Source organism: Aegilops tauschii, chromosome 2 (assembly GCF_002575655.3).
Source record: "Aegilops tauschii subsp. strangulata cultivar AL8/78 chromosome 2, Aet v6.0, whole genome shotgun sequence".
In the NCBI taxonomy this organism is placed as follows: domain Eukaryota; kingdom Viridiplantae; phylum Streptophyta; class Magnoliopsida; order Poales; family Poaceae; genus Aegilops; species Aegilops tauschii.
In genome coordinates this window covers 397260653-397332741 of record NC_053036.3, presented here as the reverse complement: position 1 = coordinate 397332741, position 72089 = coordinate 397260653, and the positions used below count along the sequence as shown (strand labels likewise).

The 72089-nt window shown below is 44.7% G+C and overlaps 1 protein-coding gene across 6 annotated transcripts; it reads left to right on the top strand.

The window, feature by feature from the left end:
* The first annotated feature begins 20589 nt into the window (after positions 1 to 20589).
* LOC109772718 (regulator of nonsense transcripts UPF3) lies at positions 20590 to 29468 on the top strand. Of its 6 annotated transcripts, none has more exons than XM_020331412.4 (13): positions 20590 to 21187; positions 22406 to 22512; positions 23174 to 23269; positions 23363 to 23461; positions 23577 to 23656; positions 23746 to 23850; positions 25840 to 25942; positions 27138 to 27235; positions 27313 to 27793; positions 27875 to 27937; positions 28048 to 28166; positions 28273 to 28326; positions 28833 to 29468. In XM_020331412.4, exons 1-12 carry the CDS (start codon positions 21048 to 21050, stop codon positions 28309 to 28311), a joined length of 1530 nt encoding a protein of 509 aa, XP_020187001.1. In that variant the 5' UTR covers positions 20590 to 21047; the 3' UTR covers positions 28312 to 28326; positions 28833 to 29468. The 6 variants fall into 6 exon arrangements, with proteins under 6 accessions (XP_020187001.1, XP_020187002.1, XP_020187007.1 ...); XM_020331413.4 differs by having other exon boundaries at positions 20649 to 21187; positions 25843 to 25942; XM_020331418.4 differs by having other exon boundaries at positions 20661 to 21187; positions 25843 to 25942; positions 27340 to 27793.
* Positions 29469 to 72089: the final 42621 nt, after the last annotated feature.

Here is a 72089-nt window from a genome sequence, read left to right as displayed (position 1 = left end):
CCAGCAATCGTTTGCTCACAACACACACGGCTTGTTAGAAGTAATCATATGTGTTCTTATCGGTCTTCGCACACGTTTCTTATTATAGTCCTGTTTGCCTCATATCACACACATCTTGTTCATTTGAACCGTTTCTGTTCTCATATCTCAACGCAAACAGTTCATCTGAGTGAACCGCATGCCGTATATCGCACACGCCTTTGATCTTGCCGACCATTTCTTTTGTGTTGTCTAATCACAAACAATTCATCCGAGCGAACCGTATGATGTACATCGCACACAACTTCATCTGGCTGCCCGTTTCTTTTGTTTGTCCTCATCGCAAACAGTTAATTGAGATGAACTGTATGCCCTGCATCGCACACGCAACTGAAATCTGAACCGTGTTTGATGCATCCTCCATCGCAAATGTTTTGCACCTTTTTTGACGGTTTTTTTACACCACCGTTTGCGATTATGGCATCGCACACAGTTTCGTCGAAGGGTCTCTGATCGTAGTGCCGCGTTAGCAGCATCCTGCAGTAGTGCTAGTAGCCAATTGAAAATTTAGATATGCACACATGACACATTGATCATAGGGCTAATATACTCCCAATATGACATTCAAAACCCCAACCTGAGTAGCATTCAAAAACAAATCTAATATAACTACATATGACATTCAAAACCTTAATATGACATTCAAATAACACATTGATCATTGGTCATGCACACACATTGAACAACAGAGCTAATATAACTACATATTGTGGACAAATTTATATACTAATGAATCAAATAACTTCTTAATCAATGGATTCCATTTGGGCATATGACATTTAAAACCCCAATCTGAGTAGCATTCAAAAACAAATCTAATAGGGACCCAATCTAATAAGCATACATGTCTGTAGAATTAAAAACCCCGATCTGTGAGCATTAAAAACAAATCTAATAAGCATACATCTGTGAAGCATTGAAGCACATCTAATAAACAGATCTATCTAGAATTTTTGCAACGAATTTATCCAACAAACCCTAGTACAAAAACCCCCATCCCGCCAATACAGAAAACCCCGGCCCATCCGTCAAACCAACTACTCTAACCATCTGAACTACGGTATGAATCCACAATCTAACCAATCCAACTAACTCTACAAGCTAATATCCTAAAGCAAAGCAAGTGCAAATACCTCCTGCTCCTCGCTAGGCTGCGCATCGGGGGTATCGGGATTGACTGCGCCGCTCGACGCCGTCACCTTCTGCAGCGCTGAGGCGGAGCCCGCCACCTCCTTCTCCACATCCGCTGCGATTGCGAGTTTCCCCGCACCGCCGTGGACGCCGCAGACATCCGCGGTCACCGCGCCCTGCAGCTCGACCACATCTCCGGCCGCTGCGCCGGTGTCGCCACGGGCTTCGGCCATCTCCGGGCAGATGGAGGCGATGAAGGTGAGGAAGAAGATGCGGTGGGGGAGAGCAAGACGGTGCGGTCGAGGCAGTGGAGGAGAGCGAGACGACGCCGGTGGGGGAGAGGAAGACGATGCGGCAGGGAGGGGATTTGGGGGGAAATGGTAGGGGGCAATGGTGGTGGTTGCCCCTCTTTATACGATGGGACGTTTCAGGCATGTCCCATGGACACGTGCTACCCCACGACTGCGGTCCGTTGCATGCGCCCACGTATATGAATACATGTACGGTCAGCATACGAAACAACTATATGGGTAACGGTCAAAGGTGTACTCGGCCCTACGCGGTCCCACTCGTCAGAGTTAACGGTCAAAGGCATTGACCCGATGACAACATCCGCTATAACCTGTTCTGAGGGTTTCGGGCAAGGGAGTGGGGAAAAGTGAGCAAAAGTTAACAGAGTGGGGATGAATGACTAGACCTAAGGAACCAGGGGCACAGAAATAAAAAACCCATAATTTTTTATTGTTCCATGCTATTATATTATCTGTTTTGGTTGTTTTATATGCATTAATATGCTATTTTATATGATTTTGGGACTAACCTATTAACCTAGAGCCCAATGCCAGTTCCTGCTTTTTTCCTTGTTTTAGAGTTTCGCAGAAAAGGAATACCAAATGGAGTCCAAACGGAATGAAACTTTCGCGATGATTTTTCTTGGACCAGAAGACACCCAGGAGACTTGGAGTGCAAGTCAGAAGAGCCATGAGGCGGCGACAAGGGTGGAGGGCGCGCCCAGGGGGTAGGGCGCGCCCCCCAACCTTGTGGGCCCCTCGATGACCCCCTGACCTAGATCTTCCTCCTATATATTCTCAAATATCCCAAAAACTTCTAGGGGAGCCACGAAACCACTTTTCCACCACCGCAACCTTCTGTACCCGTGAGATTCCATCTAGGGGCCTTTTTTGACGCCCTGTCGGAGGGGGATTCGATCACGGAGGGCTTCTACATCAACATCATTGCCTCTCCGATGAAGCGTGAGTAGTTTACCACAGACCTATGGGTCCATAGCTAGTAGCTAGATGGCTTCTTCTCTCTCTCTTTGATTCTCAATACAAAGTTCTCCTTGATGTTCTTGGAGATCTATTCGATGTAATACTCTTTTGCGGTGTGTTTGCCGAGATCCGATGAATTGTGGATTTATGATCAGCTTACCTATGAATATTATTTGAATCTTCTCTGAATTCTTATATGCATGATTTGATATCTTTGCAAGTCTCTTCGAACTATCGATTTGGTTTGGCCAACTAGCTAGATTGTTTTTTCTTGCAATGGGAGAAGTTCTTAGCTTTGGGTTCAATCTTGTGGTGTCCTTTCCCAATGACAGTAGGGGCAGCAAGGCACGTATTGTATTGTTGCCATCGAGGATAACAAGATGGGGTTTTCATCATATTGCTTGAGTTTATCCCGCTACATCATGTCATCTTACTTAATGTGTTACTCTGTTCTTATGAACTTAATACTCTAGATGCAGGCAAGAGTCGGTCGATGTGTGGAGTAATAGCAGTAGATGCAGGCAGGAGTCGGTCTACTTGATACGAACGTGATGCCTATATTCATGATCATTGCCTTAGATATCGTCATAACTTTGCACTTTTCTATCAATTGCTCGGCAGTAATTTGTTCACCCACCATAATAATTTCTATCTTGAGAGAAGCCTCTAGTGAAACCTATGGCCCCGGGTCTATTTTCTATCATATAAGTTTCCGATCTACAATTTCAGTTTCCTATTTACTTTCTTTGCAATCTTTTACTTTCCGTCCCATAAACCAAAAATACCAAAAATATTACTTTACCGTTTATCCATCTCTATCAGATCTCATGTTGCAAATAACCGTGAAGGGATTGACAACCCCTTTGTCGCGTTGGGTGCAAGTTGGTGTTTGTTTGAGTAGGTATTCGATGGCTTGCGTTTTATCTCCTACTGGATTGATACCTTGGTTCTCAAAAGCTGAGGGAAATACTTACTCTACTTTGCTGCATCACCCTTTCCTCTTCAAGGGAAAAACCAACGCAAGCTCAAGAGGTAATAATTCTCCATTCATCTAGCGGGCTAATATCAAATAACCTCTTTTCTCCGGCGAGTTTGAAATCATAGTTGAGTTCTTTAATTTTCCAATATGCTTTATGTTCTAACTCAAGAGGCAAATGACAAGCTTTTCCATAAACCATTTTACAAGGAGACATACCCATAGGATTTTTATAAGTAGTTCTCTAGGCCCAAAGTGCATCATCCAACTTCTTAGATCAATTCTTTCGGGACCTATTGACAGTCTTTTGTAATATTAATTTTATTTCTCTATTGCTAAGTTCAACTTGACCACTAGATTAAGGATGATAGGGTGATGCAATTCTATGGTTGGCATCATATTTAGCAAGCATTTTATGGAAAGCACCATGAATAAAGTGTGAACCACCATCAGTCATTAAATATCTAGGGACTCCAAACCTTGGGAAAATAACTTCTTTAAGCATTTTAATGGAAGTGTTATGATTAGCACTACTAGTTGGAGTAGCTTCTACCTACTTAGTAACATAATCAACAGCAACCAAAATTTGAGTATACCCATCAGAGGAAGGAAAAGGTCCCATATAATCAAAACCCCAAACATCAAATGGCTCAACAGCAAGTGAATAATTCATAGGCATTTCCTGACGCTTACCGATATTGCCAATCCTTTGACATTCATCACAAGATAAAACAAACTTACGGGCATCCTTGAAGAGAGTAGGCCAATAAAAATCAGATTGCAATACCTTGTGAGCAGTTCTATCTCCCGCACGTTGTCCTCCATAAGCTTCGGAATGACATTTTCGTAGGATTTGTCCCTGTTCATGCTCAGGTATACAACGTCTAACAATACCATCTACTCCTTCTTTATAAAGATGTGGGTCATCCCAAAAGTGATGTCTTAAATCATAGAAGATTTTTTTTCTTCTTTTGTTGGTATGTGAAACTAGGTGGTATGTATTTAGCAACAATATAATTAGCATAGGCAGCATACCAAGGAGCGTTATGAGAAACATTTATTGTAGCTAATTGTTCATCAGGAAAACTGTCGTCAATAGGTAGTGGGTCATCAAGAATATTTTCTAACCTAGACAAGTTATTAGCTATGGGGTTCTCATCTCCTTTCCTATCAGTAATATGTAAATCAAACTCTTGTAACAAGAGAACTCACCTAATGAGTCTAGGTTTAGCATCTTTCTTTTCCATAAGATATTTTATAGCAGCATGATCAGTGTGAACAATTACTTTGGAATCAACAATATAAGATCTGTATTTATCACAAGCAAACACAACTGCTAAAAATTCTTTTTCAGTAGTAGCATAATTTCTTATCAACTCTTTGTCCTAGAACAACACCAACAACATAATCACTAGCATCACACATAATTTTAAAAGACAAGTTCCAATCAGGTGGTTGAACAATAGGTGCAGAAGTTAAGGCTTTCTTAAGTGTTTCAAAGGCTTCAACACAATCATCATAAAAGAACGGAACATCCTTTTGTAAAATATTTGTAAGAGGCCTAGTGATTTTAGAGAAGTCTTTAATAAACCTCATATAGAAACCAGCATGACCTAGGAGCTACGAATACGTTTGATATCCTTAGGACATGGCATTTTCTCAATTGCATCAACTTTAGCTTTATCAACCTCAATACCTCGTTCAGAAATTTTATGTCCCAAGACAATATCTTCATTAACCATAAAGTGGCACTTCTCCCAATTTAAGACAAGATTAGTTTGCTCACATCTCTGCAAAACTCGATCAAGGTTGCTTAAGCAATCATCAAAAGAAGTTCCTTAAACGAAAAAATCATCCATGAAAACCTCAACAATCTTTTCACAAAAATCAGAGAATATAGCAGTCATGCATCTTTGAAAGGTAGCAGGTGCGTTGCATAAACCAAAAGGCATACGTCCATAAGCATAAGTTCCAAAAGGACAAGTAAAGGTGGTTTTCTCTTGGTCGGGTTGTGAAACAGGTATTTGATAAAAACCAGAATATCCATTAAGAAAACAAAAGTGTGTGTGCTTAGATAGTCTTTCTAACATTTGATCAATAAAAGGCAAAGGGTAATGATCTTTTCTAGTTGCTTTATTTAATTTTCTGAAATCAATTACCATTCTATAGCCAGTGACAATTCTTTGTGGAATAAGTTCATTTTTATCATTAGGAACAACAATAATACCTCCCTTCTTAGGGACACAATGAGCAGGACTTACCCATCTACTATCAGCTATGGGATAGATTATACCTACTTCAAAAAGTTTTAGTATTTCAGTTCTTACCACTTCTTTCATCTTAGGATTCAAACGTCGTTGATGGTCAACAACGGGTTTAGCATCAGGTTCCACATTAATTAATCTTGTGCTGACAGAGAGTGGGACTAATGCCCTTAAGATCATCAAGAGTATCCAATAGCAGCTCGGTGCTTCTTCAAAAATTTCAATAATATTTCTTCTTCATGTTCTGAAAGGTTAGCACTAATAATAACATGATATATCTTTTTCTCATCCAGATAAGCATATTTCAAAGTGTCAGGCAATTGTTTTAATTCAAACACATGATCACCTTTAGGTGGAGGAGGACCTCCTAGAGTTTCAATAGGCAAATTGTGTTTAAGCAGAGGTCGTTGTTCAAAGAAGATTTTATCTATTTCATTTCTTTCATGCATATGCATATCGTTATCATGGTCTAGCAAATATTGTTCTAGTGGATCAGTAGGAGGCACGACAATAGAAGCAAGATTAATTATTTCATCCTTACTAGGTAATTCTTTCTTATGAGGTTGTCTATTAAACATGGAGAAATTAAATTCATGAAGCTCATCACCAAAGCTAACACCGACAGTTTGTTTATGACAATCTATAGTAGCATTGACAGTGTTCAAGAAAGGTCTACCAAAGATAATGGGACAAAAGTCATCTTGTGGGGAACCAAGAACTAGAAAACAGTAGGATATTTTATTTTTTCACACAAGACTTCAACATCTCTAACAATCCCCAGTGGTGTGATGGTGTCTCTATTAGCAAGTTCAATAGTAACACCTATATCTTCTATTTCAGCGGGTGCTATGTCATTCATAATTTCTTGGTATAAGGTAAAAGGAATAGCACTCACACTAGCACCTAAATCACATAAACCATGATAACAATGATCCCCTATTTTGACTGAGACAACATGCCTGCCAACAACAGGTCTATGTTTATCTTTCTCATCGGGGTTCGCAATTCTAGATGCTTCATCATAGAAATAAATAACACGCCCATTAATATTTTCCACCAACAGATCTTTAACCATAGCAACACTAGGTTCTACTTTGATTTGTTCAACAGGTTTAGGTTCTCTAATATTACTTTTGAGAACCACAGTTGAAACTTTAGCATGTTCCTTTATCCTAACAGGGAAGAGTGGTTTTTCAATATAAGCAGTAGGCACAACTGGATCAACAATGTAAATAATAGTTTCATCTTTAACTACGACCGGTTCTTTAATTTCTTCTTTAATAGGGGGATGATATTTAAACCACTTATCCTTAGGGAGATCAACATGAGTAGCAAATGATTCACAAAAGGAGGCTACTATCTCAAAGTCAAGTCCATATTTAGTGCTAAACTTTTGAAATGCATCGGTATTCATAAAAGATTTAACACAATCAAACTCAAGCTTAATACCTTACTCTTTACCTTCGTCGAGTTCCCAATCTTCAGAGTTGCGTTTAATTATTTCTAAAAGATCCCACCTGAATTCAATAGTCTTCTTCATAAAAGAACTAGTACAAGAAGTATCGAGCATGGATTGATCATCACGAGAAAGCCGAGCATAAAAGTTCTGAATGATAATTTCTCTCGAGAGCTCATGATTGGAGCATGAATATAACATTGACTTAAGCCTACCCCAAGCTAGAGTGATACTTTATCCTTCACGAGGCCAAAAATAATATATGTAATTCCGATCATGATGAACTAGATGCATAGGATAATTTTTTTGATGAAATTCCAATTCCAAAATCCAATATCATCGCATAGCCTATACCATGTCAATGTTGTTCCCTTCAAAGATAAATGGAAAACCTTCTTCTTAGTTTCGTCTACGGATAAACCTGCAAGCTTAAATAATCCACAAATTTCATCCACATATATCAAGTGCATATCAGGATGTTCAGTTCCATCTCCTGCATAAGGATTAGCTAGAAGTTGTTCCATCATACCCGAAGGAATTTCATAATAAATATTTTAAGTAGGTGCAGTAGGTTTAGGGGCAAGTAATTGTGGTTCCGTTCCAGGTGAAGATACCCTGAACAAACCCCTCAAAGGATGGTTCTCCAAAGTAACAAGTGACAATAAATTTCACTACGCAGTAATAATTTTTCATTACCAATTTTCACTTACCAAGAGCGCTTCACTCCCCGGCAACAGTGCCAGAAAAGAGCCTTGATGACCCACAAGTACAAGGGATCAATCATAGTCCTTTCGATAAGAGTGTCGAACCCAACAAGGAGCAGAAGGAAATGACAAGTGGTTTTCAGCAAGGTAATTTCTGCTAGCACTGAAATTGTCGGTAACGAGTAGTTTGATAGCAAGGTAATTTGTAATGAGCAAGTAAGGGTAATGGTAAATAAAGTGCATCAAGGTAGTCCAATCCATTTGTGGCAAAGGACAGGCCAAAACGGTCTTTTATAATAAACAAAGTGTTCTCGAGGGTACACGGGAATTTCATCTAGTCACTTTCATCATGTTGGTTTGATTAGTGTTCACTACTTTGATAATTTGATATGTGGGTGGACTAGTTCTTAGGTGTTGTTCTTACTTTAACAAACCTCCTACTTATGATTAACCCCCTCGCAAGCATCCGCAACTACGAGAAAAGTATTAAGATAAAATCTAACCATAGCATTATACTTTTGGATCCAAATCAGTCCCTTACGAAGTAGCGCATAAAGTAGGGTTTAAGCTTCTGTCATTCTAGCAACCCATCATCTAATAACTACGCCACAATGCATTCCCTTAGGCCCAAATATGGTGAAGTACCATGTAGTCGATCTTCACATGACACCACTAAGGGAATCACAACATACATATCATTAAAATATCAAACACATATCAAGTTCACATGATTACTTGCAAAAAGATTTCTCCCGTGACCTCAAGAAGAAAAGTAACTACTCACAAATGATAATCATCTCAAGATCAGAGGGGTATTAAATAGCATAATGGATCTGAACATATAATATTCCACCAAATAACCATATAGTAATCAATTACAAGATGTAATCAACACTACTAGTCACACACAGGTACCAATCTGATGTTCTGGTACAAAGATTGAACACAAGAGATGAACTAGGGTTTGAGAGGAGGTGGTGTTGTTGAAGATGTTGATGAAGATTGGCCTCCCAAAGATGAGAGGGTTGTTGGTGATGATGATGACGATGATTTCCCCCTCCGGGAGGGAAGTTCCCCCGACGGAATCGCTCCACCGAAGGGCAAAAGTGCTCCTGCCTAAGTTCCACCTCGAGACGGCGGCCCTCCGTCCCGAAAGTCCACCCCTTATTTTTTTTCTACATCAAAATGACCTATATACTAGAAGATGGGCACCGGAGGTGGGCCGGGCTGAGCACAACCCACTAGGGAGCGCCTGGGGTGCCTGGCGCACCCAGGTGGGTTGTGCCCACCTGATGGGCCCCCTCAAGTAGTTATTTGCTCCATTATTTTTCATATATTCCAAAACAATTCTCCGTAAATTTTTAGCTCATTTGGAGATGTGCAGAATAGGTGACTTTGACATAGCTTTTTCAGGTCCAGAATTCCAGCTGCCGGCATTCTCCCTCTTTGTGTAAACCTTGCATATTATGATAGAAAAGGCAATAGAATTAATCCATAAAGCATTATTATGCATAATTTTTTTTATAAATAATAGTAGGAAAACATGATGCAAAATGGACGTATCATGCCCCATCTTTGATGGCACTGATTACCCCGACTGGAAGAATAAGATGCGAATGCATCTTGAAGCCATTGACAACGACCTCTGGTATGTCATCAAGACCGGCGCTCCCAAAGTCGGTGAAGGTGTCACCGCTGTTGATGTCAAGAGGTTCGCGTAACTGGATTCAACTGCCAAGAACATCATCTGTGTTCATCTAACCAAAGGGTAGTATGGCCGTGTGGGTGCACAGAAATCTGTGAAGCTTGTTTGGGACTGGTTGTCCAAGGACAACGAAGGCGTCTCAACTCAGAGAGAATCAAGAATCGATGTGCTTCGCAATCTCTTCAACCGCTTCAAGACGCTTGACAATGAGAATGTCCAGCTCACTTTCGACCGTCGTACTGATATCACAAATGAGCTTCCTGCACTTGGCGCCACTGAGATCACTAAGCATGAAGTCGTGAAGAAGCTATTGAGGTCACTTGACGTATCTCATTTGACACCCTATCGCTGATGATCCAAGAACGTCCTGACTTTAAGGATCTTGATCCGGCTGACATACTTGAGAGGCTCGATACACATGAGTTCTAGCTATCTGAGAAGAGAGATATCTATGGTCCCAACTATGGTTGATCCTATGGTTTGAAGCCAAAGGTTGTTTCCTCATCTGAAGACTCTGACTACAGTTCTGATGATTTAATTCATGTGACGTCATGGAGGGTTGCAAGGATTCATTCGAAGTTAAGCGTTGGAAGGAATCAAAGAAGACTCGCCAACCAGAGAAGTGAAGATTGATATGAACAAGTTCAAATCAATCTGGGGCCTAATGTTGGGGATATATGTAACGCCCCGGATCCGATGCGCCAGGTGTCTGCCAGTTATTCATCGTTGTTGCCATGTCATTTGTTTGCGTGTTGCATTTTGCCATGTCATCATCTGCATGTTTTTTCAAAACTTGCATCCGTCCGGGTCCTCCCAGTTCTCTCCGTTGTCCGTTCTGAGCACAGACACACTCGCACGCGCCCGTCGCACCTCTCAGACCTTGTTTCGTGAGCGGGAGAAAAACGTTCTCGGAATGGGCCGAGATTTGCCGAGTGGCCTTGGTATAGCACCGACAGACCGCCCGTCAAATTTCGTTCCATTTGGAGGTCGTTTGATGCCCCAACGGTTAACCGGGTAACCGTAAAACCCCTCCCTCTTTACAGCCCCGCTCCCCTCCACCACAGCCCCCCTGCAGCCCACCTAGACCTACCTAACCCCCCTCACGATCGGATTCGTTGGATCACGATCGGAGGCTCCGAATCGGCCTCAAACCCCCCTAACCCTAGGCCTCCCTGCCTATTTAAACACCCCTAGTCCATTTTTGGACAAACCCTAGTCTAAACCTACCCCTAAACCTACCCCTAAACCTTCCCCTACCTCTGTCCCGCCACCACCCTCCTCGGTTCCTGCACCGAACCCCTTCCCTGCCGCCACTTATCGCCGCCAACACCAGTTGCAGGTACAGGTTTTGCGATGATCATGACGCGAGAGCGATGTTATTTGTTTTGGAGTTCATCTTCTGCTTCTTCTTCGATCAGGGGATAGGTTCCAGGTCGGCAGCCTGGGCTAGCAGGGTGGATGTCGTTTGAGTTTCTGTTTGTGATTCATCCGTAGTCGGATGTTGATCTTATGTATGATGTATTGATGTATTCTTGCGGCATTTGTATGCCTTGTATGTATCCCCATCTATTATGTAATGTTGATGTAATGATATCCACCTTGCAAAAGCGTTTCAATATGCGGGTCTATCCTTGGTGGAACCTTCGAGTTCCTCTTGGATAGGGTCGCATATTGGGCGTGACAAGTTGGTATCAGAGCCTCGACCGACCCTAGGAGCCCCTTGATTGATCATATAGTTTGGCCGTTGTCGAGTCTGGAAGAAAACTTTTTTGGAGTCTAGTTATATCGGAGAGTAGGAATTCTTTTTACTCCTCAGCCCCTTCGTCGCTCTGGTGAGAAATCTTAACGTAGATGTTTTGAATTACTCCTCTTCCCCTTCAAATTTTCCTTAGGATCACGCGGTTAGTTTTTGTTCGTTGTCCATCCTCTTTTCAATCCGGCACATTTCTCTTCGAGTGGTTTCGATCCTCGTCATCTTTTGCAAGACCAGTCCTCAGTGCTTTCTCAACCGACGTTGTTTCCCATCCGAAGTTGTCCTTGTTTTTCCCACCCGCCCACCCTTCTTCTTCTTGGAACCGGAGTCCTTAATCGAGTATCCATCCTACTCGTGCGAAGCTTTTGCATTCTTTCCTCAAATATTTCAACCGGTGTTTTCTCTTCACGCTATTCGTCGGTTCTCCCTTCCAAGTTTCCTTTGTTTTCCCGCCCTCCCACCCTCTTCTTCCCGGAGCCTGAGTCTCTTTCGAGCATCAATTTCATTCGTGCGGAGCCTCTCCAGTCTTCCCTCAGTTATTTCAACCGGTGAATTCTCGTCTCGTTTGACACTCTTCATCTCTTTTCTTCTCCGGTGGATTCAAATTCCAATTTTCAGTAGTGATTATATTCTTTCCTCGGCTCAAATGCTTCCTGTTGCTCGTTCCCCTCTCGTCAGTTAATCATTCCGGAGTGATGAAGACATCACAGGAGATTCGTCTGTGTTTGAATTAATTCGAGGTTATCACCTCATTCAAATATTTCAATCGTTCCGGTGCATAGTCTCTCCTTCAATCCTTTTTCAACGGTGTTTTCTTTTTAGTGGGCCCTAACCCACAGGTCTTTTCCCAGGATCTTGCCTGACTCTTCTAATTTTTCCCGGAGTTATTCTCAAATTCTTTTCGAAGTTGACGTAAGAATGAATTTCATCAGTCAGATGCCTTTCAAGATCGATTCCAAATTATTTTCATTGTTGGCTCAACCTCTTCGCTTTCATTCTCCCGGAGTATCTCAACAATTTTGGTGTTATTTCTCGTCGTCATTCTCAACATTTGAAGACCGAAGAAGAGTTTCTCTTAAATCTTGTCTGTTCTCCCGAAGATTCATGTCACTAGCTTGATGTTATCCGCTCATATTGTTTCTAGTCGTGCAAATCTTTTCACCCATCCGGAGTATTTCAGGAGTTGTTTTCCGTCTCAATTATCCGGAGGCCTCCATTTCAGAATATTTCTTTGTTCTAAGTTTTCAAATCCGTTCTCCGATTAATCTATATTCATGCCTTTTCGTTCGTCTCCATATTCTTCCGGTGCTTTGCTCTTTAATCAGTTTGCGATCTCTTCGTTCTCTTGTCTCTAGATTCCCTCAAGTATCTTCGTGCTTTTCTAATTCTTTCCGGTGATTCATTCTCTTTTCGTCATTCGTTTCAATTCCTACGGTGGCTCGTTCAAGATTCTTTCTGTTGTTATCATATCAATTCATTCGTTCTTTCCAGCCCTACCGGTGGTTCACGAAGACATTTCTCAAGTTTTGCGCTATACCCCCCCCCCTTAATCTTTCCAACGAGAATAAGTAGTATGCAAATCCATTGTTTCTCATCAATTTAATTGATGGAGGATACACATAACATAATTCTTATTCTTATTTCTTCAAGTGGATTAATCTCTTCTTTTCGGAGTTTGTTCATCTTATCACATTCTCGGTTCAAAGTATTTTCATCTTTTCTTTTCCGGAGTTCTAAGCTTCTCGCCGATTTCGTCGCGAACCTCCATCCAAATCATTGCAAAGATTTAATCTTATCCCTTTCATCCTTCAATTTTATCTCGTCATTCTTTTTTTACCGGAGTTCATCACGGTGGCTCGTCGTGATTTAATTCATTCTCAAGTGTTCATCAAGATTCTTGTAGGCGTAGCTCAAGCATCTTCTTCTTGCTTCTCAAAGTGCAATTAATTCTCCATATTCTTCTGAAGTGGAGTTTTGCATTTCCTCGTTCTTCTCAGCTTTTCAATCTTTTCCGCTTGTGGTAGGTTACCACCTCATAATTTTGAGATGTTATCCATAAGTCCACAACAAGCTTATTCTTTTGTTGTTGAATTTCCAACAACTCCTTTCAATGTTTCCTTCTAAGGATGCTCTCTATTTCATTCATGGTAGAAGTTGTCATCTTCTTCCCCGTTATTCTCATTCCACTCTTTCAAGTCTTCCGGAGGTTTCGTGTTGTTCCTCAAGTCAAGTATCGTTCCATTTCTCAAGTTCATGTTCTATTCTTTCCTTGTTCAGCCCGAGTGCTGCATAAATCCCTTCGTTATTATTCCTTTTCTATCTTGTCCTAACCGGAGTGGTTTCAAATTCAGCCTTATTCCTTGAGCTTTTGCTTCTTGTCACATTCAACATTCCTCTTTCCTACTCGAATGTTCTTGACTTTGTTCATCCTCACTGTTTTGTTCTTATTTCAACTCATCCCTTTTTCCTTCCGTCTCGGTCCTAAGATCTCGGGACGAGATCTCTTGTTAGTGGAGGAGTGTTGTAACGCCCCGGATCCGATGCGCCAGGTGTCTGCCAGTTATTCGTTGTTGTTGCCATGTCATTTGTTTGCGTGTTGCATTTTGCCATGTCATCATCTGCATTTCATCTGCATGTTTTTTCAAAACTTGCATCCGTCCGGGTCCTCCCAGTTCTCTCCGTTGTCCGTTCTAAGCACAGACACACTCGCACGCGCCCGTCGCACCTCTCAGACCTTGTTTCATGAGCGGGAGAAAAACGTTCTCGGAATGGGCCGAGATTTGTCGAGTGGCCTTGGTATAGCACCGACAGACCGCCCGTCAAATTTCGTTCCATTTGGAGGTCGTTTGATGCCCCAACGGTTAACCGGGTAACCGTAAAACCCCTCTCTCTTTGCAGCCCCGCTCCCCTCCACCACAGCCCCCCTGCAGCCCACCTAGACCTGCCTAACCCCCCCTCGCAATCGGATCCTTCGGATCATGATCGGAGGCTCCGAATCGGCCTCAAACCCCCTAACCCTAGGCCTCCCTGCCTATTTAAACACCCTAGTCCATTTTTGGACAAACCCTAGTCTAAACCTACCCCTACCTCTGTCCCGCCGCCACCCTCCTCGGTTCCCACACCGAACCCCTTCCCCGCCGCCACTTGTCGCCGCCAACACCGGTTGCAGGTACAGGTTTTGCGATGATCATGACGCGAGAGCGATGTTATTTGTTTTGGAGTTCGTCTTCTGCTTCTTCTTCGACCAGGGGATAGGTTCCAGGTCGGCAGCCTGGGCTAGCAGGGTGGATGTCGTTTGAGTTTCTGTTTGTGATTCATCCGTAGTCGGATGTTGATCTTATGTATGATGTATTGATGTATTCTTGCGGCATTTGTATGCCTTGTATGTATCCCCATCTATTATGTAATGTTGATGTAATGATATCCACCTTGCAAAAGCGTTTCAATATGCAGGTCTATCCTTGGTGGAACCTTCGAGTTCCTCTTGGATAGGGTCGCATATTGGGCGTGACAATATAACCCCGTGGTGTGACCCGCCCAGGAGGGGTCGCATTAACTGTTGGTGACTCAATAGAAAGGGCTTAAGTGGGCCTAAGAAGATGAGATATGAAGACGGGCGGCGGCTTACAAGGCGGGCTTGTTAAAGGCCCAAGACCCAGAGTGGGAGTTGTAACCCGGAGGTGTGAGCCGCCCATTAGCGACTTGTCTAGCAAGGCAAGGTGATTTAGAACCCAAGTCGGTCACGTTGTGTGATCCGACCTAGACACTTGTAAGCCCGGGGCCTCGACCTGTGTATATAAAGGCGAGACCCTGCACCGGGTTAACTCGGGAAACAATCAATCGATAGCTAGGTCAAGTGATTCCGCTCCCTTGTAATCGATAGACAATCAATATAGCATAAGCAGGACATAGGCTTTTACCTCGTTGTGAGGGGCCGAACCTAGGTAAACCTTGTGTCTTTCGTCCCGATCAACCCCTTCAATCTAACCTACGTCGCGTTGGCTCCACACATAAGTCCTTTCACTAAGGCATCTGCCGTGACAAAACCACGACACCAGTGGTAAAGCAGTGGATCAAAAGTTATATCGCTCCATGATTGGATCCTTACTTTACCTTTGTGCATCTAGACCGGATATTATGTTGAGTGTGGGAATGTGTGCAAGGTTCCAAGCCGCACCTAAGGGAAGTCACTATGTGGCGGTCAAGCGAATCTTTCGATATTTGGCTCATACCCCAAACTTTGGCCTATGGTACCCCAAAGGAGCAAGCTTTGATCTCATGGGTTATTCGGACTCGGATTGGGCGGGAGATGTTATGGATAGGAAGTCAAATTCCTTTTCCGGAGGGTGCCAATTCCTTGGTCACTCTTTGGTGAGTTGGTATTCGAAAAAGCAAAATTGTGTGTCTCTCTCATCCATCGAGGTCGAGTATGTAGCCGCCACAAGTTGTTATGCACAATTGCTATGGATGAGGCAAACTTTAAAGGATTACGGTGTCACTTGTGACAAAGTGTCTCTTCTATGTGACAATGAAAGTGCAATCAAGATCTCCCGCAACCCGGTGCTACATAGAAAGATGAAGCACATTGATATTCATCATCATTTCATCCGGGATCATATCAAGCATGGGGAGATCAAGATCATCTACGTCAACACTCAAGAGCAACTAACGGATATTTTCACAAAGCCCTTGGATGAAGCAAGATTTTGCGAGTGGCTTTGGTTCTCGCTCTACTCCTTGTCCGAAGTCCAAGAAGCATGCTCGTAGGGGCAAGTGCCCGGATGACTCTATGGAAGAAGAAGAAGTTGTTGTTCCCACCAAGCCAACTCGCCGTGAGAAGTCTGTTGCTGCCAAGCAACGTGTGACCTTGCCCATGTACAAATGGAAGCAACCCAATTGGGAAAAGTTCTGTATTCGGAATCCCTATGAGGTCCCCGTTGCTCCTAGGTGGACCACTGTTCAGATGCAAATGAGGATCGTGCATGAACTTTTTGAGCATCACAAAAACTGCTATGCTAAGCAATGGACCATTGACCTTCATCATTAGAGGAACAACCTGGATTATTTTGGTCCCATGGAGAGCCTTCTGCAATGCTCTCTGATATGATGATACCGGTCTCATTGGCAATGGTGGCATCCGTCCTCACGACCATATCCCACCTCCATGGCTAAGGAGAAGCTTGCCCCCTTATACATTCGGGGGCGTGGTGTGCTTGTTCGCAGGCCCGAAGGGACTCTCTCTTCTCCGGTTAACCCCACTGTGCACAAGGTCAAGCAACTCAAGAAGAAGAAACATGCCGAGCCTCGCTTTCCTACTGATGAGCTCGAGGATGTTTATGCCACCTCTGACGATGATGGCTTTGAGCTTGAGCCCGGGGCCAAGCCCTCTTGGGTGACTAAGCTCACCGCTAAGGTGAAGAAGACGTTTTGCCTGCAGAGACACATTCAGAAGAAGCTTTATGAGGCACATGTGAATGAGAAGCATGCTCGGCGCATGCAGATTACAGTGATGAAGCACTTCAACATCCCAGTGAATAGTGGATCCAAGAGTAGCATCACCCCAAAGGACAAGTGGATCCATCAGCATAGTACGTGGACCGATGATGAGGCCTCTGGGCAGCTTGCTGCCTCCACCTCCGCTGCCGCCGTTGATGCTGCTAATGATGATTATATGGAGGATGCCTAGGAGTCTGATGGTGTTGATCCCGTGAGACCGAGGAGTCAGACGAGGACTACTGAGCTCTGGGGCGTTAACATCGCTCTTTTCCTTTTTGGTGTCTTGATGCCAAAGGGGGAGAGAGTTCTATTAGGTCTTGGGATTTGCATGGGTGTGTTTCATTTGCTTCGAGTTGAACTTCTATTTGCTTTGCTTTGGCTTGTGAACTTATTGTGTGTGGAGGCTTAGTGCATGGTGTGAGACATGTGATCCCTCTATCTTTTCTTATTCGTCAATCTTGTCTCATTTACTTACAGGTTATTTCGTACATATGTATGATTATCATCTATCTTCTCATTTGTACGTATCGGTTGGTCTATAAAATCTAGGGGGAGCATTGATCCTTATGTGTGCACTTTGCATTCCAAAAGCAACACATATAGGGGGAGCCTCGTCTATATTTTATAGACACCAAATGCAAATCGTGTGTTTGTCATCATCCACCAAAAAGGGGGAGATTGTTAGGACATTTTCCATCCTTGGTGTTTTGGTGATGATGATAACTCACTTTATATTCTAATCGTGTGCCAAGTTATTCAGGTACTCTCTCGTTTGGTTCAAGACGATTAGGCATTCCCTCTGGACGGAAAAGATCGAAGACGGTGGTTCCGACATGTTTATTTCTTTGGTCGTAGGAATCCCGTACTATTAAGAGGGAATCCGCATCAGAAGGTCTTGGGTGAATCAATGCACGTACACATTCATGTCCACCCAATGTTAACTCCCGTTTGAGGAGAAAGAGGCCCTCACTTCCTCCTACACAGTGGTTTTAACCCCCCATCGGTTGTACCGCTAGGCAAGGCGGTTGTCCCGCCTATTTGGTTCTACCAGCACAACCACCGCCCTAGGGGGTGATACCCTGGGGTTGCAGCTCCCAGGTACAGGCCCAACGGTAGTACCGTTGCCCCTGGGCGATGGTACCACCACGTCTCTGGGAAAACCCGGGACTGCTTTTACATGGCGGTTGCACCGGCCTGGTACCGCCCAACCACCAGTCCAGCTTCTATGGTAGAGCGGTTATTGGGCGGTGGTGGCCCGGTTGTCCCGGTTATTCTCTATTAACCGGTACTACCGGTGCCCGGAGCGGTTCTACCGCTCGGGACTTAGCTACCACCAGGACTCGGGCCAGGCTGTTGTTCCGGTGCAACTACCGCTCGACTATCGCTATAGGGGGTGACTCTCTTTTTGTTTTGAGGCAGTAGTGGAGCGATTGTTCCGATTGCTTATGGCAACCGGTACTACCGCCCACGCCACCGATTGTACCGCCTATTAGGGTTTCTGCAGTATACCCGTGAATCCCGGTTGTACCGGGTGCATGAGCGGTTGTACCGCTGCAGTGTAAAAATTGTTGTAACAGTTGGAATTGGGGGGTCACTATATAAGGGGTGGTTCTTCTAGCTACCTTCTTACCTCTTACCTCTCTCTCTCCTCCATTGATTCCCGTCAAGCTTTCTTGCCTGATCTCTCTCTCTCTAGCCACTCAAACTTGTTGATTTGCTAGGGATTGAAGGAGGAGACCTAGATCTACACTTCCACCAAAGGAAATTTGATTCCCCCATACTTTCTTGTGTGGATTTTGTTACTCTTGGGTGTTTGGGCACCCTAGACGGAAGAGGCCACCTCGGAGCCACATTCCATTATGGTGAAGCTCCGTGGTGGTGTTGGGAGCCTCCAATTCAGTTGTGGAGAGAGCTCCAACCTTGTTTGTAAAGGTCCGATTGCCACCTTCAAGAGCACCACTAGTGGAATCACGACGTCTCGGATTGTGTGAGGGCGTGAGGAGAATACGGTGGCCCTAGTGGCTTCTTGGGGAGCATTGTGCCTCCACACCGCTCCAACGGAGATGCACTTCCTCTCAAAGGGAAGGAACTTTGGTAACACATCCTTGTCTCCCCCGAATACACTTGTGGTTATCTCTTACCTTTACTTTGAGCAAGCTATTATCGTGTTGTTTATCTTGCTTGCTTGTGTTGTTGTCATTGCTAACATCATATAAATTGTTCACCTAGTTGCATATATAGACAACCTATTTGTTGCTAACCCTAATTTGTTAAAAAAACTAAAATTTCATAGTTGCCTATTCACCCCCTCTAGTCAACCATATCGATCCTTTCAGAGGTTGACGCGAACGACACTACTTTAGCGTCCTTGCTAAACCCCAAGCAGAGGCTTGCATACAACGAGATACTCACAACAGTTGATGCCAGTGATGGGGGTGTATTCTTTGTCGATGGCCCGGGAGGCACCAGGAAGACCTTCCTATACAAGGCACTACTCACAAGGGTTCGAGGCGAAGGCAAGATTGCGGTGGCTACGGCGACGTCGGGCATCGCGGCTTCCATCATGCTGGAGGCAGGACATCCCACTCGAGGTTCAAGATCCCACTCAACATGGGGCGTCGTGCAGCTTCACCTAATAAAACATGCTGAGGATCACATCTTGTCTTGGGGTAGGCGCTAGGTCTTCGAAAGATTCCATCTTGAGTACGTCGAGGGGCCTGGCAAGCGTGGCCCAATGGTTGTAAGCTTGGGGGGTCCTCGGCCCAACCCATGCTCGGGGGCCGACGTGGTTAGCACCCCCTATGTAGGACACCACCACACGCGCGGTGATCGGTCGAAATTTGGGTTAGGTCGAGCGACGCCTAGGGCTGGCCTTCTATTAACCCGTCATCTAAAATATCAAGCTTAATGGTATATAGGGGCGACCTTCCAAAAGCTACAAAACTACAGTGGGCTATAAGATTTAGCAATTTTAAGAAGAAAAAAACATGGCATATATGACCAAGAAATAAGGAATTTCAATAGAATTAGATGAAACATAAATTCATGAACTCACAATTGTCTGTCGAAGGGCTGAGTCCTGATGTGGGCCACCAGTTACAGCCTAAGCAGCCACACGCCCACATCACCTCACATGCCGTAACTTTTAAGGAAAGTATTGAGGTGAATGGTCAGGGTCAAGATTTCTAAGGGCATGGCTAACACGTGACCCCAAATGTGCTACCCCATGAGCCAACTAGGCTCGGATGCCACCATGGCCATAAAGGTATAGCTCGCAGAGCCAAGGTGGTTCCTAAACAGAAGATGGGTTCTTCGAGCAGAAAAGTGAAAATGTGAGGAAAAGGAAAGAGGAGAGGAAAAGGAAAGAGAGAGGGAGCTGGAGGATTGGAAGAAAGTCAGGCAAGGGGAGAGTATGGTCCCTGGTAAGATGGTAGCCTCAGATTTTGGCGTTGGATGAAACAAGTTCAAATTGTGGCCTCATTTTCTTAAGTCTAGCTGGTTGGCATGAGGCAGCACCGGTGATGCCACCATAGTTCATGTCCTAATCGTCAACACTGATTTATAGATTGAGTTTGTTATGTGATGAAAAGTAGTGCAAGCTTACTTTCTAACTCGTTAACCTTCTTCGACTGCTATGCTATTTAGCTAAACTGCCAACAAAAAATGCATCACATATTCACATCGCTATATAGCTGGGGGTGTGTGTGTGTGTGTGGGGGTGCGGGGGGGGGGGGGGGTGGGGGGGCTTGTTGCAAAATGCTATAGCAGTCTTTTCTCTTTTGACGCATCAACCTATTCTACATTATCTGGAGTGAGGATTGATATTTTTCTCGTATCTTTTCTTGCGCCTTTCCTCTTTTTTTCTTCTTCTCCCGTGTCGCCTTTTCTTTTCGTTTCGTTCTCGTCGTCGTCCTCCTCTTCCACCTCCCCTAATCTCCGACAGTTTCCAATTTCTCATCTCCCAACCCCAAACCCCAACCCCAACCAGAGACCGAAAAGAGTCGCACGCGACTTCGCGAGAGGGGGGAGAAGCAGCAGACGAAAGCGAGAGACCTCCTCCTTCCCCAACCCCAGCCCCGCTCCAAACCCTAACCCTTCCTCAGATCTCGCGCCCGTCTGCCCTCCCGCCCCGCCCCGCCCCGCCTCGATGTGACCCGGCCCCTAGGGTTTGTGCCGGTGCGGTGTGGTGGTGGGTCCCGGTTCGTCGGCGGATTTCGGACCCGAGGAGTTGGAGCTGGCGGCGCGCGCGCACATGAAGGACCCGGCGCACCGCACGAAGGTGGTGCTCAGGCGGCTGCCGCCGGCGATTGCGCAGCAGGCCGTCGTGGACCAGGTTGACGCGCGCTTCGCTGGGCGGTATGACTGGGCCTGCTTCCGCCCCGGTAATGCCAGGTCAGCATTTTCTCTCCCTCGCTCCCCGAGTCCCCTGGGCGTGCGTTGGCCTTCATGCGAGGTTCGGTGCTCTTTAGGTCTGGATTGAGGTCGTGGCTGTTTAACCTAAGAATCATGTGCTAGGCGACTGGCAGTTTCCGTTTAGATTTCGTGTGCTGTTTAAGTGATTTAGTTTATTTTTTGTTATTAGCATGCATGTTTCATCTGTGTAATTGATATGCTTAGCTTAAATAAAACTGTTGACGCAATCTAGTGCATCATGTTGTTCCTAGTTGTAGACTTGTAGTTGGCGTATCTGTGAGGTTCAGTGCTCTAGTTCTGGATTGGGGCCTTGTCTGTTTAATATAGGAATTATGCGACTAGCAGTTTCTGGTTTTCCCCCATAGATTTCGTGTGCTTGTATAAGTGACGTAGTTTGTTTCGTTATTAGCAATCAGCATGTTCATTTGCGTAATTGAGACGTTATGCTTAAAATTGTTGCTGCTATCTTGCAGCACATTATCCCTAGCCGTGGACTTGTAGTTTACAATGCGGTGCCACTTGCAGTTTCCAGTTCCTGCCATCTTACGTTCAACCAGAATGAACTGTTGGGTGTTAAATCGTAGTTATGATCTGTGCTTGTAATTTTGTTTTTAAGTACAAATTTGTCAATGATTGTACCTTAAGTATTAGTGAAGAATAGAGGTTGCCTTATTTGTTATGCAACTATCTATGCTTTCTACCCGTTAATTCCATTTCCTTAGTTTGTCGCTGGCCTCACTGGTTTTTTATGGCAACTAAAACTGTAAAATGTTCATTTTTTGCTTTCTCTTATTTTGGATACAAGAGCCAGAATTCACTTATAGTGTGCTTGTTATGGAGCAATTTCTTAAAAGAAACAGAAACACTTGGAAGTCGAAACTACCTTGTAGCATTCAGCCTTTTTATTTACCAGTCCTGTGCTATGGTGATTTGCGTAGTAGTTTCTTCCTTAAATTTTGATGTCTTTGAGTTGCTTTTACTCAAAGTATAAGGCTTCCTTATTGGAACCTAGCAGTGGGAAGTAAACAATAGTATATTTCTTGTTTCCCACCCTCTTTTGTCCAATTGGTTAACAAAATTTATCTATCCAGCCGATTTTACCTTAACTTCAAGAGCCCAGAAGTTGTTGATACAATAGCGACTTAATTATTTGCCACCATATTTTTTCCAGTTGGTTAACTGAATTTTTATTTCCAGCCAAAAGAATCATAGATATTCTCGTCTCTACCTTAACTTCAAGAGCCCAGAAGATGTTGTTGAGTTTGCTGAGTTCTTCAATGGGCATGTATTTGTGAATGAAAAGGGTAAGTCCTTCATTTCTTAACCAATATGCTCTTTTTGTTTCTTTTCTCATGTGCAATCAACTGTATACGGAACTCATATTCAGATTACGTCCACTTATCGCTGTCCACGCTAGAGATATAAGTTCATTAGTGAGGCACCCTTTGCATTCTTCAGTTTCTACTATTTGTTGCATCAGTATAGCACTACACATGATGTGATTTTTGCAATAGCCAAATTATTTTCTACAAGATTTCAAATTGACATAAAATGTTAATGCTTAGCAGTCACATAACCATTGAACGGAAGATGGGTCATCTTGATTACGGCTAGCTAGCAAATAAGTACTGCCATATTTGCGTTCATCCTTCTTAGATGATCAACGCCTGAGGTTATCCAGAAAGTTAAACTAGCCATCAGTTTCCTCTTTTATAGCCTGCACAATAGTTTGGTCAGGTGTCAGACATGGTGAATGAACACAATCACCACCTATGTTGTATTGTTGACATATGGGGTTATTTAATCAATATATCCTGTTAGGATGTAACTGAAATTGTTAGCTTGTAATTTTTTAATCAATTTGCGAAGTTCTTTTCCCCCCTAAAACTCGAGTATATGTTTGGTTATGCATCTATGCATGTTTTAATTTGTATGTCATGCATGTTGTACATGGTTCCCTGCCAGGTGCTCAATTTAAAGCTCTTGTGGAATATGCACCATCACAACAGGTTCCGAAGTCAAATATCAAGAAAGATGCTCGTCAAGGAACTATAACAAAAGGTCTTAAACAAGCATTTTTGTTGTCCAATATGTACCGTACTTCCATATTTCTCGTTTTTTCAAACTTAGTTATTTCTGTTGTCGAATATTCAGATCCAGAATACTTGGAATTTCTTGAGCTTATATCAAAGCCTACTGAGCATTTGCCAAGTGCTGAAATTCAGCTTGAAAGGAAAGAAGCCGAAAGAGCAGGTAAAACATCTCGTAACTTTCTATTTGTAGTAAAGCATTATTGCCTAATTAATGTATCTATTCAAAGATGCTAAGCATAAAAGAAGATCATGTCTTTACTTGGTTACTATTGCAGCTGCTGGAAAGGAGCCCCCTGTTGTGACACCTTTAATGGTTTATGTTCGTCAGCAAAGGGCGGCTAAGAGTATGGCTCAGGTATATTGGTTGAATTGATTATACTCTCAAGTTTTATTATCGTTTATCAACTGTCAGGTGTGTACTAACTAGCATTTCACACACTGCAGAGGTCTGTAAGTAGTAGACTAAGCAGAAAAGTTGCAGGCGTGGTAACTAGTAGTTCTAGTCCATCTAAAAGGTCTTCTGAAAGGCGCAGGGCCTCCACTTCAACGGTAATATGCTTGGTCGAGAATTGTCACATGAAATTGATCTTATTCTCCCATGTATATTTTGTACTTTAAATAGTAACATGTAATGACAAGTCTGTTCCAAGCATGTATATGGTGACATGAACCTTTTTTTATTGGCCATTTTTGGATTATAACATGTGGTAGCAGGTGGGGCTCAAATGTCAGCACATTACCATGTCATGTTTTTACAGAAGTAGGTGTTGAGTAGTGTACCTGTATGCCTAGACAAGTACCCCTTCCGGTCCTTTTTAGTCTGCATATAACTTCTGTCCGAAGTCAAAATATCTCTACTTTGACCAAACTTATAGGAAAAAGTATCAACATTCACAATGCCAAATCAATATTGTTAGATTTGTTATGAAATGTAGTTTCATAGTATGTATATTTGGTATTGTAGATGTTGATATTTTTTAATATAAATTTGGTCAAACTTTGCAATGTCTGACTTGACACAAACAAGGTTTTTGAGTCGCCTAGCCAAGTCGAGTCGCCATGCCTCCGACTAGTGTCTCGCTGCGATTAGTCTGCGACTCGTCGTGATTAATCGCCCCAAGTCGCCCCAGGTGTTAAGAGGAGGAGGAGGAGGAGGAGGAGGAGGGGAAAGAGGAGGAGGAGGAGGGGGAAGAGGTGCTGTTGCAGGCGGAGGAGGGGGAAGGCAGCTGCTTGGAGGATACTTCAGCTCGGAGAAGGCAGCAGCAGCTCGTAGGAGCAATGGAGGCGGTGATTCTGATGTGGGATGGGAGCACGCGTCTTGCTCCTCCTCTGTTTCGTGCTAGAGAGCTGGCCCAATAGGCCCATTAAGTAACCCTAGCTTCCAAATAAAATCCAAACCGTCCATATGCTCTAATCTGGACCGTGCATCTGCTCTCCCATGTGCCTTTCTCCTTTGTCTCTTCCGTGCTTCTCCTCGTACAGGCGGCGCACTCTCCAGCTTCGTCTCCTCCTCCCCCGCCTCGAACTCTGGCCTCCTCACCTTCCCAGTCTTCCCTCCCTTGGCCTTGCTGAAGCAAGCCGCCCTGCTTTGAGGTCCTAGTCGCCCGACTAGTCGTCGACTAATCGTCGACTAGCCTACCAGCCGCGCGACTCGCTCCTCAAGCCAAGTCGCCTGCGCAAGCCAACCTTGCTCCAACAACTTGGTGATTAGTCGGCGACTCAAAACCATGGACACAAATCTAATACGCGGAGTAAAAAGGACCGGAGGGAGTAGGTATAGATTAGTTCTTTACTATATGTTTTCATTTTATATCCCTACAAAATATTCTCAAAGGTTCTGCTGTTCTATTTGTATTTTGATTTGAAATAGTGACATAAGATGTTTCTTTTCTTTTCTTTTTTGTTTGTATCATAAATTTATCACTATGGATCAGATGCTCTGTATATTTCCTATGTTTTTTTATGTTAGCATGTTAATCCTCATGATTACTGTCAGCCTGTCGTTTCCTCTATGCATGTTTTGCCCCGGTATTTATGGATCATATGCTCATATATGTTTTATATATTCCAACCACTTCAGAATTGTTCTTTTTGGGTTATGGTTGTGGAGTTCTCATAATTTTTTTTGAACATATGCAAGTGTGTATTCAGTTGTATTTGGTTGAAGCACATAGACACTAGTAATGCTCGGCGCTTCATATTGGTTATTTTGAGTGGTGGACTATTTATTTTGTGGTGTTCTGTAAAAAGTAGTATTACCTCTGTCCCAAAAGGCTTGTCTTAGATTTTCTAGATACGGATGTATCGAACACTAAAACGTGTCTAGATAGATCCGTAACTAGACAAATCTAGGACACGTAATTCGGGATGGAGGGAGTACTTCTTTCCTTGAGGCTTTGGCATGGTGTTCCATGTCTTTTCTCTCTGAGAATGATTACCTGTCAAAACTAAGTAAACAACAATTGGTACTTTCTGTTTATTATTCGCAATGAATTATGAACTGAAGTTACTAACATGCTGCTGTTCTGTGATATCCAGCAGTATGTTGTGCGAGACAATGCTAAGGAGAAGCCGACTTACATCTTAGCGCCAAAGAGAGATGATCATACACACAGAGAGAAAATCATTGCTGGAACTTCAGGTGGTACTATATTGAAGAAATTGTTTATTGTTTTTAGCTTGTTATAACTGTTGTCAATACTCAACAGTACTTTGGGTGTCGTAGATTATTACTAAGTGTGGTCTTTCTGATATGACCCTTGACTATGTGTTGTTGGAATGTTGTATCAACTAATAGACAGACTAGGGTCTTTGAGCCCCATTGTCAACTTGAGCTTAATCCGTTACATGGGAATGGGACATAATTCATGTTTGTAAGAACAAACTCATGGCTGAGTTGGTTTGCGTGTACTGCGTGGCACGGAATCTAGCTAATATCGGAACCTTTACTATTTTGACTTCAATGTGTTAGCTTGCTAGCTAATGTTTTCCGCAATGGCAAAAAAAAGGCCTCCTTTGGTTTGTAGGAATTTTGTAGGAACTCTATAGGATAGGAGTTGCAAAGGAAAAATTCCTTTGAAGCCCTTTGGTTTATAGGAATGGATTCCTATTCCTATGTAGGATAGGAATCAATCATTCACATTTTGAAGGAAGAAAAACATTAGCCTAGACTCAATGGAAAAATTCCTATCTTATGCACCAAATAACATCTCTTCTCTATAGGAATTGAGATGCATGTCATCTCACTTCCTATGATTTTCCTATTCCTATAAAATTCCTATCCTATGAACCAAAGGAGGCCTAAGTTGGTTTGCGTGTACTGCGTGGCACGGAATCTAGCTAATATTGGAACCTTTACTATTTTGACTAAAATGTGTTAGCTTCCTAGCTAATGTTTTCTGCATTGGCAAAAATAAGTGTGCTTTTGAAAAGCCAATCTGAAGCACCGTCAGTGCAAAGAAACATAGATTGTGTTCCTCACTTGTTTGGTTTAATAACTGACATGTGGCAGTAGCCCAAGTGGATGTTTTCAATTCCGACACGCAATCCATTCATGGGAACGATGCCGGTCCTCCTTGCATGATGTCATCCACTTACCACATTTACGTTATTTGTCGTATTCGAGAATTGTGTGTTGTTTTTTCATTTATTTATTTTAATCATGGAGCTGTATTCCCTTTACAAGGGTAACTGTTGAATTATTGTTTTGTACCACTTAATCTTTAGTTCTTTCTTTACCCTATGTGATCCACTACTCTCCATCCTTATAGTGGAATACAAATGCCTATTTCCTCTATGATGTTAATACTGTTGTTTTGTTTTGTCCCATCTTGTAGATGCTACAAGCGGTGGGCCATCTGGATCTGCTCAGGTTATCGACGGTAAAAAGGACAAAATTGTCCTTCTGAAAGGAAGAGCGAGGGTTGATTCCAATGTAAGCAGACACATTCCCCGAGGTTTTTTTTTATCATTTAATTGGTATGGACTGTCATATTATCTGCTTTGCCACAGATATCTGATAGCTCAACCCCGCAGCAGTCTGTGCCGCCTTCGAGAAATACACCCCCATCAACTAATAGACAAGACCAGCGAAATGAGGCCAGTGGCAGAATTATCAAGACTATACTTTCAAACAAGGAAGGACGCCATGCAATAGCATCATCTCAACATGAGCAAGAAGGTCACATAATTAGTGCCGAGAAGGATAAGAGGCCACCACGGGCTCCGAACTCGCGTTCCACTGTAAAAGATCAGACTGTTGAAAATGCTGAGAAAAACCACTATGATGACAAGCATAATCATCTGCATGGTTCTGGACCCATTGGTGAGAAGGTTGAAAGACATGCCAGAAATAGAGATAGGCCTGACCGAGGTGTTTGGGCCCCTCGTCGCTATGACAAGTCTGCATCAGGAGGCAGTACGCAAGCCTCATCATCTGAGTTCCCGCTAATGCAGTCACACTCTATGGACAATTTCTCTCAGCAAGTAGATGGTACAAGTCATTTAACAACTTTTATGGTTAATTATTCCTGATGCTCGAGTTATTACTGTATTAACATACTTGATGATGCAGGCCATGGAGAGAGAAAAATAGACACAAGGAGTCCTGGTGGCCGTGGTGGCCTTGTGGAGAATGGTTTGTTTTTATCTGGCTATAATTATAGTTAGCGATTAGCAGACAAGCAATCCAAAGTTTTTTCCATATCAGTTTCTGTACTGTGGTTCATGGTGTGATATGTTATTCAGGAAACAGGCATGCCAACCGCCGTGGTCCGCCACGTGGGTCGAAGGAGATGGAAATCCCTCCTATTACATCTGATGGAAAGCCTTCAAAGAGGGGCCCTGCTAGCTATGTGGCTCATGAGGTGTGATTAGTTTATAATTTTTTACTTGCCTTGGCTGACTGCATGAGGGTGATTTTTGTTAGGTATTATTACTCTAAAAGTCTAATACCATAAATGATGTGTGCAGAGACAAGTATGGGTTCAAAAGTCAAGTTCAGGATCGTGAGTTTGTCCACCAATGGTACGCTATTTTACCATATTTTATTTATTTATTCAACCTGTTTTCAGACTTTTCCTCTATAATTAAATGTGTACACTGATCCTCATGTTTCCAGCACCATGCGTCTTTTGTCTTGTTTCCAGCCTTTTCTGATTCCTATCTGAAAAACACATCTAACAGAAAAAATGTCTCGGAAAATCATAGGAACCTGTCACCAAATAGGAAAATGTATTTTGTGCTGTCAGGTGCATGTGGTATTGGGAAGTGACAAACACTTTCTTCTGAAAGCAATGCGATTTTTGTATAGATGTGCATTATGCATTAGCAAACATTTTTGCAAAATTATGATGGTTTTAAGGAGGGACGAATGTCTTAGCAACTATATGCGTACATTTTTGTTATACAAACAAATGGACATATTTTTGCACAAATATTGCTAGTATATTTTTTTCTACCAGGAAGCACTCTTGCGCGCACCTTTGCATTTGCCTATCAAATGTTTACTAATCTATCAACTTGTCTTGCAGATACTTCCATCAAAACAGATGTTGCAAGTTGTGGAGAAGTCTCTGTATTTTGCGGCTCATTCTGAAGTTTGTGAATGAAATGACTGTTGGTGAGATGGTTCTATGAAGTGCAATCCCAGATTTGTCAACGAAAGTCTCAGCTATAGCTGAAAAGGCAGCTCTTTGATTTGATTCACAGAATCACAGCAATAGTGAAGTAACATAACCCACCAGTAGGTAGCTCTCCATCACTTTGGGTGAGACTTGATTTTGGACCCAACGGTGCTATATCTGGAGCGACGGATGGAAATTAGGCTGGCATCAATACCTCGAGACAGCGGTCACATATTTCCAAGACCCCTGGAGGCTATACACAGTGATGGATGTACATATCTCTAGAGAAAGAAGAGGTCTGGCTCTGATTGCTGTTTACAGGTTAGAGGTGCCATGTATCTACAAAGAGATAAGAGTTATCAGACTTCCCAGTTTGCTAAATAAAGGCGAATTTTTAGTTAGTTGATTATGAGAAACCCTGTATCCCGGCGGCTGCAGTTGCAGTCAGTATGACCGAAGTTAATGTGGAGTGCACAGTGACATAGCACAATCATGTTTTATGCTCCAGGGTGAATGGAATGTGAGGCTATTTTGGCTTGTTGATGTTGCTGGTGTGTGTTTTTCTATTGCGTCTCACCATATATGTTTTGGGTGTCATGTTATCAATGATATGCCTGGTTATGTTTTACAGCATCAAAGGTGGTTGCTGTTTTTTATATGGAGGTATGTTGACTTGCGCTGTTGATGATCTGTCAAACATGCAAGCTATTGTCCTTAGTAATTGTTGTAAGCACTCTACAGAGTCAGCGTCCAATTCTGTACAGGACAGCACCTTGCCTATCTGTCTGTGTGGGCCGTACGCGCACTAAGCAGTGAAGGCACTCTTAGATCATACATCAGTGGAGAAAGGGCCCCTCTCGTTAGGGTTTCGTGTCCTCTAGGCTACAGCTACAGAACGATTCATACGGAAAGGGACGAATTCATACGGAAAGGGACGAAGGAATGGAAAGAGGATATTCAAGCTCGTGGATGAACACTAGCGAGGTCGAGGAGATGCTGAAGAAGTTGGGAGTCGCGGAGGACCTAGACGATGCGGTTGTGGAGGTAGAGGAAGCGATCTGCTGGATGGCTCGATCTCGAGTGTACATGGAGAAATCTTACAGCCAGTACTTGATTCTATAAGAACCATGTGGGTTGCATGGGATCTGGCCAAGGAGGTGAAGATCCGGCTCCAATGCAGCCGACACATTTGGTCCGTGCGGCAGGTTAAACTAACTAAATAGGCATAAAACATTTAAAATAAAAACATGCATATTAAAACGCTGGTCAAAGTCCACTTACAATAATTAAAACATAAAATATTAAAACGTTTCCTCGCCCTCCTTGGACAGGTCGACAAATGTTACCGGCACCGTTCATGGGAAGGCCTGCTGGTAGGCTGCTAGCGCCGCTGCCTTCGGCACCTGCTGCTGCTACACTGCGCCGCCGTCTTCTTCTGCTCGCGCCGCTTTGGCCTCCTCCTCGCGCTCCCACTGCATCAGGCGCTTCGCCTTTGCTCGCTCTGCCGCCAGACCGCGTCCTTCCCATTCGATGATGTGATGTCGCTCCTCCTCCACAGCGCCTAGCCAAACGTGCGGCGCAGAGGCGTAGATCGATAGCTTACTCGTCCACTGGTAGATCTCGGGGGCGAGCGTCGGCGCGGGAGGGGGCGGTAGCGATGGAGATGGCTGCAGTGGTGGCGGTGACGGTGGGGGAGGAGCCTGGACGCCGGATGCGGACTCTTGGAGTGCCTGCTCAAGGCTAGTCCACATGGCCATCTCGGTGCACACAGACTCCTCCATGGCTCACCACGTCGCCTCCTCGAGGGCCGCCTGGAAAGTGGCCTCCTCCTACTCGTCCTCCTCCCGCACCACCACCTGCGGTTGAAGGCTGGCATCCATCTGGACGACCCCACGGCGGCGCACGTCGTGCTCCATCAGGAACCAGACATCCCGGTTCATGGAGTTCGACGCATATGCGGGGTTGCGTCGTTGCTCCTGCGAGAGGACTAGAGGAGGGCACAGAGGTTGTGGATCTCCAGTGCATGCGCGCGCTCAGACTATGACATGACTGACACCAGAATGTGGTTGGGGTCAAGGTGCCAATTGTGTGGGAGGTATAGCCGATCGCGTGCACATGTAGGTCGGCCAACCCGCGGTGCCAGTGTGAAGTTGGCAGGACGTTGCGATGAGCCAGCCTTGTGGTCGTGCTTGCCACCCATGGCAACGGCGACGGGCTAGGGTTCGTGTCAGGCGATGGGGGAGCAAGCTCTAGATGTGGACTGGTGTGGCGAGAAGTGGATGATGCCACCACCCACGCATACGCTTGCATAAAAGGACACGTGTGGGCGCTTCTTGTGGCTGACGTGCTACCCGGGAGCGTGCATGGCATTTAATAGGACTAGCCGTGGTGGTTGGCCGGCTGACACGCGGTCCCGAGGAGGATAACGAGAGGACGCGCGGCTTGTCCGTCTTGTGTCTATGTGGACGCAGAACTAACCCAAATTTGGGCCGAAAATGCATTCAGATGGACACTAAGTAGACGTGATTTGGGTTTGCGTCCACGTGTTTCTATCTGTTTTGACAAACGGACCCACGCGGATCAAATACATCGACTCGTTTTTTTTTGAGACCGCACACATCCATTCATACAACGAGAGTACAAAGAAGCACACACACGGCACCGACAAGAAACATGGGGGGAACAACAGAAGCCCTGGAACAAATGCAGAAAGAACCCCACGAAAATAAAATAACAAGAAGGCCCCTAGAGGATCATGCAACCACCAAATCCATTGGCCGTCGCCGACCTCCAGCGTAGCCGAAAGAGAAGCCCGGCCTCCATCTTCACCAAATCCAGGGAAGCACCATCACCAAACAGGCTTTACGAGCCGAAGGACGGGCCCGCCGCACGCGGCTAGGCACACGTCGATGTGGCGCGTCGGCTGGGGAACCACCTCGTGCTGCCCAGGACCCAGATCCACCGATTTCCGTCGACAGCGTCGAGGAAAGACACCAGATCCGCCGGCCTCGCACCTCTTTCCCTGCTCCAAAAACTTCGTTTTGTACCGCACGGCAGCATCACCACCGGCGACCTCCTGTACAACTCCTCCTAGCTCCTCAATGGCGGCGGAGAAAATGCCATTGTTTTTTTGCAAACATGCAAAAGCTTTGCGCTTCGATGTATTAGAAGAAGAGAAATAGAAGTACAGAGAGTCCGGCGGCTTGCCGCGGTTACAATTATCCCCACGGTAGCATATGGTGGGCAGCCATTAACACCATGGGGCACCCAACAACGCCCTACATGCTAGAAGGTCCTACCTCCAGAAGTCCAACAACCCCCTCGCACCAGAAAGTTTCCATAGCTCAACCTCATCACTGATACGACGATAAAGCTCTCTAGCAACGACCGCTGACCGCTCGAAGACACGACTATTACGCTCCTTCCATAGCATCCAGACGATTAGGAGGGCAAGCAAATCAAACCCCTTCCTCCGCTCCTTCGGGATCATCGCACGACTGGCTGGCCACCACTCTATGAGAGTTGCATCCATGGTGGGCACCAACTGGCCGAGGCCGCACCGTGCGAGGGCAGAGTGCCACACCTCCCTGGCAAACACACAACCCAGTGCCAGGTGGTCTGCAGTCTCAGCCTCCTGCTCGCATAATGGGCACATGACGTGGGACTGGAGGCCGTGTCGAAGGCGTATGTCTGCCGTCCAAATCCGACGCCTCATCGCTAGCCAGAAGTGAAGCTTGCACTTGGCCGGGGCCCAAGTCTTCCAAAGGGCCCGACCGCATGGGAACCTCTCGAGGCCAGCAAAGAACACCTGGTAAGCCGAGCTCGCAGAATATACCTCAGTCGGCGTCCACTTCTAGATTACGCGATCCGGAATCTCAGGGAGTAGGTGCACCTCAAGAAGCAAGTCCGTGAGCATCAAGAATTGAGTTAGCACTCTAACCGTCAACACCCCTGTGATGTCCCTGATCCAAGCGCGGTCCGCCAAGGCCTCATGAACCGTTCGCGTGCACCGCGCACCGTCGTTCACCGCTAGGAATAGCTCTGGGGCCTCAAACTGAATGGAACGCCCGTGGAGACAAAAATCCATCCAAAAAAGAGCCTTTCTACCATCCCCCAACGTCATCTTGATGGACGAGTGAAAAATAGCCCGCACCTCAGGCTCCACGGCCGGCTGCAGGCCCGACCAACAGCAATCAGATGTACATTGCATCCATAGCCAGCATGCCCAAAACGCATAGCCTAATAGCTTGAGGTTCAGGACGCCCAATCCACCATACTCGAACGGCTTGCACACTTGCTCCCAAGCCACCAGACAATGGCCACCGCTGACGACGTCGGTCCCCTTCCAAAAGAAGGCACAAATCCTCTTCTCAAACCCATCGATCAGCCATACGGGCAGCTGTATCGCGATGGAGTGATACACGGGGATGTATGTGAGGACCGACTTGACTAGCACGAGGCGACCAACCGCGGTGATCCAACGAGCAATCCATGGATGTAATCGATTGCATACCCTGTCCAATAAAGGTTGAAGGCACACCCTTGGCAACCTCAGCTTGTACGAGAGAGGGAGGCCGAGATAGGTGCAGGGGAACCTCAGTATCTGGCATGGAAAGTGTTGGACAACAACTACTAGGTGCTCCTCGGAGCATCTGATCGGCGACAATGAGCACTTACATAGATTGGTGCGCAACCCAGATGCTCCACCAGAACAGTCAAGCGCGGCCCGCACGAGCGACAAGTCCGAAGGGGATGGCTTGACAAAGACAACCACATCGTCGGCGTACATCGAGGTGCGGAAGCGGGCACCTTGGCACTGCAGCGGCGACAACATGCCCATGGCCTGAGCCCTAGCGAGAAGGGCGTTCAGCACCTCCATCACAAGGAGGAACAACATGGGCGACAATGGGTTGCCCTGGCGGAGACCCTGGTGATGGAGGAATGGCCTTCCAGGCACTCCATTCAGAAGGATGGAGGGGCTTGCCGACGAGAGTAGGATGCACACCCATTCGACAAACCTCGGGCCGAAGCCAGCGTGGCGAAGCACATCCATAAGGAAGGGCCACGAGACAGAATCGAACGCCTTCGATATGTCGATCTTGAGGAGCATGGAAGGGATCCGACGCACATGCAGTGCCCTAGTGGTGAGCTGCACCATCCGAAAATTATCATGGATACTCCGGCCACGGGCGAACACAGACTGATTTGCCGCCACAAGATCCGGCACCCGCGGAGCGAAGTGCAACGCTAGAACCTTTGAAAACAACTTGCTGAAGCTGTGCTCAAGGCTAACAGGCTTGAAATCCTTGACCTCAACCACACCGTCGTGTTTAGGTAACAGAACGATAAGAGCCTCGTTGAGCTTCCTCATGCCGTGCGGGCGAAGGGTGAATAACTGACCGAAAGCGGCCATGATGTCGCCCTGTATGACGGCCCATGCAGATTCGAAGAAACGCCCGGAGAACCCATCTGGGCCAGGCGCCTTGTCGGCGGGCATGTCCCTTACTGCAGCTCACACCTCTTCCTCCGAGAACGGCGCCTCAAGTTCCACGAGATCGACCGAAGGAAGGCCTAGAAACCCAAGGTCTAAGGCGTGTTCCCTAGGGACATCGGAGCCGAGCAGTCCATTGTAGAAGTTGAAGAGCATGTTCTCCTTGTCATCATGCTCGAGGGCCACCTCGCCATCCCGAGAGAGCGTGGTGATGTGGTTGCTCCGCTGCCGGTGCCGCGCGAATGATTGGAAGTAGCATGTGTTGGCATCACCTTCCCGCAACCAAGTCACCCGCGAGCACTATCGTGCAATCGTACGCTCGAGGGAAGCAAGCCCGAGCACCTTTAACTTGAGCTCTGCTCGAAACACGAACTCAACATCAGTGAGCTGCCTCAACTCTTGAGCCACGTCCAGCCGCAAAATAATCTCCTTGGCGAGGAGTAGCTGCCTCCGCACGCTACCAACATGGCGCTGAGCCCATGATTGCAACGCCAGCGCCGTCCGCCCGAGCAGTATGCCAAGCCTAACCACAGGGTCCAAGCTGGGCGGTGTCGGTGTTGCCCAAGCCTCAGCCACCGTAGGCAAGTAGCCATCAAACCTTGTCCAAATGGCCTCAAACTTGAATCGGTAGCACCTGGGTGCTAAGAGGTTCGAATGGAGGACGATTGGGCAGTGATCAGAAGACATAGTTGAACCAGCGCACACTAAGCAATTGGGGAAGAGCTCCTCCCAATCCAAAGATTAAAACCAACGGTCAAGGCGGACGAGGGTGGGCTGCCGCCGCTCATTGCTTCATGTATAGCGCCGACCATGTAAGTTCAGCTCCGCAAGCTCCATGTCGTCAAGGAAGCGCCGAAAGCGGGCCATCCAACGCCTATCAAGATTGTTGTTATTCTTGTCCGCCGCCTGATAAATGAGGTTGAAGTCACCTGTCAACGCCCAAGGACCAGGGTGAACTACACGGAAGGCACGAAGCTCTTGGAAGAACATCATTCTCTCATCATTGGAGAATGGGCCGTAGACAACGGACAACCACCACTGCGAGGAAATGCTCTGCTGACACTGAACATGGACATGTAACGCAAAGGTGTCAATTGCCACATCAGAGACAACCCAAGTCGCCGTGCGCCAAGCGATGATCACGCCACCACGGGTGCCAACGGCCGGCAAGGCAACATAGTCAAAACCCGGCCCAAAAATTTGCATAATTGATACATCTCCAACGTATCTATAATTTTTGATTGTTCCATGCTATTATATTATCTGTTTTGGATGTTTATGGGCTTTATTAAACAATTTTATATTATTTTTGGGACTAACCTATTAACCGGAGGCCCAACCCAAATTGTTGTTTTCTTGCCTATTTCAGTGTTTCGAAGAAAAGGAATATGAAACGGAGTCCAAACGGAATGAAACCATCGGGAGAGTTATTTTTGGAACGGAAGCAATCCAGGAGACTTGGAGTGGACGTCAGGGAAGCTTCGAGGTGGCCACGAGGCAGGGAGGCACGCCCTACCCCCTGGGCGCGCCCCCCACCATCGTGGCCCCTCGTGGCTCCCCTGATCGACTTCTTTCGCCTATATATATCCATATACCCTAAAAACTTCGGGGAACAGAATAGATCGGGAGTTCCGCCGCCGCAAGCCTCTGCAGCCACCAAAAACCAATCGGGACCCTATTCCGGCACCCTGCCGGAGGGGGGAACCCTCACCGGTGGCCATCTTCATCATCCCGGCGCTCTCCATGACGAGGAGGGAGTAGTTCACCCTCGGGGCTGAGGGTATGTACCAGTAGCTATGTGTTTGATCTCTCTCTCTCTCTCTCTCTCTCTCTCTCTCTCTCTCGTGTTCTTGAGATGGTACGATCTTGATGTATCGCGAGCTTTGCTATTTTAGTTGGATCTTATGATGTTTCTCCCCCTCTACTCTCTTGTAATGGATTGAGTTTTCCCTTTGAAGTTATCTTATCGGATTGAGTCTTTAAGGATTTGAGAACACTTGTTGTATGTCTTGCCGTGCTTATCTGTGGTGACAATGGGATATTCACGTGATCTACTTGATGTATGTTTTGGTGATCAACTTGCGGGCTCAATGAACTTATGCATAGGGGTTGGCACACGTTTTCGTCTTGACTCTCCGGTAGAAACTTTGGGGCACTCTTTGAAGTACTTTTGTGTTGGTTGAATAGATGAATCTGAGATTGTATGATGCATATCGTATAATCATACCCACGGATACTTGAGGTGACATTGGAGTATCTAGGTGACATTAGGGTTTTGGTTGATTTGTGTCTTAAGGTGTTATTCTAAGTACAAACTCTATGATAGATCGAACGGAAAGAATAGCTTCATGTTATTTTACTACGGACTCTTGAATAGATCGATCAGAAAAGATAACTTTGAGGTGGTTTCGTACTCTAGCATAATCTCTCCGTTTGTTCTCCGCTATTAGTGACTTTGGAGTGACTCTTTGTTGCATGTTCAGGGATAGTTATATGATCCAATTATGTTATTATTGTTGAGAGAACTTGCACTAGTGAAAGTATGAACCCTAGGCCTTGTTTCCTAGCATTGCAATACCATTTACGCTCACTTTTATCATTAGTTACCTTGCTGTTTTTATATTTTCAGATTACAAAAACCTATATCTACCATCCATATTGCACTTGTATCACCATCTCTTCGCCAAACTAGTGCACCTATACAATTTACCATTGTATTGGGTGTGTTGGGGACACAAGAGACTCTTTGTTATTTGGTTGCAGGGTTGGTTGAGAGAGACCATCTTCATCCTACGCCTCCCACGGATTGATAAACCTTAGGTCATCCACTTGAGGGAAATTTGCTACTGTCCTACAAACCTCTGCACTCGGAGGCCCAACAACGTCTACAAGAAGAAGGTTGTGTAGTAGACATCAATAATCAACCGGACGTCTACAACAGCAAGCTTTGATTCCTCCACACAGATAAGAGAGGTGTGCTCGCTACGCACGACATCTCGGAGTAGGTCCCGGCGCGTAGGGGAATTCAGGCCCCTCACGTTCCAGACGAACAAGTTCTCGTTGGTACTTGACATGGGGAAACAATTACAACCGAGAGATGGACGACGACAACGACAGCTAGCAGGCCGCCTCCACCTGTGTGCTAGGCACAGCTGGGTTCACGCTCCTCGGAGAGTCACGAGCGAACAACTCCCTCAGGCGGGCTAGCCGATGTGGGGTGAGCTCCGTGGCGAAGAGCGCCCTGTACCGCGCCAGTGCATCATCGGTGACGTGCTCCGACTTGTCAGCTAGCCCGAGCTGACAGATCAGCGTCTTTTGCGCCCATGAGATTGTCTCGGGGATGTCCGAACCGCTATACTTAGCGATTCTGGAGCTGCGCCGTGGAGCGAATGGCAGGGCAAGAGGCCTAGAGGGCGTCTGGAGTAGTTGGGTCGGAAGAGTCCTGGTGCATGCCTTCAGAAAATCAGCCGGCGACCCGAAACGTGCCTCACCCGGGAGCAGAGAGGTAACCGGAACATCGACTAAGCGGTGATCCCCTACGTCCACCAGACCGGACGTGCATGCCTCCCCGTTCATGCAGTGGGCAATAGGCGTGCCTGCCGCATGGCCCATGCACTGGGCAGCCGATGGGGCCCCACCAACACATGCATCTACTGCCTCCTCGCCAATGCATGGCGCGCCGCGGGTGGCAGGCCCTCCCGGGCAGGCGGGGTCCTGCGTAGCCTCCAACACTTCAATGATTGGGGCTCTATCCATAATCATCTGATCATTATTATCCTCAAAGCAAAGGGAACCTTGATCCGAGGGCGCCTCACATGAGGCAGCTGTCCCAAGCGCGTGGCCCGATGCCTGCGGCTCGACAGAGCAACTGGTCAGGACGACCAAGGTATCCGAGACCACCAGCGGGCTGACGGGATCGACCTCGGGTATCACGCACGGAGCCGACAAAGCAGCAGCCGCAGAGGCAGCCTTGTCCAAACAGCCGCGCGTCGCCAGCGGCGGTGTGGCACAAGTGGACACAGGTGGCGTGCTCGTTGCAAGGCTGACAGCCACAGAAGGATCAGGACAGGCCCCCACACTGCGCTCTGCAGAGCTGACCAAAGCTGCCGTCCCCCGAGACCAGTCCGTGGAGGGAGCAGAGGCCAGCAACGGCGATCCCCTACACAAAGAGGGGTTCAGCAGCGTCGTAGGCGTCCCAAAAGTGGCATCCGCATCAACACTGTCGGCCACCCCAGCAGGAACCGACGCAGGATGTGATGAAGGCGGCACGTCGACGGTCAGAGCGGCGCTGATCAGGCCATCGTTACGGACAGGGGACACAATAGGCACCCATCTCGTGGCCGTCGCGACGCCTGAGGCAGGGGAACGGGAACGGCGGCGCGAACGCTCCATGACCGGAGCAGCATCCACAGGAGCCGAAGCGCCCGCAGCACGACCGGCACCACCCCACCGGCGGCAGCGGGCACGATGGTGGCGGCGGGGCTGCCCGGCACCACCGCCAGCATCGGCATCATCAGCGTCCGGGAGGACGTCACCGAGATCCTGGCCCTGTGCATCATCGTCGGGGCTGACGGAGCGGCTGCGCGCAACTGTCCGTAGCTGGATGCCGATGTCGTAGTGCAGGAGCTCCTGCCCCGCCGGCCCCGCAGGGTCGATAGCCGCCGGCTCCGGGATGGCCAGTGTACGGGCGGTCGGGATGAGGCCCGTATTGGCAGTCCACGCCGACACACGGAAGTGCCGCAGGTCATGCCGAAGGGTGGTCTCATCCACGACGGAGTCGATGCAGCAGGAGGACGCCAACAGGGAGAAAACGCCATTGTGACAAGGTCGGAGCTAGAGGACAAAATCCTCTGATGGAATCACCGTCGTCGTCTCGCCAACTCCACCTAGGAGACCAACTCTCGCTGCATCGAACCGATGGCGAGCAAACGGGGCCTCCAGCTCCTCGACGCCACCCTGGGGAGCACCGTCGTGGTGGAAAAGGAGCAGAGGCAAACTTATTCGACACGGCGTCACCACCACCACAACGACGACACCTCTCGAAACCCTATCCCTATCTCTATGTACAGACCGGATGAGAACCTGGGTTCCCCACCCCTCCCGTCGCCGGAGAGGCAGACAGAGGGAGAGGTGATATGACCAACGCTAAAGTTGTTTGTATCGACCACCACCACGATGTACAAGACGCTGGTCTGGGTCAAGTTATGATAGCTCCGCTTGATAATATGATGCATCCTAGTGAGGAGAATATTAAGGTTGAATCAGAGTCATCAGATGGTGTTGTGCCAAAATATGGGACGCGTACTATGGTGTTAGCAAAGGAAGGGAAGAACTCCGTCATATACACATTTGAAGGCGTGCAGCAGTTTGATTGTTTCTTTATGTTGTTACGTCCAGAACAAGATCCAGCTGTACGTGTACAAGAGATATATTTTATTGAGACTAAGCAAAGAATCCTAATCAGCTACTACTTCTCCCGATCAAGACCGCCAGAGCGGGCGTACCTCAACAGGTTCGATCGGTGGAAACTGCTTTCGCTGAGAGACATTGGATGGGGGCCACCAAATAAAATATATTTAATAATTTTGGTATTTAATCTGTAATGAATACCTGCTAAAATAAAGCACGTAATCAGATTTGCTTTTTAGTTGTTGGGTCGACAGTTAGAGACATAGAGAATATTTTGTACGGTTAACTTATTAGGCAAGTTAGAGATGGATAGCTATTCTATTATATATAGTCCTGGTTCGGTCATTGTAAAGGTAGGTTATTTTTGATGAAGTAGACACGATGTGTTTTTCAGGGTAGACACCCGTATAAGTTTTGGAGGGATCTTTAGAAAACCTCTATGTTGCGATTTCTCTTCGTGGAAATTGTTTTGCACGTGAGTACCTTCGTCGAGATTGGTTTTCTCGTGCTGGGCCGCAAGGTTCAAACCCTCTACTTCGTGTACATCGCGTGCGCGGGCGAGAGGTTGCTGCTACTAAAGGTGGAGTGTCGTGAAAGGTCGGGCCGCAACAACATATCAGATCTCGCCATCGAGGTTCGGTCTATATCAGGTGGTATTAGAGCAAGGTTGTTCACGACACTATGGAGAAGATGACGAGCGCATCGTCATTCAGCAAGTTAAGCTATGGATTTCAGTTGGAGGAGGAAGGTCGCTGGGCCGGGCTATTTCACACCTGTGTGGTGGTGAGAGAGAGATCATGTGCCATGACGATCGATCACATGAATTTGATCAACACCGCAATCATCGAGATGGTGGAGAAGCTGAATCTACCAATGACACCACGTCCACAACCATACTGTTTCCATTGGGGTCATGAAGAGCTCACTCTCACGCAACAAACCAAGGTACCGTTTTTGTTGGAAAATTATTTTTGTGAGATTTTGTGCGATGTGATTCCGGCACCGATGATTTCATGTCACTTGTTATTGGGCGAGCCATGGTACAAAGAGCATGATGTCGCATATGATGGCAAGACACACAGATATACCGTCAAGAGGGGTAAGAAGTGCAGCCTCGTGCCAATGGGTGAGGAGCATTTTATTTCTTGGAGGAAAGAACATCTTGAGAGGATAAAATAGCGGGGAGAAGAAGAAAAGAAGAAGGGCCAAGTTGCTGAAATTTCTGTGGTTGTTATTCAATTGAGTGAAGAAAATATTGCTCAAGAGGTCAACTCAAATCCGAGGACGGTTTTGATGCAAGGGGGAGAGGATGATATGACCAACGCTAAAGTTGTTTGTATCGACGACCACCACGATGTACAAGACGCTGGTCTGGGTCAAGTTATGACAGCTCCGCTTGATAATATGATGCATCCTAGTGAGGAGAATACTAAGGTTGAATCAGAGTCATCAGATGGTGTTGTGCCAAAATATGAGACGCGTACTATGGTGTTAGCAAAGGAAGGGAAGAACTCCATCATATACACATTTGAAGGCGTGCAGCAGTTTGATTGTTTCTTTATGTTGTTACGTCCAGAACAAGACCCAGCTGTACGTGTACAAGAGATATATTTTATTGAGACTAAGCAAAGAATCCTAATCGGCTACTACTTCTCCCGATCAAGACCGCCAGAGCGGGCGTACCTCAACAGGTTCGATCGATGGAAACTGCTTTCGCTGAGAGACATTGGATGGGGGCCACCAAATAAAATATATTTAATAATTTTGGTATTTAATTTGTAATGAATACTCCTTCCGTTTCAAAATACTTGTCGTGGTTTTAGGTCAAATTTGTACTAAAACCACGACAAGTATTTTGGAACGAAGGAAGTACTGCTAAAATAAAGCACGTAATCAGATTTGCTTTTTAGTTGTTGGGTCGACAGTTAGAGACATAGAGAATATTTTGTACGGTCAAATTATTAGGCAAGTTAGAGATGGATAGCTATTCTATTATATATAGTCCTGGTTTAGTCATTGTAAAGGTAGGTTATTTTTGATGAAATAGACACGATGCGTTTTTCAGATTAGACACCCGTATAAGTTTTGGAGGGATCTTTAGAAAACCTCTGTGTTGCGATTTCTCTTCGTGGAAATTGTTTTGCGCGCGAGTACCTTCGTCGAGATTGGTTTTCTCATGCTGGGCCGCAAGGTTCAAACCCTCTACTTCGTGTACATCGCATGCGCGGGCGAGAGGTTGCTGCTACTAAAGGTTGAGTGTCGTGAAAGGTCGGGTCGCAACAACATATCAGATCTCGCCATCGAGTTTCGGTCTATATCAAGAGGGAACCGCCGGCCTCGCCGGCTTCCACCGAGGGGGAACCTGTCGCCTCCCTTTTGCTTTTCTCTTGAAGGAAGGAGAAGGAAAGAGAGCGAAACCAGGGCGTGTGTCCTATGCATCAACGCATTGGAGTTGGCCTTATGATACGTCTCCAACGTATCTATAATTTTTGATTGTTCCATGCTATTATATTATCCATCTAGAATGTTTTATATGCATTTATATGCTATTTTATATGATTTTTGGGACTAACCTATTAACCTAGATCCCAGTGCCAGTTTTTGTTTTTTCCTTGTTTTTGAGTATCGCAGAAAAGGAAAACCAAATGGAGTCCAATTGACCTGAAATTTCACGGAGATTATTTTTGGACCAGAATAAGCCCACAGAGTATCGGAGATGGACCAGAAGAGTCTCGAGGCACCCACGAGGGTGGGGGGCGCGCCCTACCCCTCTGGGCACGCCCCTACCTCGTGGCCGCCTCGGAGACCCCCCTGACTTGTCCCCGACGCCAACACCTCTTATATATAGCCAAACTTCCAGAACATAACCTAGATCGGGAGTTCTGCCACCGCAAGCCTCTGTAGCCACCAAAAACCAATCGGGACCCTGTTCCGGCACCCTGCTGGAGGGGGGATCCCTCACCGGTGGCCATCTTCATCATCCCGGCGCTCTCCATGACGAGGAGGGAGTAGTTCACCCTCGGGGCTGAGGGTATGTACCAGTAGCTATGTGTTTGATCTCTCTCTCTCTCTCTCTCTCTCTCTCTCTCTCTCTCTCGTGTTCTTGATTTGACACGATCTTGATGTATCGCGAGCTTTGCTGTTATTGTTGGATCTTATGATGTTTCTCTCCTCTACTCTCTTGTAATGGATTGAGTTTTCCCTTTGAAGTTATCTTATCAGATTGAGTCTTTAAGGATTTGAGAACACTTGATGTATGTCTTGCGTGGGATACCCGTGGTGACAATGGGGTATTCTATTGATTCATTTGATGTATGTTTTGGTGATCAACTTGCGGGTTCCGTGACCTTGGGAATCTATGCATAGGGGTTGGCACACATTTTTGTCTTGACTCTCCGTTAGAAACTTTGGGACACTCTTTGAAGTTCTTTGTGTTGGTTGAATAGATGAATCTGAGATTGTGTGATGCATATCGTATAATCATACCCGTGGATACTTGAGGTGACATTGGAGTATCTAGGTGACATTAGGGTTTTGGTTGATTTTTGTCTTAAGGTGTTATTCTAGTATGAACTCTATGATAGATCGAACGAAAAGAATAGCTTCATATTATTTTACTACGGACTCTTGAATAGATCGATCAGAAAGGATAACTTTGAGGTGGTATCGTACCCTACAATAATCTCTTCGTTTGTTCTCCGCTATTAGTGACTTTGGAGTGACTCTTTGTTGCATGTTGAGGGATAGTTATATGATCCAATTATGTTATTATTGTTGACAGAACTTGCATTAGTGAAAGTATGAACCCTAGGCCTTGTTTGAACGCATTGCATCGTTTGTGCTCACTTTTATCAATAGTTACCTTGCTGTTTTTATATTTTCAGATTACAAAAACCTATATCTATCATCCATATTGCACTTGTATCACCATCTCTTCGCCGAACTAGTGCACCTATACAATTTACCATTGTATTGGGTGTGTTGGGGACACAAGAGGCTCTTTGTTATTTGGTTGCAGGGTTGTTTGAGAGAGACCATCTTCATACTACACCTCCCATGGATTGATAAACCTTAGGTCATCCACTTGAGGGAAATTTGCTACTGTCCTACAAACCTCTGCACTTGGAGGCCCAACAACTTCTACAAGAAGAAGGTTGTGTAGTAGACATCAAGCAATTTCTGGCGCCGTTGCCGGGGAGGTTAGTGCTTGAAGGTATATCTTTAGATCTTGCAATCGAATCTTTTTTGTTTCTTGTTTTATCACTAGTTTAGTCTATAAAAGAAAACTAAAAAAATGGAATTAAGGTTGCCTCATATGCTTCATCTTTTTAATGTCCTTCGTAAAAATGATGGGAAGGAAAATTGTGCTCAAGTACTAGAAGAAGAATTACATAGAATGCTTGGCATAAAATATGTCAATGATGAGCATGATTGCAATGTTGTTAGTATGAATTCTTTGAATACCCATGATGCTAATGATATGCAAAGCCAAAAGCTGGGGGATGCTATGTTTGATGAAGATGATATGTTTAGTCCCCCAAGTTTTAATGAGCAAATTTATTATGATGAAAGCATGCCTCCTATTTATGATGATTATTGTGATGACACGTATGCTATAAAGAATAAAGATAACCATGAAACTTGTCATCATGATTTTAATTCTCAATTGGATTATGCTTCACATGATAGTTATTTTGTTGAGTTTGCTCCCACTACTATTCATGAGAATAAATTTGCCCATGTGGAGAGTAATAAAAATTCTGTGCTTGTAGATCATGAAAAGAATGCTTTATGTGATAGTTATATTGTTGAATTCATTCATGATGCTACTGAAAATTATTATGAGGGAGGAATATATGCTTGTAGGAATTGCAATAATATCAAGTTTCCTCTCTATGTGCTTAAAATCTTGAAGTTATGCTTGTTTTGCTTTCCTATGCTAGTTGATTCTTGTTTCCATAAATTGTTTGCTCACAAAATCCCTATGCATAGGAAGTGGGTTAGACTTAAATGTTCTAGTCATATTCTTCATGATGCTCTCTTTATGTTTCAATTCTTATCTTTTATGTGAGCATCATTGAAATCATCATGCCTAGCTAGGGGCGTTAAACGATAGCGCTTGTTGGGAGGCAACCCAATTTTATTTTTGTTCTTTGCTTTTTGCTCCTGTTTAGTAATAAATAATTTATCTAGCATCTGTATAGATGTGGTTTTATGTTTTAATTAGTGTTTGTGCCAAGTAGAACCTTTGGGAAGACTTGGGTGAAGTCTATGCGATCTTGCTGTAAAAAACAGAAACTTTTGCGCTTACGAGATTAGCTGCCATTTTTTACTGGAGAGTTCTTTTAGGTTGATTCTTTTTGAAGATGATTAATAGACAAATTCCTCACGTCCACCAATTTATTTCAGAATTATTGGACTTCCAGAAGTATTCGAATGATACAGATTACTACAGACTGTTCTGTTTTTGACAGATTCTGTTTTCTATGTGTTTTTGCTTATTTTGATGAATCTATGAGTAGTATCGGAGGGTATGAACCATAGAGAAATTGGAATAAAGTAGATATTACACCAATATGAATTTATAATGAGTTCACAATAGTACCTAAGTGGTGATTTATTTTCTTATACCAACAGAGCTTACGAGTTTTCTGTTGAGTTTTGTGTTGTGAAGTTTTCAAGTTTTAGGTAAAGATTCGATGGACTATGGAATAAGGAGTGGCAAGAGCCTAAGCTTGGGGATGCCAAAGGCACCCCAAGGTAATATTAAAGAACAACCAAGAGCCTAAGTTTGGGGATGCCCCGGATGGCATCCCCTCTTTCGTTCGTTCATCGGTAACTTTACTAGGAGCTATATTTTTATTCACCACATGATATGTGTTTTGCTTGGAGCGCCATTTTATTTTATGTTGCTTTGCTTGCTGTTTGAATAAAATACCAAGATCTGAAATTCTTAAATGTTAGAGAGTCTTCACAAAGTTACATAATTACTCAACTACTCATTGATCTTCACATATATCTTTTGGAGTAGTTTGTCATTTGCTCTAGTGCTTCACTTATATCTTCTTAGAGCACGACGGTAGTTTTATTTTAAAGAAATTGTTGATCTCTCATGCTTCACTTATATTATTTTGAGAGTCTTAAACAGCATGGTAATTTGCTTAGGTTATGAATCTAGTCCTAATATGATGGGTATCCAAGAGGGATATAATAAAAACTATCATATAAAGTGCATTGAATACTATGAGAAGTTTGATTCTTTATGATTGTTTTGAGATATGAAGATGGTGATATTAGAGTCATGATAGTTGAGTAGTTGTGAATTTGAGAAATACTTGTGCTAAAGTTTGTGATTCCCGTAGCATGCACGTATGGTGAACCGTTATGTGATGAAGTCGGAGCATGATTTATTTATTGATTATCTTCTTTATGAGTGGCGGTCGGGGACGAGCGATGGTCTTTTCCTACCAATCTATCCCCCTAGGAGCATGCGCGTAGTACTTCGTTTCGATAACTAATAGATTTTTGCAATAAGTATGTGAGTTCTTTATGACTAATGTTGAGTCCATGGATTATACGCACTCTCACCCTTCCACCATTGCTAGCTTCTCTAATACCGCGCACCTTTCGCCGGTACCATACACCTACCATATACCTTCCTCAAAACAGCCACCATACATACCTATTATGGCATTTCCATAGCCATTCCGAGATATATTGCCATGCAACTTTCCACCGTTCCATTTATTATGACACGCTCCATCATTGTCATATTGCTTTGCATGATCATGTAGTTGACATCGTATTTGTGGCAAAGCCACCGTTCATAATTCTTTCATACATGTCACTCTTGATTCATTGCACATCCCGGTACACCGCCGGAGGCATTCATATAGAGTCATATTTTGTTCTAAGTATCGAGTTGTAATTCTTGAGTTGTAAGTAAATAAAAGTGTGATGATCATCATTATTAGAGCATTGTCCCAGTGAGGAAAGGATGATGGAGACTATGATTCCCCCACAAGTCGGGATGAGACTCCAGATGGAAAAAAGAGGCCATAAAAATGGAGAAAGGCCGAAATAAAAAATAAATAAAAAATGAGAGAAAAATAGAGAGGAGACAATGCTACTACCCTTTTACCACACTTGTGCTTCAAAGTAGCACCATGATCTTCATGATAGAGAGTCTCCTATGTTGTCACTTTCATATACTAGTGGGAATCTTTCATTATAGAACTTGGCTTCTATATTCCAATGATGGGCTTCCTCAAAATGCCATAGGTCTTCGTGAGCAAGCGAGTTGGATGCACACCCACTTAGTTTCTTTTTGAGCTTTCATACACTTATAGCTCTAGTGCATCCGTTGCATGGCAATCCCTACTCACTCACATTGATATCTATTGATGGGTATCTCCATAGCCCGTTGATATGCCTAGTTGATGTGAGACTATCTTATCCTTTTTGTCTTCTCCACAACCACCATTCTATTCCACCTATAGTGCTATGTCCATGGCTCACGCTCATGTATCGCGTGAAGATTGAAAAAGTTTGAGAACATCAAGAGTATGAAACAATTGCTTGGCTTGTCATCGGGGTTGTGCATGATTTAAATATTGTGTGATGAAGATAGAGCATAGCCAGACTATATGATTTTGTAGGGATAGCTTGCTTTGGCCATGTTATTTTGAGAAGACATGATTGCTTTATTAGTATGCTTGAAGTATTATTGTTTTTATGTCAATATTAAACTTTTTTTTGAATCTTATGGGTCTGAACATTCATGCCACAATAAAGAGAATTACATTGAAAATTATGTTAGGTAGCATGCCACATAAAAAATTCCGTTTTTATCATTTACCTACTCGAGGACGAGCAGGAATTAAGCTTGGGGATGCTGATACGTCTCCAAAGTATCTATAATTTTTGATTGTTCCATGCTATTGTATTATCCATCTAGGATGTTTTATATGCTATTTTATATGATTTTTGGGACTAACCTATTAACCTAGAGCCCAGTGCCAGTTTCTGTTTTTCCCTTGTTTTTGAGTATCGCAGAAAAGGAAAACCAAACGGAGTCCAATTGAGCTGAAATTTCACGGAGATTATTTTTGGACCAGAAGAAGCCCACGGAGTATCAGAGATGGACCAGAATAGTCCCAAGGCACCCACGAGGGTGGGGGGCGCACCCTACCCCCCCTGGGCTCACCCCCCTACCTCGTGGCCGCCTCGGAGACCCCTCCGACTTGTCCCCGATGCCAACACCTCTTATATATACCCAAACTTCCAGAACATAACCTAGATCGGGAGTTCCGCCGCCGCAAGCCTCTGTAGCCACCAAAAACCAATCAGGACCCTGTTCCAGCACCCTGCCGGAGGGGGGGATCCCTCACCAGTGGTCATCTTCATCATCCCGGCGCTCTCTATGACGACGAGGGAGTAGTTCACCATCGGGGCTGAGGGTATGTACCAGTAGCTATGTGTTTGATCTCTCTCTCTCTCGTGTTCTTGATTTGACACGATCTTGATGTATCGTGAGCTTTGCTATTATAGTTGGATCTTATGATGTTTCTCCCCCTCTACTCTCTTGTAATGGATTGAGTTTTCCCTTTGAAGTTATCTTATCAGATTGAGTCTTTAAGGATTTAAGAACACTTGATGTATGTCTTGCGTGGGATACCCGTGGTGACAATGGGTTATTCTATTGTTTCACTTGATGTATGTTTTGGTGATCAACTTGCGGGTTCTGTGACCTTGGGAATCTATGCATAGGGGTTGGCACACGTTTTCGTCTTGACTCTCCGGTAGAAACTTTGGGGCACTCTTTGAAGTTCTTTGTGTTGGTTGAATAGATGAATCTGAGATTGTGTGATGCATATTGTATAATCATACCCGTGGATACTTGAGGTGACATTGGAGTATCTAGGTGACATTAGGGTTTTGGTTGATTTGTGTCTTAAGGTGTTATTCTAGTACGAACTCTATGATAGATCGAACGTAAAGAATAGCTTCATGTTATTTTATTACGGACTCTTGAATAGATCGATCAGAAAGGATAACTTTGAGGTGGTTTCGTACCCTACAATAATCTCTTCGTTTGTTCTCCGCTATTAGTGACTTTGGAGTGACTCTTTGTTGCATGTTGAGGGATAGTTATATGACCCAATTATGTTATTATTGTTGAGAGAACGTGCATTAGTGAAAGTATGAACCCTAGGCCTTGTTTCAATGCATTGCAATACCGTTTGTGCTCACTTTTATCAATAGTTACCTTGCTGTTTTTATATTTTCAGATTACAAAAACCTATATCTATCATCCATATTGCACTTGTATCACCATCTCTTCGCCGAACTAGTGCACCTATACAATTTACCATTGTATTGGGTGTGTTTGGGACACAAGAGACTCTTTGTTATTTGGTTGCAGGGTTGTTTGAGAGAGAACATCTTCATCCTACACCTCCCACGAATTGATAAATCTTAGGTAATCCACTTGAGGGAAATTTGCTACTGTCCTACAAACCTCTGCACTTGGAGGCCCAACAACGTCTACAAGAAGAAGGTTGTGTAGTAGAAATCACCTTACAATCCTCATGTTTGGGAGATTGGGAGAGAGTTATGGAGGAGGGGCCATGGACATTCTAAGGCAATGCGGTGATGCTAGAACCGTATGATGGTTTCACCAAGCGCTCCACCTTTGCACTAGACACACTTGAAATCTGGGTCCAATATCCACCATCTTCCAGATGAGTATCATCCTGGTGGGGATGTACAAGGGCAAACACAAGATCGGCTGGTTAAGTTGGAATAAAATGGTACTTCCGAAAGCCAAAGCAGGCATGGGTTTCCGTTCCATGTATGCTTTTAACCAAGCACTTCTCGCAAAGCAGGCTTGGCATCTTCTGGATACCCTAGATAGCTTATGCGCACGCTTACTACATGCAAAATATTATCCAAATGGAAATCTCCTTGATGCACTTTTTTCTAGAAATTATCCAGCTGTTTGGAAGGGAATTGAATATGGTCTTGACCTTGTCAAGAAAGGTATTATATGGCGTGTGGATAATAGTACATTGATCATAGCTTGGAGGGACCCTTGGATCCCTCGAGGATCTTCTCGCCGTCCGGTGTCTTCCAAGCGGCATTGCTGTTTTAACCGGGTTTCAAATTTTTTAGGTGAGCATGCGATAACTCACAAGGTAGGATATCGATTGTAGCCTTTTCGATAAGTAAGAGTGTCGAACCCAACGAGGAGTTAAAGGTAGAATTCATATTCTCTAAGGTTCTATCAACCACTGATACAACCCTACGCACACCGACCATTTGCTTTACCTAGAAACAAGAAACAAATCTAGTTTGCGGGTATGAAGAGATAGCTTTGCAACATAATAAAGAACATAACAATATAAGTTATTTTCTAATTTGTAAAAGGGAAATGAAGTAAAGAATTGTCCCTAGGCAATTGGATATGAAACGATAGTGATAATCATCTATTGCAGTTTTTTATGCGGAAGGGGCCTACGTTAACATGTAGCAAAATTTATTGACTACATATACTTATGATTGAAACTCTAGCAAGCATCTGCGAATACCAAAGAGTCATTTAGGTAAAACCTAACCATAACATTAAGATCTAAGGTCCCCTTTAATTCCATATGCAACAACTAATGAACTAGGGTTTTGGTTTCTGTCACTCCAACAACCCATCATAAGCAAATCAATCACATATTGCAACACCCTACCACATGAAGCCCACATGTGTGCACAAACGTTGGGCACCATAGGACAACACCATAATAGCATAATACTCAAATCAACCATAGCATATCACAATTAACCCATAGGACAAAAAGAATTTACTCGAACATAATAGAGACGCAACACACCATTGGATAATAATATATAGCATCAAACACCATGTTCAACTAGAGATTACATCGGGTTGCGGGAGAGTACTCTGCTGCATAGAGAGGGATAAATATGTTGATGACAATGGTGAAGTTGATGGAGACGATGGACATGATGATGATTCCCCCGGCAGCGCTCCGACGCCAACGGGAGAGAGAGAGAGAGGGAGAGATGCCCCCTCCTTCTTCTTCTTCCTTGGCCTTCTCCCTAGATGGGAGAAGGTTTCCCCCTCTGATACTTGGCCTCCACGGATCCCTGGGAGTGAGAGCCCCTTTGAGTTTGGATCTCTCTTCTCCATTTATCTCTATTTTCTTCTCCGTTTTGGCATTGTTTCTAAGGCTGAGCACCGTTTCTTAAATATCTGAAGATCCGTAACTCCAAGTGCTCTGAAATTTTAAGGGGACCCCCCATAAAATTAGCTTTCTAGCGGCCAAAATAGAGGCCCACCCGACCTTTATAGCCCCCACATGGGTCCCTCGCATGGGTGCGGCCTAGGCCGAGCCCCAAGGTAGTGTGCCACCCTCGTGCACCAACTTACAATGATTACTTCACCAAAAATCCGATATTTTTCATAAAAATAACAAAAAAATTCAGGAAATTCCGGCTCCATGACTTTTTCACCTACCCCCACCAAAAAGAACAATAGAAAACAGGAATTGTCCTTTGACACTGGATTAATAGGTTAGTCTAAATAAAATAATATAAACTGTTGCCAAAAGTATGTAAAAGTGGCATGATAATAGCATGGAACAATAAAAATATAGATACGTTTGAGATGTATCAGCATGGTGTGCCTGGAACACCCAACACCTCAATGAGTTCTCCTTTGGCAGGGGATTAATAGGTTAGTCCAAACAAAAATAATAGAAATTGTTGCCAAAAGTATATAAAAGTGGCATGATATTGGCATTAAACAATAAAAAATATACATACGTTTGAGACGTATAAGCATGGTTCCTAGAAGACCCAATGCCTCAATGAGTTCTTCTGGGATATGGATGTTTGGGAGATTTCAAAGATTCATGCATCACCTAGTTTGCGCAATGACTTTCTGCCTGGTATGCAGATAGGCACGATCAGTTTTTGGTCAAGAGTGCATATAGGCTTGCTATGGTAGACCGTGAGGAGGCGTTTGCAGGGGGCGTCCAGCTCCAATCCTACTAGCGAGAGATCCTTGTGGAGTTGCATATGGCGTGCACAAGTTCTAAGAAATATGTAGGTCATGGCCCGGCAGACGGTGTTGGGGGCATGGCTACGACGACGTGCAAGGCCTCACGCCAATTACCCTCACACGCACACGCGACCTACGATGACTCATGGCCTGGCAGACGGAGCCACGAGGGGCCCACAAGGGGGCATGCACGCCTACCCCCCAGGGTGTGCCGTGCTGCCTCGCCGTCTCCTCGTTTCTCGTCTGGACTCCCTCCAAAACTTCTAGGGTCCCTCCTGATCCAGAAAAAATCATGAAAAAGTTTCATCGCATTTGGACTTCGTTTGGTAGGGATTTTCTGTAAAACCAAAAACATGTAAAAAACAACAACTTGCACAGGGCACTGGGTTAATAGGTTAGTTCCCAAAAATGATATAAAATGGCATATGAAGCATACGATATTGATAATATAATAGCATGAAATAATAAAAAATTATAGATACGTCAGAGATGTATCAACATCTGCAAGCTTAATTCCTGCTCGTCCTCGAGTGGGTAAATGAGAAAAACAAACATTTTGATGTTGAATGCTACCTAACATATCTTATCATGTAATCCTTTTACGGTATGAATATTGAGAAACAATGAAGTAATAGATATCTACATAATAATATCCATGAATACTAGAAAATAATATTACTCTTCAAAATATACGATGCTTAACGAATGTTACCCCTACTCATTGAATTATGTAAGCATGGCATGACTCCGCCTTCCTAACATAAGTACAAATCATGAGCACCCCGGTGATGGTGTCCTGGACTAGGGGGTACTCACCATGTCATCTCCCGATCAGTTGGATTGGGTCGAGGACCCCGATGGCCGTTTACCCATGGGCCAGCTCGGACAGCCGATACATACACAAGGAAGATTCCACAAGACTTGGTGACCAAGACAAGGACTCCTCTCCACCGACGTATTCGACTAGGACTCTTGTTATCCCAGGCCTCTGGTATATTATATAAGCCGAAGTCGGGCAAGTCGATAGGGATATGCTAGATCATTATGATATTATTCATCATATCCTTAGGTTTTAGACCACAACATATGATCTCGAGGTAGATTAACTCTTGTAATCTCTATATTCATCAAGATCAATCAAGCAGGAAGTAGGGTATTACCTCCATTAAGAGGGCCCAAACCTGGGTAAACATCGTGTCCCCTGTCTCCTGTTACCCATCGATCCATGACACACAGCTTGGGACCCCTACCCGAGATCTGCCGGTTTTGACACCGACAATGGTGCTTTCATTGAGAGTTCTGCTGTGTGATCGACAAAAGATCAATGGCTCGCTTGCAGATCAACTGCGACGTCGGCGTCTTTGTCGCCGGCATGACTGGTCACCTTGGCTTGACCGAGGATTGTGCCCTGCCTCCAAGCGTCATGTTTGGACGAGGGCCTTCATCAACATCAACTCCGATCTCTATCATGATCATGGAGGAATCATCCATGGAGCTCGGGGGCTCAACGTCAACACTGCCCTCGGGCGACCGTGCTGTTTTTCCGAACAGTGAACTTGTATCCACTACCACCACCTCCTTGAGCATCTCTTTGATGATTCCTTCGGTGGAATTATGCGGAATTGAGTCTACAACAACACTGTAAAATTTCGCCGCGTTTCGATGGAGCAATCTCTGCCGATCTCCGATATACCGGAGCCCTGTCAAATCTGGACGAGAATCTGGACGAGTTTAGGGCGTGGTCTCCATAGCCCAGCTCGGAGGTCCTTTGGAAGATCCAACCGTTCAACTGTTGCGGAATTCCCATATCTACCACCCCTCAAAATTTCAGCTCGACCCGACGGTTCAAACTCCGGGAACCTTCCGATGAGTGGACCAATTTTCTGATACGTTTTCTGCGCGAATACGGATCCGACCCGAATTCATGTTTCTTTATGAACGTGATATTGGACAAACTTTTTAAAGGAATTTTCTTCTAGGGTATTGTGTGTTGTTCTTAACACATGCCCATAAATTTTTAAGCCTTCTCTGAGGTACTCTTCATCAACAAGCTGGTGTCAAACAAGTCCGGAAACATTGCTCCACGGTTGCCGATCTGCACTAGACACGTCGTCGCTTTGTTGAGCCGAGCTCAACTTCTTCGGATCATCATCTCGGCAAGCCGAACAAGAGTTCGGCATCGCGAAGCATAAATCATCACCAACATCGCCGCCCCACGGATTACACGGAGCGGGCACACCGGCATCGCCGCACGGTCACTTCATCAAGCCGACATTGACCACGTCATGAGTTACAACCTGCATTGGCATGGCCGCACTGTTGCTTCTTCAAGCCGATGTCCATCACGCCGACCTAATTCGACTCATCGGCTAACATGAAAGCTTCGACACTTGTTTCGACGCTTGTGCCTGTTGCGTCGGGGCTTGCCGTTGCTATTTCTGGCTTCAGAGGTGCCAGGTTTGCTTGAATTATTATTGCTACAGGCTAGCCAGGTATCTTCGCCCGCGCAAAAGCAGGTCATGAGTGCCGTGAGGGCTGCCATGGACTTCGGCTTTTCCTGGCCGAGGTGTCGGGCGAGCCATTCGTCGTGGATGCTATGCTTAAAGGCCGCTAGGGCTTTGGCATCCGGACAGTCGACGATCTGGTTCTTTTTAGTTAGGAACCTAGTCCAGAATTTCCTAGCTAACTCTCCGAGCTGTTGAACTATGTGACTTAAGTCATCAGAATCTGGAGGTCGGACGCATGTACCTTCGAAGTTGTCGCGGAAGGCGTCTTCCAAGTCCTCCCAGCTGCCAATGGAGTTTTCGAGCAGGCTGTTCAACCAATGCGGAGCTGGTCCCTTGAGTTTTAGCGGGAGGTATTTGATGGCATGAAGATCATCACCGCGGGCCATATGAATATGGAGAAGGAAGTCCTCAATCCAAACCGCGGGATCTGTTGTTCCATCATATGATTTGATATTCACGGGTTTAAACCCTTCTAGGAATTCGTGCTCCATTACTTCATCAGTGAAGCATAGGGGGTGTGCGGCGCCTCTATATCGGGCTAAGTCGCATCGTAGCTTGGATGGAGTCCGTCTGCAGTTTTTGGCCCGGACGTGGTTATGCTTGTCACGCTTGGCTAGGTAGCCGTGGTCGCGCGTCGGTGCACGGCCCCGCAATCCGTAGATTGATCTGGTGTGACCTGTTCTATTTTCCAGGTCCTGCCGTAGGTCATATGTATATCACCGAGCTATTGTGTCTCTACCTTTACGGCGAGGTGGTATGGGCTGGTGTTCGGCCTGAATTGCCGTTTTGTCCCGGCCACGCGGTGGTCGGTCAGCTGCGTTACGCGCTGACAGTACGGGGTCCAGTGCTTAGTTGTTGAATTGAGGTAGAAGTTTACGCTTCAGGTAACTTTTGGTTGGGTGCTCGAGGCCGTATTCCTCGGCTGCCAGGACGTTAGTCCACCTGTTGTTGAGTAAATCTTGATCAGCTTGAAGTTGCTGCTGCTTCTTTTTCAGGCTCCTTGCAGTGGCTATTAGCCAGCGCTTAAAGCGCTCCTGCTCGAGAGGTTCCTCCGGCACGATAAAGTCTTCGTTGCCGAGGCTCACCTCCTCCTCGGAGAGTGGAAGATAGTTGCTGTCCTCCGAGTCTTCGTTTACGGCCTGTTCATCAGGGCTAACTTGCCCATCTTCCCGATCGTCCTGTTCAGAGGTTGGCTCGACAGGTTCTTCTTCGTCTTCGGCATCGTCTGGAGTGTTGTTGTCTCTCGTGCCGGTATTGCTGTCTTTTCCACGGCGTGATTTAGAGCGGCGCCGCTGACATCGGCGCTTTGGTTGTATCTCAGGAGGTTTATCCTCGACTGGATTCTTCTCGTTATCGCCGTTACCCTCTTTGGGTGTATCCACCATGTACACGTCATACGAAGCGGTGGCCGTCCAGCGTCCGGTAAACGGTGGATCTTCGGCCTGCTCCTCTCCGGCATCGTCGTCCATACCGTCGACGTCTTCGGAGCCATAGTCGAGCATGTCAGTTAAGTTCTCGACAGTGTCTATGAAGTGGGTGGTGGGTGGGACGTAAAATTCCCCACTCTTAGCCCCTAGTCCGGGCTGGGCGTAGTTCGGACATTGCTCCTCTGTAATGACGAGGGATCGCATCAAGTCCAGAGCCTCGCTTAAAGGCAAGGTTTGGCCAGGGAGAAGAGAATCCGTGGAGTACGGCGGGAAGGAAACTCCTTGGCCGAGCTCACACGGTGCTGACTCCCAGGGTTCGGAGCCAGTGTCCGGAGATGAGTCTGGCTTCATGATGGTTGCCAGCAACACTACTTCCTTCGGCTCTCCCGTACTGGGTTTAGTGGCCGCAGATAGTCCGGCGGGCTCAGGAATCCCGTCTTCAGACATGGCGATGCGCTCCAAATTTAAAGCCTGAGCGGAGGTTGGAGTCATGAACCCTTGGAAGATCAAGTCTCCTCAGATATCAGCGACATACTCCAGATTTCCAAAACTAATCTGGTGACCTGGGGCGTAGCTGTCGATCTGCTTTAGATGGCCAAGCGAGTTGGCCCGCAGTGCGAAGCCGCCGAACACAAAGATCTGGCCGGGGAGGAAAACCTCCCCCAGGGCAGCATTGTTGTAGATGAGTGATGAAGCCATCGAACCTTCTGATGATGATGCAGTGGAACTCTCAATGAAAGCACCAATGTTGGTGTCAAAACCGACGGATCTCTGGTAGGGGGTCCCGAACTGTGCGTCTAAGGTCGATGGTAACAGGAGACGGGGGACACGATGTTTACCTAGGTTCGGGCCCTCTTGATGGAGGTAATACCCTACTTCCTGCTTGATTGATCTTGATGAATATGAAGTTTACAAGAGTTGATCTACCACGAGATCGTAATGGCTAAACCCTAGATGTCTAGCCTGTATGATTGTGATTGCCTCTACGGACTAAACCCTCCGGTTTATATAGACACCGGAGGGGCCTAGGGTTGTACAGAGTCGGTTTACCAAGGAAGGAATCTACATACCCGAACGCCAAGCTTTCCATCCACGCAAAGGAGAGTCCCATCCGGACACGGGAAGAAGTCTTCTGTCTTGTATCTTCATAGCCCATTAGTCCGACCCATGTTACATAGTCCGGAAGCCCGAGGACCCCTTAATCCAGGACTTCCTCAATCACCAACTCATCAAGCTGAGCTCCTCGCTCGGCCACCTCGGGCTTGGGGGCTTGGACCTTGGCTAGGCTGCGGACTACGTCTTCGTCCCGGCACGAGCTCGGACCTCGTCAAGAATACCGAGTACATTAACCAGCTAAGTCGCCTCCATGCTCAGTTCTTTCTTTCAATTTATTAATTCTTGTTCGGTTCAACCAAACATTATACTTGTGTTAAACAATTAAGTTGTTCGTTCAAACGTTGATTGTTGAACACTTCTTTTTTCGTCACATCGGTCATGAGGGTTTTCGTCACCTCGGCTGAACCAGGGGCTTCGGCTCGTCACATCGGCCGTGCGGCATCACCGCTTCATCAAGCCGAGCTCTTCGCTCAGACGCCTCGGGATTGGCTTGGGGGCTGGGACCTCGACCTTCTGCAAGCTCGACCCGCGTCATCAACGCCGAACACATTAATCAGCTAAGTCGCTTTCACGCTCAAAGTTTTTAAATTTTTTATTTGTGTTCGGTTCGACCATGCTCACGTGAGTTGTTTGTTAAAAGGAACTCCCTTTACCCATGTTAACTGGGGGCTCTTAGAATTTATATGAGCCGTTTTATAATAAATGTGTTTCCTTCTTGTTCGTTGCGAACTCTTTTTCTATCACCCCTTCCTCGACTCGAGTATGTGGTCAATAGCCGGATAGCCTGGTTTCTCTTTAAAGCCGCTCGAGTTTAGTTTGCTAAACTATCCTGAGAAGCACTCCACCGTAGGGATAGGAGGTTGAAACTGAAGGCTGACCCTACACGAAGTCTTGAGATCAGATGTGTCATGTTAAAGCACGACGGAAGACAAACTAATTTCAAGAACAATTTTCGGATTGGCACAAAAAAACTTGACTTAGTTCGGACATAAACTTTCCGCATAAGTTTTTTGGTTTTTTAAGCCTATGGCACTTATAAACTATTTGTGTGTTTCCAGCATAAGTCTCGTAGTGCAACGCCAGACACCTTTAGAGATTCGGCAAAAACATTCTCGGATATTGCTATATATGCATCAATTTCGAATTGTGTCTTCGGTCAATAGTTGGGTTGCCCGACTCCTGTGCTTGCCTCCTACGTTCGGCTTTGTTCAGCTAGGTGCGCAAAGGGAGAACCACTGCGATTGTGCTTCCATCTAGCATTGTCAAGCGCCTCAGTGGAGAAAGCCGAAAACTGACTGTCACAATAAGCATAAACTGGTCAGCGATCCGATGACTATATTAAACTATAAGATCGATAGAGGTCACCCCGTGTTAAATGGCGGTCCGTTCATAACATTGGCCGAAGTGTTTACGCTTGACCTCGACTGTCGCTGAATACTAACCGGGGGCTAGTAACTAGCCTCCCAACTTTAAGCTCCTATGACTAAGTGAAAGTTATAAAGCCTGCATATCTGATTGCCTCGTTTCCGCTAGCACAACCGCCTTCGGGCACCGTGACGTTGGCTAAGGGTTGTTTTGTTATTGCGGAAACACCCTGTGTAGCATCTACAAGGGAGTGGAAGCCGACGATGGGCCACTTTGAACTGATAAACGGTCGCAACGGAGTCAAAATAAACATATCATCGGTGTTTGTATTTAATATACGAGGCTGCCTTCCGTAATTATCGTTATAAAGCCATAAATATGCGTCAATTTGACTTGAGATTTTGGCCAAGCTGGGTTGCCTGGCTCCTGTGCTTACCCCTATGTTCCTGATTGTTTGGCTAGGCGGTAAAGGGAGCACCACTGTGATTGTTACTAATGGGTCATCCGAGTTAGTACCTCAGACTGGGTGAAGCCGAAAGCTAGCGATCTTAAAGGATATAATTGGTCGGCAACGACGGAAGTGAAAATTTAGGTTCACTAAAGACCACATAGTTCGGGAACTTTCCCCAAACTAAATCCTCAATATTTTTCTCACGCATTGATCGGAGGTGAGGTTTCATGATCATGGTCGGCTTGACAACCCAAAGAAGGAACTGATAGCAAGACTATTTTCTTTGGAATATGATTTTTACATTACATAGTAATATAACATTCTCTCCGCATACCTTTGTTTATAAAACCGTATGGCCGGATTGCCTTGTTTGTCGTAAATCTTTGCCCTCATAAAGGCTTTATAAAGTGGGACAAACACTCCCCGGCTACTGGCCGAGGAGGTTGAAGCCGATGGTAGGTCAACAGAGTTTTGTACAGTGAGGATCCGAGAATTAATGATGTAAAGTACTTGGATACATAGAATCATTACACATAAATTGCGAGAAAAAGTAAATTTATTGCAGCCCATCTTTTAAAAAGTTAAGGCTACAACCTTGCTGAGACAACCGAGCGGCTGACATAACGCTCTCACAATCCCCTATTTGGCATTGATTTCCTATCTATTAAGCCCCTTGAGGCCGACCTTGACGAGCTCAGCTTTCACTAGCTCTAGCTCCTTTCAGAGATCTTTATTCTCTTTCCAAGAAGTTTGTGTTAAACACAACAAATTTTCTATCAAACAGATATCGATCCTTAATTCGGCCACCCGTGTCCACATTAAGGCTCGGGGGCTACTGGGCTTCGCGCTCATTATTTATAAATATTAAAGGGGCACATCGATCCCCTGTTCTGGTGTTGCCACCCGATCAGTGGCTCGGGGGCTACTGCATTGCCTATTCAATGCAAAAAATTCAAAGTGCTCAGTGTTCGGCATGACCGAACTATGGACAAGCGCGTCTTCGGACAACAATAAGTACCATCCGGGACTTATCCGGTATCAAGCTAATATATCACAACGACTTCTCACGACACTCTCTCAGGGGCCCGTCTGCCGATCACTATTACCTCTAATATATTACACCGTGTTTCTATTCCTACGTATGCTGCCGAGCTAGGAGTTGATCCTCAGGTCAATTTCTTGAATTGACCTGAGTCTCAGGGGCTACTATGATCAGCGGTTTCATGTTTTCCATCGGGTGCATCTTGGGTTTTAGACCGACACACGCCTTGAGGCCTACTGATACATATTGACAGCAAATAAATTTACACGCATCGGAAATAAAATCCGTAAACAATCAGCCCATGACCGAGGTACTGAACCACCTCGAAAGCATTTCGTGATATAGCTTGGATGCAAGTGGCTGGATCCATAGAGGGCATTTCTGGTATTAAGCTCGGCTAAAATCCTTCAACTTTTTTGAACCAAGGTGATCTATGACACCTCGGATATAGTCCGGCGTTGGAGCTCGGATACAATCCGACGTTGGAGCTTGGACATAGTCCGGCGTTGGAGCTCGGATACAGTTCGGCGTTAGAGCTCGGATGCAGTCCGGCATTGGAGCTCGGCTGTAACAAGACTCTTCGGTTATAGTCCGGCGTTGGAGCTCGAATACATTTCGGCGTTGGAGCTCGGAAGCAGTCCGACATTGGTGCTCGGCTGCAAAAGATACCACGAATGCAGTCCGGTGTTGGAGCTCGGATGCAAGAGGACACTGCCGCACGACAAACACTTCAAACCCGAGGTGTGGCATAATAATAACAAGGCATTGATAAAGGCCGAAGACTTAAAGGGCTCCTCGGATACCCGACGTGTGAGATCTTCAGATTTAGCTCGGCAATCCTCAAGATAGAAGATTTGTTGAACCAGTTTTCAAGACCGACGACCGAAGACGAAGAACAGTTCGGAAGAACAACTTGATGACCGGTTCAGGGGGCTACTGACGGTGTCTTGGACTAGGGGGTACTCACCACGTCGTCTCCTGATCAGTTGGATTGGGCCGAGGACCCCCATGGCCGTTTACCCATGGGCCAGTTCGGACAGCCGATGCATACACAAGATTCCACAAGACTTGGTGATCAAGACATGGACTCCTCTCCACCGACGTATTCGACTAGGACTCTTGTTATCCTAGGCCTCTGGTACATTATATAAGCTGAGGCCGGGCTAGTCGATAGGGATATGCTAGATCATTATGATATTATTCATCACACCCTTAGGTTTTAGACCACAACATATGATCTCGAGGTAGATCAACTCTTGTAATCTCTATATTCATCAAGATCAATCAAGTAGGAAGTAGGGTATTACCTCCATTAAGAGGGCCCGAACCTGGGTAAACATCGTGTCCCCTGTCTCCTGTTACCCATCGATCCATGACACACAGCTTGGGACCCCTACCCAAGATCTGCCGGTTTTGACACCGACACCCAGTGCTGATGTCCTGCAAGAGCACGCGGTTTAGTTGTAGCTTTTTCGAAGTAAGAGTATTGATCCCACACGGAGCACATGAATCAATCTTTCGTCTGTTGAATGGTGCAAATAGAATGCCTGTAAATTGTAGTGATCCAAAGCAGTAGTTGTCGGATTCAGGGCTCCGCAGACCCAAGAAGGTTCGAACCCAGGGGCGCGTACGAAGAACTCAACCTCTCAAGCCTGCCTACTCGTCGCCCCATGACCTAGCCTAGCCGGACTTGCGTGAGGGTGAGGAAGAAGATGAACACAATAGTTTACCCAGGTTCGAGCCATCTTGCGGTGTAAGACCCTACTCCTGCTTTGTGGTGGATTGGCCTCACGAGGGGCTGAGGATGAACAAGTACAAAGGATGAACAACCTCGCGAGGGCTCGGGGTCAGAGTCGAATGGATCCGATGGGGGGGGGGGAATCCCCTCTACGGTAGTGTCTAACCTATATTAATTGTGGCCTCGGTCCTCTTCCCCCAAAACGTAGGTGCGAAGGAATCACACAGTGGCCAATTTGAAATGGGACACGTAGTACATCTTATCCTGACGAAAGGTGGTCTTCGCCTACAAAGCTTCTGGTCGTGATGCAGCAGTGGGCTCGGCGATGACATCCGTCCTGCCGTGCTAGTGGTCTTGGTCTCATTGCATCGAGATGGAAACCTTTGCCAGATTCCTCAGGAACCCACGTCTGTCCTTGCCTCCTAAGCACCAAAGAGGAAACTGCCTTCTCTGCGCCCGCTGGCGCCCGCCTGGCATTGTTCGTCATGGCTTGCGTCATGGCAGCCTCATGAGGGTGGGTACCTGCATAGAAATCTCCGCTCCTCGGGAGTCCGCCTGGGGAGGTGATACGTCCATTTTGCATCATGTTTTCCTACTGTTATTTAAGATGTTTTTAACCATAATAATGCTTTTTGGAGTAATTCTAATGCCTTTTCTCTCATAATATGCAAGGTATACACAAAGAGGGAGAATTCCGGCAGCCGGAAATCTGGACCTGGAAAAGCTATGTCAGGCCACCTATTCTGCACAACTCCAAACAAGCTAAAATTTCACGGAGATTTTTTATCAAATATATGATGAATATTTGAGCAAATAACTACCAGAGGGGCCCACCTGGCGGGCACAACCCACCTGGGCGCGCCAGGGAGCCAGGCGCGCCCTCGTGGGTTGTGCTCACCTGGGCCCACCTCCGGTGCCCATCTTCTAGTATATAGGTCATTTTGACCTAGAAAAAATAAGGAGAAGACTTTCGGGATGGAGCGCCACCGTCTCGAGGCGGAACTTGGGCAGGAGCACTTTTGCCCTTCGGCGGAGCGATTCCGCCGGGGGAACTTCCCTCCCGAAGGGGGAAATCATCGTCATCATCATCACCAACAACTCTCCCATCTTTGGAAGGGCTATCTCCATCAAAATATTCAACAACACCATCTCATCTCAAACCCTAGTTCAACTCTTGTGTTCAATCTTGTTACCGGAACTATAGATTGGTGCTTGTGGGTGACTAGTAGTGTTGATTACATCTTATAGTTGATTACTATATGGTTTATTTGGTGGAAGATTATATGTTCAGATACAATATGCTATTTAATACCCCTCTGATCATGAGCATAATTATCATTTGTGAGTAGTAACTTTTGGTCTTGAGGTCACGGGAGAAATCATGTTGCAAGTAATCATGTGAACTTGATATGTGTTCGATATTTTGATAGTATGTATGTTGTGATTCCCTTAGTGGTGTCATGTGAACGTCGACTACATGACACTTCACCATATTTGGGCCTAAGAGAATGCATTGTGGAATAGCAATTAGATGATGGGTTGCGAGAGTGACAGAAGCTTAAACCCTAGTTTATGCGCTATTCCGTAAGGGACCGATTGGATCCAAAAGTTTAATGCTATGGTTAGAATTTATTCTTAATACTTTTCTCGTAGTTGCGGATGCTTGCGGGAGGGTTAATCATAAGTAGGAGGTTTGTTCAAGAAAGAACAACACCTAAGCACCGGTCCACCCACATATCAAATTATCAAAGTAGCGAACACAAATCGAACCAACATGGTGAAAGTGACTAGATGAAATTCCCGTGTACCCTCAAGAACGCTTTGCTTATCATAAGAGACCGTTTTGGCCCGTCCTTTGCCTCAAAAGGATTGGGCTACCTTGCTGCACTTTTGTTACTACTATCGTTACTTGCTCGTTACAAATTATCTTGCTATCAAACTACTCCGCTACTTACAATTTCAGCACTTGCAGACATTACTTTGCTGAAAACCACTTGTCGTTTCCTTCTGCTCCTTGTTGGGTTCGACACTCTTACTTATCGAAAAGAGCTACAATTGATCCCCTATACTTGTGGGTCATCAAGGCTATTTTTTGGTGCCGTTTCCGGGGAGTGAAGCGCCTTTGGTAAGTGGGATTTGGTAAGGAAACATTTATATAGTGTGTTGAAATTTATTGTCACTTATTCCTATGGAAAACAATCCTTTGAGGGGTTTGTTCGGGGTATCTTCACCTCGACCGGAACCACAATTAGCTACCCCACAACCTACTGCACCTACTGAAAATATTGAATATGAAATTCCTTCGGGTATGATAGAACAACTGCTAGCTAATCCTTGTGCAGGAGATGGAACTGAACATCCTGATATGCACTTGATATATGTGGAACAAATTTGTGGATTGTTTAAGCTTGCAGGTTTACCCAGAGATGAAGTTATGAAGAAGGTTTTCCCTTTATCTTTGAATGGAAAAGCATTGGCATGGTATAGGCTATGGATGATAATGGATCCTGGAATTGGAATCGATTGAAATTGGAGTTCCATCAAATTTTTTTATCCTATGCATCTAGTTCATCGTGATCGGAATTACATATATAATTTTTGGCCTCGTGAAGGAGAAAGTATCGCTCTGGCCTGGGGGAGGCTTAAGTCAATGTTATATTCATGCCCCAATCATGAGCTCTCAAGAGAAATTATCATCCAGATTTTTTATGCTCGACTTTCCCGTAATGATCAAACCATGCTTCATACTTCTTGTGCTGGTTCTTTTATGACGAAGACTGTTGAATTCTGGTGGGATCTTTTGGAAAGAATTAAACACAACTCTGAAGATTGGGAACTCGATGAAGGTAAAGAGCCAGGTATTAAACTTAAGTATGATTGTGTTAAATCTTTTATGAATATCAATGCTTTTCAAAAGTTTAGCACTAAATATGGACTTGACTCTGAGATAGTAGCCTCCTTTTGTGAATCATTTGCTACTCATGTTGATCTCCCTAAAGAGAAGTGGTGTAAATATCATCCACCTATTAAAGAATAAATTAAAGAACCGGTACCAATTAAAGAAGAAACCATGATTTATAATGTTGATCGAGTTGTTCCTTCTGCTTATATTGAGAAACCACCTTTCCCTGTTAGGATAAAGGAACATGCTAAAGTTTCAACTATGGTTAACAAAAGCTATATTAGAACACCTAAACCTGATGAACAAATCAAAGTAGAACCTAGTAGTGCTATGGTTAAAGATCTCTTGGAAGTAGATATGGATGGACATGTTATTTACTTCTGCAAAGGAGATGCTAGAATTGCCAAACCTGATAAAAATGATAAACATAGACCTGTTGTTGGCATGCTTGCTGTCTCATTTAAATAGGAGATCACTGTTATCATGGTTTATGTGACATAGGTGCTAGCATGAGTGCTATTCCTTATACCTTATATCAAGAAATTATGAATGACATAGCACCCGCAAAGATAGAAGACATAGATGTTACTATTAAACTTTCTAATAGAGACACTATATCACCAATTGGGATTGAAAGAGATGTTGAAGTCTTGTGAGGGAAAATAAAATACCCTACTGATTTTCTTGTTCTTGGTTCCCCACAAGATGACTTTTGTCCCATTTATCTTTGGTAGACCTTTCTTGAACACCGTTAATGCTAAAATAGACTATGAGAAACAAACTGTCGGTGTTAGTTTTGGTGACGAGTCTCATGAGTTTAATTTTTCCAAGTTTAGTAGAAAGCTTCATGAAAAAGAATTGCCTAGTAAGGATGAAATAATTGGTCTTGCTTCTATTGCTGTGCCACCTACTGATCCTTTAGAACAATATTTGCTCGACCATAAAAATGATTTACATATGCATGAAAGAATGAAATAGATAAGATTTTCTTTGAACAACGTCCTCTGCTTAAACACAATTTGCCTATTGAAACTCTAGGAGGTCCTCCTCCACCTAAAGGTGATCCCGTGTTTGAATTAAAACAATTGCCAGACACTTTGAAATATGCTTATCTTGATGAAAAGAAGATATATCCTGTCATTATTAGTGCTAACCTTTCAGAACATGAAGAAGAAAGATTATTGAAAGATCTAAGGAAGCACCGAGCTGCTATTGGATATACCTTGATGATTTAAAGGGCATTAGTCCCACTCTATGTCAGCACAAAATTAATATGGAACCTGATGCTAAACCCGTTGTTGATCACCAATGTCGGTTAAATCCGAGGATGAAAGAAGTGGTAAGAACGGAAATATTAAAACTTCTGGAAGCAGGTATAATCTATCCCATAGCTGATAGTAGATGGGTAAGTCCTGTTCATTATGTCCCTAAGAAAGGAGGTATTACTGTTGTTCCTAATGATAAAAATGAACTTATTCCACAAAGAATTGTTACAGGCTATAGAATGGTAATTGATTTTAGAAAATTAAACAAAGAAACTAGAAAAGATCATTACCCTCTGCATTTTATTGATCAAATGCTAGAAAGATTATCTAAGCACACACATTTTTGCTTCCTTGATGGATATTCTGGTTTTTCACAAAAACCTGTTTCTCAACCTGATCAAGAAAATACCAATTTTACTTGTCCCTTTGGAACTTATGCTTATAGACGTATGCCTTTTGGTTTATGCAATGCACCTGCTACCTTTCAAAGATGTATGGCTGCTATATTCTCTGACTTTTGTGAAAAGATTGTTGAGGTTTTCATGGATGACTTCTCTGTTTATGGGAAGTCTTTTGATGATTGTTTAAGCACTTGATCGAGTTTTGCAGAGATGCGAGCAAACAAATCTTGTCTTGAATCTGGAGAAGTGCCACTTTATGGTTAATGAAGGTATTGTCTTGGGTCATAAAATTTCTGAAAGAGGTACTGAAGTGGACAAAGCTAAGGTTGATGCAATTGAGAAAATGCCATGTCCTAAAGATATCAAAGGTATTCGTAGTTTCTTAGGTCATGCTGGTTTCTATAGGAGATTTATCAAAGACTTTTCTAAAATCTCTAGGCCTCTTACGAGTCTTTTGCAAAAGGATATTCTTTTTGTTTTTGATGATGATTGTTTAGAAGCCTTTGAAACACTCAAGAAAGCCTTAATTTATGCACCTATTGTTCAACCACCTGATTGGAACTTGCCTTTTGAAATTATGTGTGATGCTAGTGATTATGCTGTTGGTGCTATTCTAGCACAAAGAGTTGATAAGAAACTAAATGTTATTATTTATGCTAGTAAAACTCTAGACAATACTCAAAGAAACTATGCAACTAGTGAAAACGAATTCTTTGTAGTGGTGTTTGCTTGTGATAAATTTAGACCTTATATTGTTGATTCAAAAGTAATTGTTCACACTGATCATGCTGCTATTAAATATCTTATAAAAAGAAGGATGCTAAACCTAGACTTATTCGATGGGTTCTCTTGCTACAAGAATTTGATTTACATATCACTGATAGAAAAGGAGTTGAGAACCCCGTAGCTGATAACTTGTCTAGGCTTGAAAATGTGCCTGATGACCCACTACCTATTGATGATAGTTTTCCTGATGAGCAGTTAGCTGCAATAAATGTTGCTCATAACACTCCTTGGTATGCTGACTATGCTAATTACATTGTCGGTAAATATTTACCACCTAGCTTTACTTATCAGCAAAAGAAAAAAAATTCTTCTATGATTTAAGACACTACTTTTGGGATGACCCACATCTTTATAAAGGAGTAGATGGTATTATTAGACGTTGTGTACCTGAGCATGAACAGGGACAAATCCTACTGAAATGTCACGCCAAAGCTTATGGAGGGCATCATGTTGGAGATAGAATTGCTCACAAGGTATTGCAGCCTAGATTTTATTGGCCTACTCTCTTCAAGGATGCCCGTAAGTTCGTCTTATCTTGTGATGAATGCCAAAGAATAGGTAATATCAGTAAGCGTCAAGAAATGCCTATGAATTATTCACTTGCTGTTGAACCCTTTGATGTTTGGGGATTTGATTACATGGGATCTTTTCCTTCCTCTAATGGGTATACACATATTTTGGTTGCTGTTGATTATGTTACTAAGTGGGTTGAAGCTATTCCAACCAGTAGTGCTGATCACAACACCTCTATTAAAATTCTTAAGGAAGTTATTTTCCCAAGGTTTGGAGTCCCTAGATATTTAATGACTGATGGCGGTTCACACTTTATTCATGGTGCTTTCCATAAAATGCTTGCCAAGTATGATGTTAACCATAGAATTGCATCACCTTATCATCCTCAGTCTAGTGGTCAAGTTGAACTTAGCAGTAGAGAAATAAAATTAATTTTACAAAAGACTGTCAATAGGCCCTGGAAGAATTGGTCTAAGAAATTAGATGATGCACTTTGGGCTTATAGAACAGCATATAAAAATCCTATGGGTATGTCTCCTTATAGAATGGATGATGGAAAAGCTTGTCATTTGCCTCTTGAGTTAGAACATAAAGCATATTGGGCAATCAAAGAACTCAATTATGATTTCAAACTTGCCGGTGAAAAGAGGTTGTTTGATATTAGCTCATTAGACGAATGGAGAACCCAAGCTTATGAAAATGCCAAGTTATTTAAAGAAAAATTTAAAAGATGGCATGACAAGAAAATCCAAAAGCGTGAGTTTAAAGTCGGATAATATGTTCTTTTGTACAACTCTCGTTTCAGATTCTTTGTAGGAAAAGTCCTCTCAAAATGGGAAGGCCCATATGTTATCGAGGAGGTTTATCGGCCAGGAGCTATCAAAATAAATAATGCCGAAGGTACTAACCCGAAGGTTGTCAATGGGCAATGAATAAAACATTATATCTCAGGTACGCCCATTAATGTTGAAAGTAATATTATCCAAACTTTGACACGGGAAGAACACATAAAGAGTCCTTCCAGAACACTCCAGAATCGTGAAAATAAGTAGGTACGTGATACGGTAAGTAAACGAACTCCAAAAAATCGGCAAAAATATTTTCTGTCAGTTTTGGAATATTTAGAAAAATAGGAAAATGAGAAATTTCCAGGAAGCGTACCTTGGTGGGACACCTTCCGGACTCCGTTTTTCTACAGTTTGCTTGTCTCCCAAGATAAAAAAATCTATATATACTACCCGAACCCGTTGATCACCGTATCGCAGAGAAATCCTCTGTTATTTTTTCTTGCTATTTTCGGTCAGATCTATCAAGCCATGCATCATGTCTTCCTCCTCCAACAACAACATGGAAGAAGATGCTTGGTTCATGAAGATCGAGCTGAAGAGGGAGGAGCCTACGGACGTTGTCAAGGGAGACAAGGGCAAGGAGGCTACCGTAGATCCACCCTCGGTGGCAGAACAAGCATTGCCGGCAGAGGAGGAGGAAGAAGATATCCTTAAGCCTTACCTTGCTCATCTTACCCCTACTGAGATTGAAGCCTTTCGCATCATTGAAACAGTTAGCGTGCAAAATAAGTATCTCACTCGCGAAAATATTCTGAATCAAGAGCATATCATCCACCTCCGGAGCGTCATCCGTCGATTGGAGAATCTCTTGATCCTTAAGGATAGGATCGCTTCATCACCACCATCTTCTTCACCACCAAAGGAAAACTGAGTATCGGTTATGGGCACTCCCCTTGGCTTCTGCCAAGCTTGGGAGAGGTGCTCCGGTATCGTATCTGTTGGGGAACGTAGTAATTTCAAAAAATTTCCTACGCACACGCAAGATCATGGTGATGCATAGCAACGAGAGGGGAGAGTGTTGTCCACGTACCCTCGTAGACCGACAACGGAAGCGTTATCACAACGCGGTTGATGTAGTCGTACGTCTTCACGATCCGACCGATCAAGTACCGAACGCACGGCACCTCCGAGTTCTATACACGTTCAGCTCGATGACGTTCCTCGAACTCCGATCCAGCCGAGTGTTGAGGGAGAGTTTCGTCAGCACGACGGCGTGGTGACGATGATGATGTTCCACCGGCGCAGGGCTTCGCCTAAGCTCCGCAACGGTATTATCGAGGTGTAATATGGTGGAGGGGGCACCGCACACGACCAAGAGATCTCAAGGATCAATTGTTGTGTTTCTGGGGTGCCCCCCTGCCCCCGTATATAAAGGAGCAAGGGAGGAGGAGGCCGGCCCTAGGAGGGGGCGCACCAAGTGTGGAGTCCTACTAGGACTCCCTAGTCCTAGTAGGATTCCACCTCCCATATGGAATAGGAAAAGAGGAAGGGAAAAAGAGAAGGAATGAAGGGGGCGCCCCCCTTCCCTAGTCCAATTCGGACCAGACCAAGGGGAGGGGTGCGGCCACCCTTGAGGCCCTTTTTCTTCTTTCCCGTATGGCCCAATAAGGCCCAATACGTATTCCCGTAACTCTCTGGTACTCCGAAAAATACCCGAATCACTCGGAACCTTTCCGAAGTCCGAATATAGTCATCCAATATATCGATCTTTACGTCTCGACCATTTCGAGACTCCTCGTCATGTCCCCGATCTCATCTGGGACTCCGAACTCCTTCGGTACATCAACATACATAAACTCATAATAAAACTGTCATCGTAACTTTAAGCATGCGGACCCTACGGGTTCGAGAACTATGTAGACATGACCGAGACACGTCTCCGGTCAATAACCAATAGCGGGACCTGGATGCCCATATTGGCTCCCACATATTCTACGAAGATCTTTATCGGTCAGACCGCATAACAACATACGTTGTTCCCTTTGTCATCAGTATGTTACTTGCCCAAGATTCGATCGTCGGTATCTCGATACCTAGTTCAATCTCGTTACCGGCAAGTCTCTTTACTCGTTCCGTAACACATCATCCCGCAACTAACTTATTAGTCACAATGCTTGCAAGGCTTATAGTGATGTGCATTATCGAGTGGGCCCAGAGATACCTCTCCGACAATCGGAGTGACAAATCCTAATCTCGAAATACGCCAACCCAACAAGTACCTTTGGAGACACCTGTAGAGCACCTTTATAATCACCCATTTACGTTGTGACGTTTGGTAGCACACAAAGTGTTCCTCCGGTAAACGGGAGTTGCATAATCTCATAGTCAGAGGAACATGTATAAGTCATGAAGAAAGCAATAGCAACATACTAAACGATCGGGTGCTAAGCTAACGGAATGGGTCAAGTCAATCACGTCATTCTCCTAATGAGGTGATCTCGTTAATCAAATGACAACTTATGTCTATGGCTAGGAAACATAACCATCTTTGATTAACGAGCTAGTCAAGTAGAGGCATACTAGTGACACTCTGTTTGTCTATGTATTCACACATGTATTATGTTTCCGGTTAATACAATTCTAGCATGAATAATAAACATTTATCATGATATAAGGAAATAAATAATAACTTTATTATTGCCTCTAGGGCATATTTCCTTCAGTATCATCCCACTATCTTTTTGCCTTTACTTATTTAGTTCAATCTTTTGCTTTAGATGAATAAAAGTTTAGCTCGATCCTTTCTTCTTTGAGAGTTTGCTTAGTGATCTATCCTTGTAATCGTGTGCAAGATATATAATAAAATTTAGTTTGAGTTTTTTGCTTTTTTACTTTCTTGTTGCAATTAAAAGAAAATAAATAAACAAAATAAAGGAAATAAATCAAGAAGATCATATAGTAATCTTATGGTAGGTGACGGCACTACTAAGGAAAAGTATAAGTAGAACATTTTATGAGAGATTGACAAACATAGCATTAGTCAATGATGCAACTCATGAAAGAATTAATAAGGGAAGAGAAGATTTAACATGTGGTGCTTGCCCCTATCTTTGCTAGCCAAAAATTCCGCACTAAGTAGAGATACTACTTGTGCATCCAAAAACCCTTAAACCCAAATCTTATTTTCAAGTGTCCACCATACCTACCTAGGGATTGAGCAAGATCCCTCAAGTAAGTTGTCATCGGTGCAATAAGGCAATAAAAATTGCTTCTAATTGTGTGAGATCATTTAGTGTAAGAGAAAATTGAGTGTTGCACGAACTTGTGAGGGTGAAGAATAAAAGCGACAGACTGCATAATAAAGGTCGCTATCACAAGGGGCAATGCAACGTGACGTTCTTTTGCACTAATGGGTTGAGCATACAAACAAATAAGCGCATGACAACCTCTACTTCCCTCTGCGAAGGGCCTATCTTTTATGTATTTACTTTTATGCAAAGAGTCAAAGTTTTCTCTCTATTCCTTTCTATTTTCTCCTTTGGCAAGCACCATGTGGTGAGGAAAGATCTAGGTACATATGTCCATTTGAACGTTGGGAGGCGAAACTATAAGCCCCTATCTTCTTATGTGTCTGGTTGAAACGTTTTGCTCATGTGTATGCGGTGAGTGTTAGCAATCATAGAAGACTATATGATGGTTGAGTATGTGGACTTGTCTAAAGGCTCCGATACATGACCCTTCCTGAAAACATGATGAATTGTAGTTGCAAAGTTGACTGAAAACATAATTGTTGGTTTCTAATAGAGTTTTTACTTTATACTTTGATTGTGTGATGAACTGTTACTTATTCATGAGAAGTATATGATAAAAATTCTGTGATAAAGCCC

Excerpts from the sequence above, each read along its gene's own strand:
- LOC109772718 (XM_020331412.4), top strand. The coding sequence starts at position 21,048 with ATGAAGGACCCGGCGCACCGCACGAAGGTGGTGCTCAGGCGGCTGCCG. Across the intron at positions 22,513-23,173 it reads TGTATTTGTGAATGAAAAGG|GTGCTCAATTTAAAGCTCTT; the intron begins GTAAGTCCTTCA and ends GTTCCCTGCCAG. Across the intron at positions 25,943-27,137 it reads AATCATTGCTGGAACTTCAG|ATGCTACAAGCGGTGGGCCA; the intron begins GTGGTACTATAT and ends CCCATCTTGTAG.